The sequence below is a fragment of the Solanum tuberosum genome, unplaced genomic scaffold (genome assembly GCF_000226075.1).
Source record: "Solanum tuberosum cultivar DM 1-3 516 R44 unplaced genomic scaffold, SolTub_3.0 scf00233, whole genome shotgun sequence".
In the NCBI taxonomy this organism is placed as follows: Eukaryota; Viridiplantae; Streptophyta; class Magnoliopsida; order Solanales; family Solanaceae; genus Solanum; species Solanum tuberosum.
The window spans coordinates 464,369-520,311 of NW_006239170.1; the positions used below are offsets into that span (position 1 = coordinate 464,369).

At 32.5% G+C, this 55,943-nt stretch overlaps 4 protein-coding genes and 1 long non-coding RNA gene across 5 annotated transcripts; 3 read left to right on the forward strand and 2 right to left on the reverse strand.

Annotated features, from left to right (window-relative positions):
- The first annotated feature begins 9,259 nt into the window (after positions 1–9,259).
- On the forward strand, positions 9,260–12,499 carry LOC107062605 (uncharacterized). Its single transcript, XM_015313440.1, has 3 exons — positions 9,260–9,788; positions 11,964–12,046; positions 12,458–12,499. Exons 1-3 carry the CDS (start codon positions 9,260–9,262, stop codon positions 12,497–12,499), a joined length of 654 nt encoding a protein of 217 aa, XP_015168926.1.
- Positions 12,500–16,228: 3,729 nt separating this feature from the next.
- Positions 16,229–16,950, reverse strand: LOC102601299 (photosystem II repair protein PSB27-H1, chloroplastic). Its single transcript, XM_006357438.2, has one exon. The coding sequence runs from the start codon at positions 16,840–16,842 to the stop codon at positions 16,336–16,338; it is 507 nt and encodes a 168-aa protein (XP_006357500.1). The 5' UTR covers positions 16,843–16,950; the 3' UTR covers positions 16,229–16,335.
- Positions 16,951–30,526: 13,576 nt separating this feature from the next.
- LOC102601638 (probable protein phosphatase 2C 52) lies at positions 30,527–35,843 on the forward strand. The gene is made up of 6 exons (XM_006357439.2): positions 30,527–30,703; positions 31,803–32,220; positions 32,300–32,644; positions 32,735–32,852; positions 32,935–33,158; positions 35,187–35,843. Exons 2-6 carry the CDS (start codon positions 31,960–31,962, stop codon positions 35,655–35,657), a joined length of 1,419 nt encoding a protein of 472 aa, XP_006357501.1. The 5' UTR covers positions 30,527–30,703; positions 31,803–31,959; the 3' UTR covers positions 35,658–35,843.
- A 2,238-nt stretch (positions 35,844–38,081) lies between these two features.
- Positions 38,082–38,480, forward strand: LOC107062606 (putative cell wall protein). The gene has a single exon (XM_015313441.1). The coding sequence runs from the start codon at positions 38,082–38,084 to the stop codon at positions 38,478–38,480; it is 399 nt and encodes a 132-aa protein (XP_015168927.1).
- A 3,203-nt stretch (positions 38,481–41,683) lies between these two features.
- On the reverse strand, positions 41,684–47,864 carry LOC102601975 (uncharacterized). The gene is made up of 2 exons (XR_368119.2): positions 47,590–47,864; positions 41,684–41,984 (listed from the first exon to the last, which is right to left on the reverse strand). It is a non-coding gene; the product is annotated as an uncharacterized lncRNA (long non-coding RNA).
- Positions 47,865–55,943: the final 8,079 nt, after the last annotated feature.

Sequence of the window (55,943 nt, forward strand, 5' to 3'; positions counted from 1 at the left end):
AAAAAAATTTAAGTTTGTTTTTAAAAAATATTTTCAATTTCAACAATTACTACTCTAGTTAAAATAAAAGATATTTCTCAAAAATATTTTTCATTCATAAATCAAACACTAAAAAAAATTTCCGAAATTTTTTTTCTACTCACCAACCAAACATGAGAAAATAAGTCAAAAATCAACTTGTTTTCCAGGAAAACATTTTCCTTCATACCAAACACACCCTTAGTGTAAACTCTTTCACTAGAAATTATGTATAAAACAACAATCATAAAAGCTCAGCCAAAATACTTACGTGAAGGAAGAGCACTCGCTACTCCTTGATGCCACTTAGGGTTTCTCCCTATTCTCTTTATTTTTCTTTTCTAAAATAATTAAAAAGGTTAAATCTCTCTAATTTTATTTATATACGGGTCAAGTGATAAAGGGTACCAAGTAAATTATGGATTTGGCCCATTAACCCCCAACTAAATAAATTAATTATTTAACAAATATCCATCAACTAAATAATCGTTGTTAAACAAATAGTTTAAAATTCCCAACCAACTTCACAAACTGATCAAAAGTGATTCAGGGCAACTATTGAGATCGGTAAAACGATAATTTTGTAAAAATTTCTAAAAATGACTTTTCGGGTCATTACATTATCCACCACTAAAAACCATGTTCGTCCTCGAACATAAGGAAGAAGAAGGAAGAATAAATGGCGTATAGTAAAAGCTTAAGCTATGACTTACCAGTTGGCTATTCATCTCTCCAAGTGAACTCCTCCTTAAGACCGTTCCATCAAGATCAACCACTAAGAACTATACTTTCAAATCAAACTTATGAAGATCTACAAATCAGGAGTGATTATCAAGCCACAGACTTACTCATGAACCCAATCTAAACTAAAACCCACTAACCTTAACACAACTATCATGAAGAATCTTTTCTCACATAACCAATATAACATTTTGAATCGATACCGACTACAATCAGAAATGAACTTGAACTAACCACCACACACTCATAATGCACGAACCATCACAAATCTTATCAAGATTTCCATTTCACAACACAATCTTTTCCAAGCTTAAGTTATAAAAATCCGACTTTTAAACATCGGGTACTCATCAAGGGAGAATCAAACTTATCTAACCCAAAATGAATAAGATCAAGTAAACCCCCAAAAAGCGATACACTCTAAGATGCAGAGCCTTTAACAACATTGTCAGATAACTGTAACTATTCACGGAAGCTCTTCTATAAGTTCTCATAAGCAAGGTCGTGCATGTAGAATCAGTGGTATACTTCTACTTTTTCAAACAACACCAAATATGCCATAACTCAAATGACCAAATCTGCCCAAGGATCCTACCCTATCAGGAGGACATAAGAGGATCGGTACATCCTATCCACCATTAGGGATTTACCCATAGCTGTAGAAACACACGTGGACATATGTAATGAATCATATTTCAAATTATAACCGAAACAAAGTAGATGGTCACATAAGAATGTACAGAACCAAGGTCAAATAACACAAGATACTCCTTCCATAGTGCCCATATCAACCATTTTCATTCATCTAACTCTATCTCTTTGATTTTCTAGTTTCCCACAATCACCAATTTAGTCCCTATTATAATTGCACACATACTCCATTTATCAAAACCCTACATACTTCTCGCAATACTTCACTAAAGCCAAAACTCTTAATACGTTACATCATAATCTCACCGACCATTTACCTTACTCCCAAATCGACATTCTTATCAAAATCTTCTTAGCACATTGTTGCCTACAAAATTTCAAACTATGGCTCATTCTCTTTCCATTTAAGCATTCCATGATAAATATGAGTCCTACCCAAGGCTGGTACTAATTACTAATCTGATAGTACTTTTTAATCGAGATAATGCCAACTTCATGTAATCTTTCACATACCAAGTTTCAACTATTATTCAAACCATCATATACCTCATACCAACACTTAAGAAATTATTGGTCACCCCAACAATTTTATATATTATAAGAACATTATCTCTATTTACCATCAAGTATCTATGCAACGTATCATAACAGTTTGTGTAGTCCCATTTAAAAGAGTAGTTTCAATCCCCTCAAAACTCTCAATAACCATGTAAAACTGTAGGTCCATACTATTGTGCATCCATAAGTCACCTACCCTAATCTCAACAATTTAGCCCCACCTAACAACACATAATCTTGCACACATCATTGCTTGTCACCCAAACCAAAACTCAATCCTTATAGAAGTCGATGATAAACCTCTAGTAAGTCTGTACCAAACTAGTTCACATCTCACAGTCATATCTAAAGTCATAGGCAAAAATCAATACAACCTTCAACTACAAACCAAGAACTTATACGACAGGTCTTATTCTTTCACTTTTCTTAAAAAAAAATTCATGACACAAAATTCTAAATATCTTGAACTCCTCAATACACAAGACTCTTGTTCCTTTTGCTGACTCGCTTACCAATCTTATTCTTTGGTCAAAAACCCTTAACATTTTTACCTTATCCTCTAAACCAAAACATTACGTGAAACCCCCCTTAGGTTCTTTAACAATCAAAAGTAACCAAATTTCCGACTCAAATTAAGCACAAGTCATTCATTCAATGCGATCAATCATTTCTTATCTCACCAATTCATACCTTGACAAAATAAACCACCAAAAACACGGATTCCCAATTAAGATTTGATTTTTTTATCCCAACTATATAGTCCAACCCCTTTATCTACCAACATTAGCTCGTGAAGGTTTTTTTTTATTTTGAATTCACGTATCTTAACTTATCATTGATTGCCATCGTACACGTTACCAAACTCAAAACTACCAAAGAACTTATGACCACACTCGAATCAAACTTCTATAGACTTTTTTCTCAAATCTTATCCAATCGTTTTAACCAATCTGATTAACCCATGACACTATTACATGACCAGAGTAAAACGGATGAAACCACGTGTCTCTGAACCCAATTCTTAACCACTCTGAAGATTCCTGCTTAGCACTTGCAATCAGAGAAAATATTCTTACTCTCACCTCTTTCCGAAGGCTACACTATATCCCACCAAAAAAAAATTCCATTATGACTCTAGCTCCTTTAAATTCTTTTCAAGCGGTGTTCTATCATCTCCTAAAACTATCCATACAACCACGTTACTCACCAAATAGTAGAAAATCATAACCTTAGATACTCACAGTCGTTATTACTATACAAAAATTTATTTGACCAACACTCCTTATTATATAGTTGCATCTCAATCACAATTTATCACGAACTCTTATTACCATCATGTTTAGTTAGCTCTTATCATCACCACGAAGTCAACCTTTTCATCAATATGACACCTTAAACTCAGTTATACCAATCAAATTCAAAGGACTAACCCACTTTTATATGCTCTTTTTACTAAAATCTTCAATTACCTTCACACAAGTATACTCTTTGGGACTTCCTCTATCCATAAGCTTGTCATTTTGGTATCTATCAATTCTCTTGATCCTTAAGATGAAATCATCGGTCCTCATCATCTAGAATCCTCTAGATAAACTTCACAACCTAAACACATTAATATCAAACCAAAGATCCACCACTAAAAGCTTCCTTACAAATGATGTTTAACCCAACGTCCGTAGTAACGAACTAATTGGTTTCTCAAACGTGAATGCAACATCAAATCTAATTATATGAGCATGTGATACAACTGATAATTCCTTAAGTAGTTAGTTTTCACACTTGACAATTAACGTATCCATTCCATATATCACTAGCAGCACATCGTGAAAGTCTGTTAAATCTACTACTAGAATACAACGTACCCCTCGAGAAGATTGTACTCAAATAGCTTACACATTTCTGCCTATAAAGTAACTATAATACACTATTAAATTCGTTCAATCTCTCATCCAAAGTGATTCATTCGCAGATCAGGTCAATAGTATGAGTAACACACTCCATAAATCTAATCAAGTAAGCATCTGTATCGTTATAGTAGTTGTATCATGACCCTATTGATATACATTTAATCTATGGACGATTCTAACCTCAATTGGTGCAACATCATTCGCTAAGCAATCCATACATGTTAGAACAACTATACCAACTATATTTGTGAAGTTACATTGTTCATTATTTAGCCACCTTTTTAATCATTCCACTTCTAATTGTTAAACCATTCCATATATCGTATATACCACACAAGTATTGATCCCACTACTAGATGACTAGCCTAAAAAAAATATAATACGCTCATGAAGTCCCTTAAACCATTGTTCAACCTAATCGTTTATTTATCCTCAAAAGGTGCATCATTAAACCATAACCACACACAATTTCTTCAAATCACTGAACATTCTAAATCTGGTCACACATCATCTCCATAAGTATATCACTTCAACCTTGATAGCATAGCTAACATCCAAGCCATACACGACACACCAACTACTCAAATGAAGAACTACGCACGAGTCATCACTATAAGTGAAAGTGAATGAAGTGAAGTGATAAGAATCAAAATCGAACCAAGCATGCACGATAGAGATCCAAGAATGAAGATTTTTCCTAAAAGTCACTATAGCCTCTCGAAGATAAGTACAGACGTCTCCGTACCAATCCTCAAGATTCTACTTAAACTCGACTTGTACACACGTGAGACCTATGAACCTAGGGCTCTAATACAATTTTGTCACGACCAAAAAATGAAAGTAATGGCACTCGTCTTAACCCACCAAGACAAGTCAACCTAAAACTCAACCATTACAATAAAAAGTAGAAAATTTTATAATAAACTCAAAAATACCCCCAAAATCTGGTTGTCACGTGTACAAACCTTTAAAGTATTACAATTGAATTAAAAGAAAAATACAAGTCTCATATGACATTGTTTCTAGAGTAGAACAAGATCATAAACATGAGTAAGAAGGTCTGCTGAGTTGACAAGCAACTACCTCACAAATCTCTAAGAAGCCTAGGAAAAGAAGAGAATATATCACAAAGGTCTGGCTAGTAAACTAGAAAAAATTGTAGAAGCAAGGGGTGAGTATCAAACCACACAGTACTCAGCAAGTAAACCTCTAAACACAAGCTAAGGGGATAGAACACGGGTACTCCTTACACCTCAACTGAACTTCCTGCATAAAATCAGCCCAACCTAACGACTCATAATTCACATAGCACACAACTCAACAACAGCACTTTAACAATTACATATCCTCAACAACAATCTCAATATTCATTAATTAAAATTCCACAGAAAGGCACTTACAAGATCAGCAAAACACAATATCAAGTTCACCAATGATAAATATGTGCAATGCAATATCAAGTATAGTGATGCATGTCTGACCTAGTGATACACACCCGTTGTCTCTTAGTCCGGGACCCATGGGGGATATAACTGTCCATGCATCCATCGCAGCCCGCGATACGTCCCTCGATATATAGTATCCATCGCGGCGCGCGATACGTCCCTCGAAATGGTACATCTTCTTATCACATAACATTTATCACAACCATGTCTCAGAACCAATGCAAATGACATGTTCACACAAATAATGATGAGATGACTATTTTTATAATAATACACAATTCACAACAATACAACCGTGATACAACATCAACAATGATTCAACAACCCTTTCAACCCAATCTCAAACATCACACATCAACAATTAAACAAATTGCCTTTTATTACCCATTTTTCATCATTAGAAAATAATCAATATGTACAAGTCAACCCATCACCAAGTCTCATTACCCCCAAACACATATCACAAGGAAATACACGAATTCCATACACTTAATAAGGGTTTAGAAATCCATTTGCCTCAAGTAATCGAACAATCACTCCGGGACTTGAGCCTTTCCCTTTCGCTGAGCTTCCAAATCAATGTAAATCTAATCAAGTACCTAATCACAATAAGATTTTGAAACTAGCAACACCCATTTTACTATATGTTTAGCCTAGATCCAAAAACTCACTCAATTTATAATCAAGTTCCTAAATCTTGATTCCAACCTATAGGTCAAATCTCATATTCCTAAATTTCAAGTCTAGTTAAGTCATAATTTCTCCAAACACTACAACCCTGAGAGTTTTCATATAATATAATATACCCAATATTCAATTCACATCTTAATATATCAACACTTGAATCATAATGTGATAACTAGATATGAACTAATGTCAAATATTAGTGATGTGCCTCAAAAACAATTTGCAGATTAACATATTTCTAATGTTCAACTATAAACATTAATTCACTAAACTATTAGCTCCACAATCACCTCCAATGATTAGGCCATCATTGTCCAATGATTAGGTCTCATTGGATAATGATTAGGCATTAGAAATCAACCATATTCCTACCCCAACTTCAATACATACGCCACTGACTTTGTTTAAACTTTTCCTATTCAATTTTCTTACTTTCTTTCACAACCAACATTGCAATAATAATCATTAAAATACGACATAAGCCAATAAAAATATCAAATCTATATTCGTTCATCAATTGGTATCAATATGTAATAACTTGCCACTCACATTTTGTCCCCTTAAGACCCAATTCTAATAGCATACACAATTAAGTGTTCACTCTTTTTCCTTCCACCATTAAGAAGATTGTCGCACTGATGCCACATGCATGTGATTATTAGTGGGAAATATTAGTGAACAAATGGGACAATTTAGTGTAAACTCTTTCAGTAGAAATTATGTATAAAACAACAATCATAAAAGCTCAGCCAAAATACTTACGTGAAGGAAGAGCACTCGCTGCTCATTTACGCCGCTTAGGGTTTCTCCCTATTCTCTTTATTTTTCTTTTCTAAAATAATTAAAAAGGTTAAATCTCTCTAATTTTATTTATATACACGGGTCAAGTGATAAAGGGTACCAAGTAAATTATGGATTTGGTCCATTAACCCCCAACTAAATAAATTAATTATTTAACAAATATCCATCAACTAAATAATCGTTGTTAAACAAATAGTTCAAAATTCTCAACCAATTTCACAAACTGATCAAAAGTGACTCAGGGCAACTATTGAGATGGATAAAACAATAATTTTGTAAAAAATTCTAAAAATGACTTTCCGGGTCATTACATTTTTTTATAATAAAAACTATTTTTGTTCAAAAAGTCAAGCTAACGTATTTTTCGCAGAATAAATAATTATGTTCTCACAATATAATCCAAACGTACTAAAATTTTGAAACAAAAACCAAATGTATGTTCTCTTTTTTTTAAAATAAAAAATACACACAAAATTTCCAATGAGAAATTAAATGAGATTTTTTATATTTTATTTGTACTGATTCTTGTACTCTACTATCTTGTGGCGGAGACAAAATTTCAAGTAAAGGGTGTCAAAATATATATAAAAAAAAATGGATGGAAGCCAGGGAGTGTCAATATAATATATATACACATCAAAAAAAATATTTTTATTTGACTACACAGTGTGATTTTCTGACGAAAGGGTGTGATCGACACCCCTCAAGAGTCAAGTGTATGTGTCTTCGCCACTGCTAGTACTATCCGGTATATATTATAATTATTAATTATTTGAATGTAACGATACAACTCTGTTTCACGTTCATTTCACATGCAGTAGCTTGAGGATCATTTTCTATAAAATTTGAGGTACACGTTAGGTTTAGGTCGTACTTCCATTTAATTGTTGGTTTGTTTTTTCTTAGGTGATCGATATTTTTATGGAAGCCTCGATTAAATTGTATTCACACCGCTTAAAATTTCGTTCAACAAGAAGTACTCTCTAACAAAAAAAAAGAATCATATACACGATTATTGGGTGTTGTTACGTTGTAAATTTAAAATTTTGAACTTATCCAGTTCGTGAAACACATGTTTCCATGTATGAACTCAAATATATGGTCCATGAGTTTAATTGTTAGGACCTTGAAAGGGACAAAAGAAAAACAAATATTATTACATTGGAGAGCGTGAGAAAATGACTAAACGTGGATAATAACAGATGGCAAACTTTTTACGATTTAGCATTAATATATCTAATAAAATCATACTATAAAATTGAGTCTTAGAGCATAGATTGCAAGTAGGTTGTTTTACCATTTTTTCTTAGAAATAGAAAGGTTGTTTCTTCCAAAAAAAAATCTTTTTGTTAAAAAAACTACAATGTAATTTTTCATACACTGCATATTAGATAGAGGACCCGGTGAAAATGGACTTGAGTTTAATTTAGTACAAAATCGAATTTATAGGCAAAATTGGAGTACATGAATTTATAATCTATCTATAAAATTAGGCTTTTATTTTTATTTAGTATACTTTTAAAAATTAATCATAATATGATTTGTTGACAAGCGTGTGTGTATATTAATAATGCATTCATATTTTAAAATTCTAGAGTCACCATTGCTTTACAATGTGTTTGGTATGTGTGTGGTGGGGTGGTGGGGATGTATGTGAGGTTTGTGGGAGGGGTCGAGTCATGGGATGGGACGAGGATGGTAGGTGGGAGTAAGGAAGGGAATTTGATAGGTCGTCCGATGTTGTATGGTTGGGATGAGACATTCAACATGCAATGATAGATATAAAATTTGTGCTCTATCCTTGTCAAATAAGATATTCTTAAGATTTTAAAAAAAATATTTTTTGAAAAATATTTTGATTAATCAAACATGAAAAAAAAAAAAAAAGACATTCATGCCAAAATACACCCTTAGTTTCTTAAGAGTTTTCATTTGGAACATCATGATTAGCACTCTTTTAAAGCGTATTACTAAAAATAATTAATCCAAAATAATTATTACCAAGAACAAGACATAAGTAATGATAATTGATTTTCATATTTCTCCTTACTCAGTGAATGCGGATAAAGATTAATATGATTAAGAAAGTAATATTAAATTGAGATAAAAAAATAAAGAAAGTTTCTAGCGTGATAATAATAGCCAACACTAATTTGGCATAAGGGGCTGCCACTTAAACTTAACTTCTTCCTATGGTGGAAAAGAAAGATTGCCACTGATGATAATTTAAAGAAGATGAAAATCAGCATAGTGTCTAGATGTTGGTGCTGTGACAGGAAAGAGGAGGAAACAATGTCCCATCTATTTCTAACAGCCCCCATAGCTAACAAGCTATGGGGGTATTTTGCTCATTTTACAGGAATCAACTTAGATGGAATGCATTTACAACACCTCATAATCACTTGATGGAAAAATGAGTCTTTCCCAAAATTGCACAGCATATACAGAGTTATGCCAGCAATTATCATGTGGAGCTTGTGGGAGAGGAGGAATGCTATCAAACATGGTGGTGGCATCAGTTGGGATGGGATGGTGGACATGACAATGGAATTGGTAAGGCAGGTAGTGAAGACTCAGTTTCCATGGATCAGAAAGATGAGATGGACATGGCAAGAGGTGCTACACAAACTCAATCAATACAAGCCAAAGATACATGTTTTAAGTGTCACGTGGAAACCTCCTGAAAAATACCAAGTAAAATGTAACACTGATGGAGCATGTAAAGGTAACCCTGGCTGGAGTTCTATTGGTTTTTGTATAAGAGATACAAGAGGGGACCAAATTTATGCTAAAGCAACAGGCATTGGCATTGCATCTAACAGTGAAGCAGAAACTACGGCCATCCTATGTGCTTTTAGAGAGTGTATGAGCAGAAGACTTCAGAGTGTAGTTATTGAGACTGACTTACTCAGTCTCAAGAAGATTATCCAGAAATCTTGGAGGGTACCATGGGATTTAGCAGAGAAAGTGGAAGAGATAAGTAATCCGATATTTATATTTGATAATAATCTGATATTTATATTTGATAATAATCCGATATTTATATTTTATTAGATAAGTATTAAAACAAGTATATATGGTAATTTTAGTCCTAAAGTAAATTTCCCCTATATTGAATTTATAAGTGGGTTAACTAAAACAAAGAAAGAAGAACAAATTACTTAACTACACTCTTTTACTTACCTTAATATCCATTTATTTCAAAAATCCCTTATTTACCTATGTATCCCGCATGTATCCCGTGCACAACGCTATGTATCCCGTGCACAACGCTATGTATCCTACTATGTGGAATGTATCAAACGCTATGTATCCCGTGCACAACGCTATGTATCCCGTGCACAACGCTATGTATCCCGTGCACAACGCTATGTATCCTACTATGTGGAATGTATCAAACGCTATGTATCCCGTGCACCACGCTATGTATCCCGCTATGTGGAATGTATCAAACCTAATGTATTCCGTGCACAACGCTATGTATCCCGTGCACAACGCTATGTATCCTACTGTGTGGAATGTATCAAACGCTATGTATCCCGTGCACAACGCTATGTATCCCGCAAACATCATTTTTAAGGGATTTTTGGTAAATAGAAAACTAGAAGGGATAGGATGTTATTTAGTACTTATAATATGTGGTTCCTATAATTTATACAAAGAAGAATATGCTAACACTATTTTTTGTCGTCTATAGGCCCAAATAATCATTAAAAAGGATCAGCCCAATTTCTTAAATGAGTGAGAAAGGACAAAACTTAAGCTCTTCCACTTTCTCTGCTAATGAAAGTAAGTTACACAATGTAAAATTAGAAGTTATAAATACAAGCTTCTCTAAGATGCATTCTTTAGCCTTTTGATCTCAATCAATGAAATGTTCTACTTTTTTACAATGGTTGCTTAGTTGATATTTTTGAGTTTTTTTACTTACGTTTATGGTATCAGAGCCATACATAGTGATTACTGTGGTAGGTGCCTGATTTTAAGATTCAAAGAATCGAAATTAAAATCTCAATTCACCAATTCTTTAGTTGATTTGCATATCCGAGCTCGTTTGAAGCTGAAATGTGTCTTTGATTGTGCTTGGTTTTACTTCCGCAACAAGTGTTAGGTTAAAGCCCCACAAAATTAATTTGCTTTGACAATTGAAAGAGAATCTATACATTTGCAACAGACACTCAACAATGGCCAGACTGACAGTCACCTCTAATTCATGCCACCTCTGGACTATCTAGTTATTAACTATAATCATCTTATTTTGCTTAGTCTTGCTGGTCTTAGTGGAATTAATTATATTTCTTTTCAATTGCTTAGTATAGAGAAGTACACCTTATGGAATCAATTCATTACGTTAGCCTTGTACGGAAGGAACAAGATAGGGTTGGTTGAAGGATCATGCAAAAGAAGATATGTATGGTGAAGAACTGTGGGGGCAATGAGAAGGGGTAAATGCAATTGTGTTGTCCAGGTTGATGAATTCAGTGTCGAAAAGTCCACTTAGTGGTATTGCTTTTGAATCGAGTGTTTTCAATGTCTAGAGTGATTTAAAGGAGAGATTTGACATGGTGGATAGGTCGAGAACACTATAGCCTACACAAGGATATTGCCTCTTTACATCAGGGTACTGATTATGTTTTTTGTGTATTGTACTAAGCTCAAAACTTTATTTGAAGCCTTAGTTCCTGCCCTTTGTTGTAACTGTGACAAGTCCAAAGGCTTTGTTACACATATGAATAGGAAGAGATTATACCAGTTTTTGATGGATTTAAATGAGTCATATCATCAGGTCAGAAGTCAAATACTAATGACAAATCACTTACCAACTACTAACCATGTTTATGTTACGATAATGGGAGATGATTGTCAAAAAATTGTGGTTGAACTCATTAGTGTATCTCTATAGGTATGTACTCTAAAATTGATAGTTCCAGAGGAATAAGTCAGAGGTTCAAAAAGAACTCTCTTGTGATATGTAACTTTTGTACGTGTGAAGGCCATAACAAAGAATTATGTTACAGGATTGTAGGTTATCCATCAGATTTTAAATCTAAAATGAAGGTGCAAGGGGCTTCCTCGGACATCACCCTATCTAGTCACTATCAATTAGATCAGGCTAATTTTTTGTACGGTATGAACATTAATGTTCATGTACCAGGATGGGGAATGAAGCTTGATACTTCACAAACTGCTAATGAAGTGAGAGAAAGTTCCAAAACCTCTAGAGCAGTAGAACTGGATGTCAGCTAGCTGCTTCAGGGCTGCCCTTTTACAAAAGAACGATATGATCATATTCTCAAAGGCTTCCATCTTATCTGACTGCTATCTTGCTCACACTACAAGTAAAATGTCTTTTGTTTATGAAAATAGTAGGGTGTGGATTGTAGACATTGAAACAACTAATCACATGGTCTCTCAATTGGGTATGTTTATCAAAGGGTCTGTATCTAGACTAGAAGTTCCTAAGAGTGTATATTTACCTAATGCATGGAGACACTACTCATATTGGCTCTTGGGCTTTATCATATATGAGTGTCATTTTGCAATATCTTTTACCTACCAAAATTCAAGTATAATTTGTAATCTGTAAACCAACTAACAAAGGAACTAGGTTGCTCAGTCACCTTCTTTCTTAATTTTTGTATTTTTCAGGAGTTTTACAGTGAGAAGGTGAAGGAAGTTGGTGAAGAATAGGAATGTTTATATACTCAAAAGTCTAGCATTGGCAATTGCTTAAGTATCCTCAGATATGGAGTTATGACATCAAAGATTAGGACATGTGTCCTCTGAAGTGTTTGCTAGAATCTTTGATATGAGTACTCAAAGTCTTTGTAAAGTGTCTTAAGTATTTAGTTTGTCCATATGCCAAACAGATAAGACTCATTTTTCCTTCTAGTAGTATTGAAAGTGCTGATGTCAAAGAGTTGAAGAAAATGGGAGTTGTTAATCAGAAATCATGTCCATATACTCCTCAGAAGAATTGATTGGCTGAAAGGAAGCACAAACACGTACTAGAGGTTACAATTGCAAAGCATTTCACTTAGGAACGCAGCGGAGCTAACGGTAGCAGGAAAAATGCGAAGAAATTGGGGCTCAACCAATGGGTCATACCAGGGACGATATGGTTCTGGACATTTTCATAATGGCTTTGAATGATTTAGGGGCCGATAAGGGGAATTTTCGGATAATTAAGTATAGAGATAACCAAATTTGACTTGGCTTAGAACCGAGTAGGTCTCAATATTGTTGTAGTAATCAGCAATGACGTCCATCATTTGATAGGCTTTGGTGCAAAATTGTTCCGAGTCAAGTGGATTGAATTTTGGGACGTTGGATTGGGTTTGAGCGTTGTTATTTGAATTAAGGGTTCCATAATAGATGTTTGGAATTAAGTTAGCAAAAAGGGAATTAGAGAGGGAGATTTTATAGCAAAAGGGGAAGACAAAATTGAAGGAAAAGAGGTAGTTAGGAAGAGAGAAATTAGAGTTGAGACACAAGGAGAAATTGGTATTGCTTGTAGTAATCAAAATTGATTAGTGAAGTCAAAAATATATCTAAACTATCTTTTTAAAAAAAAATATATTTTATGTCTTAACTATTGAGTATGTGAGTTTTAAATCTAAACTATTACTTATTAGTTTGATAAACACAGATTTTTTGATAGTGTGTACTATACTCTCTCTTTTATTTAAAAAAATTGTCACGTAACACTCCACATGGACAAAACATTTCACTTTACCAAAAATTAAATAAATTATTAGTATTAATTAAAAGTTAAAGATTAAAGTATCACTATCTCAAAAAAGAAATGATTATTTTTAAAATATTTTTCTTACCCCACTCTACCATCTCCTCTCACGGTACCCCTCCCCCCACCCCCATTTTTTGAGAATTGAGAGCGGAGGCGGTGGAATGGGGTAAGAAAAAATATTTTAATTTTATTTAAAATAAAACCAATATCTTTTTGGGGGATAGTGATATTTAGGGGACGTTTGGTACATATTACTAAATAATACCATACATAATACATGCTCTATTTCTTCTAATACTTCCTACCAAGGGACCCCTTAATCATTAACTTTTAACCAAAACTAATAGTTTATATAAGTTTTGTCAAGGTGAAATATTTTATTAACGTTCAACATCATATGATAAGTTTTTTTTAAAAGTAATAAAAGAGATTGTATTACACACACCATATCACTGAAGTGTGTTTCGCAAACTAATGAGTTAATTTAGATATGAAATTCAGACTCCCATTAGTTTATGAAACTCAAAGAAGTATATAAATATATATTTTTGACATTTCACTCTATATAACTTGAATGACTTTGATCTAACTAATAAAATTCCTAATGGATCTTTTAAAATCCGACAATAGACCGCTTAAAATGTGCATCACAAAGGAGAAATTACCAATTCTAAAATTCAACACACACTATTCCCCACCCCTCTAGGAGTTATGTGCTTGTTGCGTGGGTCGGAAACAGAGTTGAAAAGGAGGTCGGAATGCATTTGTTAGAAAATTATATTGTATATATAAAATTATAATTTTTTTAATGCAATTATTATTATTATATATATTTTTTATTTTATTTTTAATTATATTTTTAATTATTATTATTTTATATATAATAGATGAGAATCCTTCACTTGACTGATATTCCAAGTGCCAAATTAGGAATCTTTATCATTATAGATGAATGCACACTACAGTACGTGTTTCTGACCAGTTTCACTGAATTAGATTCCACGACACAGCAGTTACAACATATATATATTCTTTTGATCAGTTTCTTGTTTTTTTCAAAGACAACAATAACAAAATATTTAGTGTAGTTTTATAAGTGAAGTCTAAGGAGATTGTAATATCCTAGCTGTCAGCAAGGCAGGTCCGCTATAAAGCCTACCGGCCAGAAAGTCCTTAAGAACGAAAAAGCCAATTAAAAGGTTATTCCTTAACCGACTCTTGTTGCCGAGTCGAGGGGGCGTTCAGCCACTTGACTGTAAGGAGAGGGGGCTTGGCTGGTACCAGGCTCTAAAAGAGTTTTCTTCAAGCGAGCGAGCGGTCTTTCTATATATTGTTTTTGAAAGACCATCGTTATAACTTATACAAAAATCATTTTTTTAGAATAGGTTTTTAAAAAAAAAAAAAACTATGATGAAAAATATCGAAGAAAAAGTAATAACAAAATGATAAAGTTAACCTTAGTAAAAGTAAAACAATAATAACAATAATAATAAATGAAGAATAAGGTAATACTAGCAAAATAATTATAAGATAATAATAATACGAAGAAAAGAAGAAAACGAAAAACATATTCCTATTGAGTTGGCAAACAAAATGACTGAATCCAATAAAACCACCAATGGTGGGATTGTAAGTACTCCTTCATTCTTAATCAAATTTAGTCGAACATTAGCTGGAATACCAAAATGAATTCAATAGAGCCTTTCTGGTAATAGCATTCCCAGAACTGGATTGGGCCTAAAATGGGTTACCACTTCATAGGTTGGGCTTCTTATAATCTCTTTTCACTTTGCATTTACATAGATCATTAATTTTTGAAAAATTTCTAGAAATAGCAAAAGAGCCTTATGTTTGTAATAACTTACAAAGTTTCAATAGGTGAGAGTTCATAACTAGACAGATAAATTTGTATAAAATTGAATAATTAAAAACACGCTTACTGTGTGGCATAATACAAATTAATTGCCAAGTTAAAGGGCTTTAACTTTCTTCAATGTATTATTCTTGTTAATCTCCATATCGACGAAAATTATCATTTTGAATCCAATTAAAGTTCTTAGATCGTGTAAGCTTCAGTCACAAAATTATGAGAAAAATACATTAAATTGATCACTACTAATTCATGTGAAATTTTCCTATTCTCCTTATTCCTCCTTCTCTAATTGCTTGAAGCTAAATATTAAGAGGCTGTTTGAACTGATTTAAGAGTTGGTCAAACCTAATTTTAAGTTAGTTTTTGACTACTGAAAGTGTTTGACAAATATAAAAATAACTTAAAATAAGTAAAGAAGAATGACTTATAATAAGTTTAAAAGTGTTTGACAAAGTTAAAAATAACTTAAAATAAGTCATTTAAGTTGTGACTTTTTATTTGGATTGTTTTTTAAATCAATCCAAACAGGCTCTAAATAATACGTAAGTCTAGCTATAATTTAAGTAGTTGTTCTAAAGGTTGCTACATGGATAAAATTCACACATAGTCATTAACTAATTATCATGAAATTTTATTTGTAAAATTTAAAATTCTATAACAATTACTACTTTAATTACAAAATCAAAAAGTGATCAGTAATGCTAGTTTGATATATATAACTAATTCTGATATAACTTATTCTCTAATCAAACGAGTCAGATAATGAGTTTTTGAATTATAATTAAAGAAGGTGATGAAATTTTAAATCCAACTTCCTCATCTTTATCATAAAAATAAAATTTTCATAGTCAGAAAATAATTATAGGAAAATTTAAATAATACCAAAAAATAATAATATTGGGTTTCTTATCTTCCTCTCTGTAAAGCCTTCTCAGCCGTATCCATTTCTTCCAAGATTCTGACCTTTCTTTTCGCCGGAATGGGCGTAGTCGGCCCGAAACTAACATAATGGCCAGAAACAGCATTCAGTGCCGAATATATATCACGAAACGAAGCCCGACCCAACAAAGCCTTCTCTCTTCTGTACTTAGCAACCCAGTAATTCGACGCTTCTCTTAACTCAGCAACTGAATCAGCTATGTTCGGATCTCCTTTATCCATATTCAACGTAGATCTCACCTTCTGTATCACTTCCGACGCTTCCTTCACGTATTCCTCGTCGGTAGCCGCGAATGCTGACGTGGCGGGAAGGAGAAGGGATGGAGAGAGGATTCCGGCTGACAGAGAGAGGAATTCGCGGCGGCGGAGGGCGGTGGTGGTGGTGGTGACGGAGGAGATGAGTTTTGATCGGATTGGAGTGATGAGGGATTTGGGGGTTGATGTGGATGGGGTAATTAGGGTTGGAGAAGCCATTGATTTGTTTTTTTTTGGAGAGAAAGGGAAAATTTGGGGAAAGAGAGAGTGTTGTAGTTTTGGAGATGGGAGAGATTAGTGCCACGTGTCTTATCATCTTATCAAGATATTATATAGTTTATGGATGAGAAAAGGTATAGTTAGATTTTAGTATGATATATGGGAGTGACCTGGACATTTGCTCAACTTCTCGAAAAGTTTAGATAGACACGATAAAGTTTTTCTATTAGACACTATCGAATTAAATTCTTTTCAATTATGGATACATAACATTTTTATAGGACAATTTAAAAAATATATATATCACATAAATTAAAATTTAGTAAGTTAACTATTTAAAATATGTCATTTTGTTTAATTATAATCATTAGCTTCAGTAAGTTGAAATTTTCAAGTTTCTTTCAATTGAGGTTAATGTGTATAATTAAAAAGGTGATATACATCATAGGGCTAACCCATTGGTGGCCCCCTAAACTTGGCACCAACTTTCACTTGGACACTTTAACTAGACTTTGTTCATTTTAAGCACCTCGGGTCAAACCTCATTGTGTCATTTTGACACTTTCTATATTTTCAAAACCGCATTTTAAGTGCGTACATCCAGTCGTCTCTTATGTGGAAAAGTAAACGAATTGGTATGTGACACGTGGAAATTTTATTTTATTTTTAAAAATCTCAACTTTACTTTCTTTTTTTCTTTCTTCTAGATCCCAAACCCCATGCCCCCACCTCTTTTCTTCTTCTTCTTGCGCCTCCTTCCCCTTCATCTGTTCTTCTCCATCAAAAAGGCAAGAACCTAGGTTAGTTTACAAAGTAAAATACGTTTTGGAGAATAAGGGAAATCATACCAAATCGAAAAGTTTTTATATGACATTTAAAAGAAGATGATTTCTTGTGCTACTACGATTGGGATTTACAATGAAGGATATGTAAAATAAAATTCTTTTTTTTATTGGAGGTTGTTCTTTATTCTTTTTATTCCTTGAAATCAATTTAATTTTCAATGGAGAAGGTAAGAATGTAAATCAGTTTTTCCATTTGAAAGAAGTTGATTCTTTTTTTTTGTTCCCTTGAAATCGATTTTGTTTTTGAATATGAATCAAGATGTAAATTCGATTTTCAAAGAAGATGGAAGAATCAAAGAGTGTAACCTAGTAAAATATTGTAGAATTTTTTAAAAAAGTTGTGTGGTGATGGAGGATGGTAGAAGGTGGGGAAGATGGAAGGGAGAAAGCAAGGAAGAAGAAGGAGAGGCAAATATTTACAAAAAAAAATCAGAATATTTACAAAAAAAGTCTCTGACGCGCTCAAAATTCGTGTAGCACACGTACTGTTCTTAGTCAGCAAAAAGTGTCAAAATGACACAACGAAACCCTACATGAGGTGTTTAAAAGGAAAATCCTTCAGTTGAGATGTCTAAGTGAAAGATTGTGCCAAGTTTAGGGGGACACCGATGGGTTATGGTGCATCCAGATATGTCTAGATACATATTTTTTTAGGTAAAAATAAGGTGTAATTTTTTCTAGATACACTGTATCCAAGTAGATTCACATATATTTGGGACACATAAACAAATCTCGCTTGCCTCCCTTCTATCTCGCTCACGACTCTTCTATGTATTTGGTATTCCAGACTCATACTAATCACACCAGATACATACAGATGCATATATCTAGTGTGATTCACATGAATCTGAGATACATGATTAGAAGTTTAGGGGGCTACTGATGGGTTAGGCCTACATCATATAATGTTTTTTCAAGAATTTAAGGCATAAGTGACTGATAGAATTACTTTATCGTGTGTTTAGATGGTTAATTAAAATTGATAGGTAGCAGTGAGTTGTTTTGTTATAAGTTTTTTACTATGATTAAGTTTGAGATAGAGTGCCAAAATAAAGATGGCCCAAGTCAGGGGGCTGTTTATGGGCCTATTAAGAATATCATATCTTATGCATATAACAGTCCTTCTTCATTGATCCATTATCCACAAGCCCAAATACACAACGAAATTATACAATCGGCTATTTTTTATTTAAAAGATATATATATATAAAACATATAATGAATATGTAATGTGTACTGCTTAGGACGACTATTTGTGTAAAGATTCCTATGGAGAAAACCAACACAGCTTCTCAGTGCAATAAGTAAGAATCTTAATAAACTATATATGGATATCCAAATACTCTCAGTATCATGAGTACTTAACTTAGTAGTTTTAATTGTTTACTGTCTAATTTAATTATTTTTACTCTCCTCTTAATTACGAGTATGGGGGAGGGGGTGTGTTTGTCTAAAAGACTTAAAAGGCAGGGCATATTTAGAATTTAAAAACTATGATATATCATATGTACAATATGTATAGACATGCCCCTACTACTAATTATAAGGTGGAAAAAAACTCATAACTTAATTTATTTTATCAAAGAATGATAAATTAATAGATCTTAAGAAGATTGTCGTTCAAGATCATATAAAAAGGTCATTCCATCCCTAAAATGAATGATGTGAGTCTCAAACACCCCCACCCCTTCACACGTTCAGGACTGGACATCTGAAGCATGAACAATATAAAAGGGGGCTGACTATAGGACTAGGACTATGATAAATAAAGAAATAGATCTTGAGTCTAACTCATTTAAAAAAGCTAGCTCACCTATTACCCCGACCATATTAGAAGATATTTTCATCCTTAAATATACGACTCCAACATATTGTACAAGAACTTTATATGTACGTATTTGTATGATTGAAGATATGTGGAAGAGGCTAAATGTAGAATACAAACACAGGAGGTAGTTGACTTTAAACATGATAAGTATGTTACAAAGTGAAAAGGACATAAACCATGAATACAATTTGTAAATGATAACACAATATAACCTTGTATATTACGCAATTTTAAATGAGCAAAGTTGTATATATTAAGTAGTCGCTATTTTAGCAAAGTAGAATGATTATGACCATACACATCATGGTCTTCTTTACATGTCTGAAAAGCATTGATCTTCTTCAAGTCATCATTTCTGACTAGTCATTTTCTATATAGGACATAAATTCTCCAATATTACATTTGTGATTCTTAGATTTTTATTTGTTTGGTTCGGTGTTTGTTATTTATTTTGAGATTTTATTTAATCTCACGTGCTGACAAGTTAGGTTTGTTCAAGTGGTTAATTAAACAGTACTTTCATCATCAATTGATAGGTTGAGAGTTTGAGTCACGTTGAAGGGTAATTAAGTGGGAAAGGAAAATGTTTCTTATCAGAATATTTTTCATCTACTATGGATCGAAGAGTAATTACATATTTCTAAAATAGTGAAAAATTGATCAACAAATTCCAAAACAAAGTGAGACACTAAATATAATTTAAGTACTCAAAAATAAAATTAAAAAGTGAAATGAGTGTTCAATCCATAACTTAACGTATTTTATTTATATAATATTGGCTCCCATAGTAGATTATTTAAAGCTTGGGTATACACTATGTGCAAGTTGGGTTGAGGTAAGCAAATGAATCTTTGGGATCACTATATGGATTGTGGAGTTGTAGTACTCAAATAAAGTGAAAAGCATGGACCAAATAGGTCCCCAAAAACTCACTACGTGCTGAGTATACTGGCATTATTCTGGGTGTGCACTGGATAAATTCATTTATGTGTAATAGCTCACAAATCGAACAGAAAATGTAAATAACATTAGACAAGTTTGATGTGACAAGCTTGACCGAGAAGATGTTGAACTGAATGTAAATCACACTAATCATATATTGGCATTATGTCATGGTTTTATGTTGAATCAACTTTGTGTAGCATGAAAATACCTTGCCCTTGTCGAAGAAATTTCACCCAATAGTCTATTTGTACAGATGCAATCATTCTCTAAAAATATTGTGTATTTGTAGTCAACATTAAAGTTACTTTTACTGTAAGTTTAAAGAATTGGATTTAAATTTCAAAAAGAAAAAATTGAGTTCAAAACAAGTAGATTTTATTGAAACTTTCTAAAAATATTTATTGGTAGCTCAAATTATCTGACTGTGATTTCTAAAAATAGTTGTCTCAATCTATTTATCATTTTATAAGTTCAAGAGTGGTATAAAAGAGAAACACGATAGATAGTTTGATAGAAAGAACGCATTATAATGTACCATTAAAAACTTCAATTACAAAGCTAAATTAATCAATTTATTGAACCTTGAGAATCGTCATTAGTAAAAAATAAAATGCTTGTGTTTTAAAGAACGAACTTATAAATGTTGACCAATGTTTTCTAATAAACTAAAATTTCCTTGATCCCCTAATCCTTGTACTTTATAATTAATTAGAGAAACCATTTTGAAAAGAAAATAGAAATTGTTTTGAAAAATAATGTTGAGGTTACTATATGGTCCTGTTGTGTAATCATGTATATTGTGTTGATTTGCATTAAAAGAAAATATCTTTTTGACTTTCACATTACACATACAGGGAAAGCAGTCAAGATTTTTCTCCTTTTTCCTTTTGTTATATTAGTGCTAAATCCTGCTCCCTATACTACGTCAAAAATGATCTGTAGCAGTAATTATTTAGCGGTAATTAATACTGTTTGTATATATCCCTAAAATATTTAGCGACACTAGATCTAATGACACTTAACTAATGCTGATAAAGACTTTAGCACTCTTTATTAATGTGTCTATTTATTATCGCTAAAGGTTATTTTTGTTGTAGTGCTATCTAGTAAAATGCAAAAATTTCATTCACCTAATTGAATATATCTCAAGCCTTGGTCATTGAATTTTATACAAATGAAGTTGTTATTCTTTAACCATGACAAATATTTTACTAGGGGATGAGGTGATCAAGGTTGGGGGTTGGTGAGGTGGGAGTCTGAATTAGTATATATATATATATATATATATATATATTCAATGAAGTTCTTAAAATAAATATATGAGTTGAACCAGAGTTATTAGATTCGATCGAATGGATAACCCTTATTCTAGCTCCAATAGTATTATATCTTGTTTAGAGCGTCATTTGTGAAATTTGATTTATTCATATTAAGGGTCAGTTTGGTCATGCGATATAGAATCATGATATGATATCATAATATGAAATTATGAGATGAAATTGAAGTTAATTTGTTTGGACATTTGATATGAAATTTTTGTGTTGCATATTTTCTCATAAACACAAGAATCTCATAAGTTGTAAAACTATTAAAATAGCCCCAATTGTTTATTCATTCTTACCAATTAAACAAAAATTTATAAAATTACATACTAAATTATTACAAAGTTATTTGTTCTCCACTTAAGTAACTGTTTCATCTAACTTTAATTGATCAAACTTTATTGTAGTGTACTAGTTTTTAATATGTTCCCCTACGTAGTACGGACAATCTTCTTACGTTTAACTTGCATTTCTCGATCATATGACCAAGAAGACGAACCAACATTGTTACTTTGAGTCATTTGTTGGTCAATATCATTCGCAACTATATTTCCATGCTCATATGTAGAGCCGTCAATAGGGGCTAGGCCCGTTGGGCCGGCCTGGCCTAACCCATGATTTGATAGGGTTGGGATATGATTTTTGGAGCCCATTTAAGAAAAAGGGTTTTTTAGCCCGGCCTGAATAAGCCTGCCGATTTGTGGGGCTTGAGAAATATGAATAGGGCCGGCCCGTGGGCCAAATAAAAATTAATTAAAAAATAAAAATAAAATAGATTATTAAAATAACAAGAATCTAAACTCATAATCTATTTAAAGTTTGAAATATTACAATTTAAATAGAAATTCTGTTTATAAAATATGTACTACATAAAATAAAATTTCCCTAAAATTTCTAAGGAATCACTACATAGGTCATAGTCTATGGAATATTGTCATAGTTTTTGTGTTTTATTATGATCATTGGAAAATAATTAGGTTAATATTTCTACTTAGTTATTTATGCTTTTACTTGAAATCAAACTTAATAAATGTTATAAGGATAATTTTATTTGTATATTTGATTAACAAGTAGTAACACTAACACCATGTAATATTGTTTTGTCGATATTTATGATAATATTTTTAGATTATAAAAATAGATTTTTAAGAAAAGAGGGTTGGCCCGGCAAGCCCGTAGCCCAAGTACTTGTGCTACGGCCTGTCCCGTCAAATTTCAAAGTTTGTATGGGTTAGCCCGAATGGGGCGGGCCAGCCTATATTGACAGCTCTACTCATATACCATAAATATTTCATCACTCCTTTGGTATTCTCACAAATAATTATGTAACATTGCACAAGCTATGACAATTTTCACTTGTATGTCAAAATCATAATGGTTCATGTCTTGTTTCACTTGTGTGCAATTACACATTTTTAGTGCATTAATTTCATACTAAAATCAAACATATTGAAAGTAGTGATTATCAAACATACATCACCAATTTTGTCCTTTTTCATATTAAATTGTTTTAAACATTTTCATATGTAGCCGAAAGAGAAGGTTTTTTTTATTATGAAAAAACAAAAAAGTATTACTCCCTCCATTCTTATTTATATTCACCAAATCAATTCCTACTTTATCATTTATATTCATCAAATTTAAAGTAATAATAAATTTTATGTTGGAGAGAATAATAATTTTAAAAAGTAATGATGTGATTATAAATTTTATTTACATATGAAATAAATGGTTAGTAAATATAAATGTGGGGTTGTTTTAACAAAATATCAACTTATGAATTAATTTTTTGTATTTAAAAATCTCAAATCATGATATGAAATGCTCATATCATGATTTTTTGGAGAATATGGGATTCCATCTCATGATATGGAATCATGAGATGAAATCAACATGAAATCACATGTCCAAACATTGATTCCATCTTACGATTTCATATCGTGATATGATATCGCATGGTCAAACACCAACTTTCTCTCGCCTTGCATATCAGTAGTATTAGCCTGGTTTATGCTACTACATGTAATTTATTGTGCTTTAGCTATATATCAATTAATTTAATTGTGGTTACTATTCTTTTTTCTTCGTATACTTTAGAATGTTTCTCTATTATTTGCGATTTTAAAAAAAAAAAAAAAACTTATTTACTTCAAGAAAATATTTCCATAAATATTTATTTGAAAATATTTTTGTCCGTACTAACCATATGTCTATAAATGACATCAAGTTAGATTGCTAATCCTATAATAATGGAAGCAGAAATAGCAGTCGGTGCATATAAATGTAAGTATCTCATTAATTAATATATGGACAAAATGCTGAAATAATTTTTTATTGTAAATATAGGACATAAGAAAACGACATATAACTAAAAATTTAAAGAGGAAAAAAGGGTAAAAATATATAAATGAACATGCAAAATGAGAAAAAAGGAAGGGATGTAGGGGCAGTGGGGATATAAGTATACTAAATCTTTGTAGATTCTTTTTATTAAAAAAATAAAAATTAAAGCAGAAATGAAAACATTAATAAACTAAATAAAGGTATTACTGAAAAGATGTTGGATTTTCAAGAATATTTAAAAAGTAAGCATAAAAAAATACCATTTGTTTTTTCATATATAAACTACTATAGATTTAATGGACAAATAAGACTTAAAAAGTAGAAATATGTGACTACTGTTTAGTCCACTTATGGAAAGAGATCTTTTTACATAATCCCAATTGATGAAATAAAGCTATACTAATTAATTAGAAGCAAATCCAACTTAGTGGGTTTTCCTTTTTTGTCGCTTTAATATTTTTTTCTTCTTTACTAGTACTAGTAAATATTCTTACTAAAATAACTTGAAGTGTGCATTATTTTTAAACAATAATATTCTACATTATGCCCATTTTTTTAAAATTTCTCATCCGATGTACTTCTATATTAGTATTAATACTCTATCAATATTAAAAAGAGAGATTTATTTTGTCGCGAATATATAGAAAATTTATGTTATAAAATATAATTTTTTTTAAATTTATATTTACCGTACGTATGAGCTTACTGAGAAGATCCATAGTGGAAACAGATTCACATGCAATATTGATTTCCACTATTTTTTTCTTTTTCACCTATTCATCAATTAAAATATAAATGAGAATAGCCACTGAACATATTTATTTGTGGATTTAATGAAAATTAAATAGAAATTTGCATTGGAAAATCTGACGTTAAAAATAAAAGAGTAAATTTTAGGTTTAGCAAACATAAAAATCATATTTGTATGTTATATCTATAGTTTGTATAATTGCGCTCCATAACAAATTTTATGTTTGTTATGGCTATTAATCTGTATATTTCGGTATACATATACATAAAAAAAAAAAAATTTGGGTCTATTTGTATATTTGGGTATACAAATGGATCCTACATTTGTATATTTGGGTCTGCATTTGTATATTTCGGTATTCAAATGGGTCATGCATTTGTATATTTCGGTATACAAATGAGTCTTGCATTTGTATATTTTGGTGTACAAATGGATCTTGCATTTGTATATTTCGGTATATAAATGGGTCCTGCATTTGTATATTTCGGTATACAAATGAGTCTTGCATTTGTATATTTTGGTGTACAAATGGATCTTGCATTTGTATATTTCGGTATATAAATGGGTCCTGCATTTGTATATTTTGGTATACAAATCGTTAAAAATAAAAGAGTAAATTTTAGGTTTAGCAAACATAAAAATCATATTTGTATGTTATATCTATAGTTTGTATAATTGCGCTCCATAACAAATTTTATGTTTGTTATGGCTATTAATCTGTATATTTCGGTATACATATACATAAAAAAAAAAAAATTTGGGTCTATTTGTATATTTGGGTATACAAATGGATCCTACATTTGTATATTTGGGTCTGCATTTGTATATTTCGGTATTCAAATGGGTCATGCATTTGTATATTTCGGTATACAAATGGGATGGCAAAAAACATGGAATGTTTGCTGCGAATTACAAATAAAAGAAACTATATATGGCTATAACATTTAATTTGAATTAATAATTTAATATTTCATACAATTTTTCCAAAATAAAACGCTCTCTAATAAAAACGACTCTCCGTACTTAACAAAGTTTAAACTAAAAACCTCTATCGGTTACATTTTGCCTAGTGCATTCACTGCGATAGTTACTTGATTGCTTTTGCTTCAGAATTAAATTGAAATTCCACCAAACAAGGTAAAAGGAAAAACACATACTCTATTAATTAGATTTTGAAAGTTAGGTCAAAATTAAAACTATGAAATTAATTTGTGGGGCATTTTTCTCTTTACCGTTCTAACGTTCGGACAGACGAATAATTAAATAGATTGAAGAAAGGAACTAACGAGTGAATTATTTAAATATTTGCGAAAGGACATCCTTTTTTCCAAAAATTATTACTAGCATTATCTTCGAACTTTATAACCTGAACATGAGAATATAATGGACATACTATTAAAAAAATACTATGTTTTCATTGGAATTTCTCATTGAAAAATGTCTAATAGTTATTTCATAAAAAAATTTAATTGAGTGGGTAAGAAAAAAAAAATGATACAATAATATTTTCATACGAAAAAATTAGGAAGCCTCTAACTATTTTGGTGAGAATTTGTTCATAATTTTTCTCAATGAGCTCATTTGGTTAGAAATAAATGAAAAAATCATATTCCATGATATCATTTTTTAATCTGCAATAAAAAAATAATCTTTATTTCTAGTAGCGACACGTCTTTATCTTAATTATTTAACATTTTTTTGTCTAATAGTGACACATCTTTTCTTAATTATAAATAACATAGATATGTTGTAAAGGAACAAAACAAGTTGACAAAAAATCATTGTGGAAAAATTGTGTGTCTTGTTATTTGATCACAAAAAAATATGGCTACAGTGATATAAAATTGGCTGTCTTATACTTCAGTATTTAGTATATATAAGTCGTATCAATTTGAGACAAGAAAGTTCTCGTGATTTTTCTTTTATGGTATATTTACAAGTGGATTCAAAAGTTGCCCCTTTTATTAATTTATAAATATTAATTTAACAGTTTTTGGTTGGACAACAGGATACTTGTGAAGTCCATCACTGATTCCCACCATAAAAAAAAAAACTCGAATTACTAAGAGTTTCGATTAAATTTGAATCTCGCATTGTATGATTCGTTTGAGTATGATGCTCTCAATAAAATTTTCTTCATATTCAGGATTCAAAAATTACTCGTGGAGTAATCCCATCACTGCACTACAATCCATATTGATTAATCGTTCAATAATTACTCTCACGCTCAAGCAAGAATATTTTTTTATAACTAACATATAGATAATTAAGCAACATATTCCTTCAACATTAAACATTCTAATGAAAAAGTAATCCCAATCTTAAATACTCAATTTAGAATAACATATTCTCAACTAGTGTGTACACAATTATGTGTAGCATATTAATCAATTAAAACTGAATTATCCCATTCATGTTCATCATTAGATGAAGATCAGATAATAGCCAATCACATTAAAATTATATTTACAAGAAAACTAAGCATATATAATTTACGGAAAGAAGTATTGAAAACACTTTTGAATTATTAGTTTCGTTGTCAAACTATTGACAACATTAAAAATACCACTCTACTTAGCTAACTAAATTTAGATTGAACACTATTTTTTTTATTTTCCACTCGATATTTGAAATCTACGTTGACGCCTGAAGAAGAAAAAAGATAATGTGAATATCTTTTTATGCAAATATATATATATATGAAAAAACTAGAAGAAAAGGATGTGAACTGGAAAGAATATCTTAAAGACTTTTGATTACTTTTTTTACGTGTGTAAACTGTGTAGTAGTTGGATGTTGCAGGAACCTACCCTTTTTCCCACCATTCATTCTTCCAACTTTACAATCAACCTACGTATATATTTACGCAAGCAGACCAATAAGAATCGTGATAGAATGGTAAGTGACATTATTTTTAACCAAAAAATCTTGAATTTGAGTCTCTTCGATTATGAAGTCGCTTTTGTTAGGAACACTTTACCCTCCAATGTGAAATTTTCTATCACTCCAATGTGGATACCGAACACCAAGTGAAAAACAAAAAAAAGAAATATAAGCAAAGCTAGCCTTTGAGATACGAGTTCAATCAAATACAGTAACTTTAATTAAAATTTATATTTATCTCAATCAACTTAATAGAGTAGAACTTCTCATTCATAAATTTCACATTTTTATTAATACATATTTATTTATAAAAAATAAATATAAAAATACTCCTTCTGTCCAACAATAGTTGTCCATTATTGACTTGACACATCCCTTAAAAAACTACAAATAGAAGGGTAATTTTTACTCTATATCCCTTTGAATTTAATAAATAAAATGTCTTGAAAAATGTAATAGGGAAATGACTATAATTAATGATAATGATAAATTAGGAACTAGGGGTCGTTTGGTGTGAAGGATAACTTAAAATAGTCCTGGGATTAAATTATAGTGCCACTTAGTTTGTTGTTTGGTTGGCAAGTCCGGGATAACTTATCTCGGGATTAATAATTAGTACCGAGTTATCCCTTCCCATGGGTGGTACAGTAATCCCAGGATAACTTATCTCGGGATAAAATGACTAAATGATAAAAATGTCCCTTTAAACACTTTTTATACATTATTTTTCACATCCATGAAGGGTATTTTTATAAACTTATATGTTGTTCTTAAGATTTATTATTTTGAATATAACAAGCCAAACACTCAATAAAAAATAATTTTAGCATAACTTATCTCATCATAACTTATTCCATCATAACTTGAATTCAAACTAAACGACTCCTAAATGTAAAATTATCCATGAATTTCATAAAGTGGACAATTATTATTGGACATCTATTTTTAGCACAGTAAACAAGTATTATTGAACGGAGAAAGTAAGATTTATCAGTGTTGCATTTTAACATATTTTGATATCTTATTATAAACTATGATTTTCTTATTAAAACAGAATATATAAGAATCAGGAAAGTTTTAATAACTACCTTCCATATTTTTATGAAAGAAGTATAATTTTTTTAAATAAAATTAAATTTCAAATTATAATTTCATATCGCACAATTAATTTTTATTCAGCCAAGCAAGGGTCAACGCTTCACAAGATGCCACGTAAGCTGGGCCCACAAATTTAGCTATGGTATATGTAGGCTGTCGCGTGCTTTATCTGCATCATGATTTCATGTTGTCGCGCGTGGAATGCACTCTCCATTTGATTGATTGATTTGAGCGGCAATTCCACTTGTGAAATCACCATTTACTTCTATTAGTCGCAAATCGCAATTTATGTGAAAGTGTTTGAATCGAACATAAAATGTGAAATAAATCGTAAATATTTATTTGAATTTCATGTAAATAACAATGTCCGAAAAGTGTTAATTTGAGGTGAATTTGAACTCTATATTTTTTATGTGATATTAATTGATTTTACACGATATTAAATTTTCTTAAAATTTGTGGTCTAAGTAGATTATTAGATATTTTGGCTGAAAAATTATTTTATTACGGATAAAAAAAGTGAAATTTTAAAATTAAATTATTTTAAATTATATTTGTTTAGACAATCTAAAAAGGAAATAGTGTCACATAAACAAATAGGTTTGTGTTGTCCTCACAAACCATGTCCCAGTTACTGTCTACTATTAAGCTGAAAAGGGTAGTTAATACATCATGTCTATCATGACATTAATATAATTCTTTGCTTTTCCACAACTTATTCTGCTTAATTAAGATACTTTGTACCTCTAACATAATTTCTTAATTCCTTGCTTTTCCAAAACCTTTCTATATTTAGTTATGAATTAGTTTAATTTCAACTACCCCATAGAATAGGAGTTTTTCAAAAAATAAAAAATAAAAAATTCTAAGATAAATTTAGGAAAGTTCCAAAAAAGTTTTCTTGTATTTGCTAAAAAAATAAATTAATGGTGGAATTAAAAACTCTAATAAATTGATTCAAGAAAATGTTAAACATGTCATAGTTGGAAATCAAACCTATAACTTGAAATAATTTAAATTACATTCAATACTACTCGACAAGTTTCCATTATGTAAAAGAATTTCAACAATTTATTTCATACAAAAAATCATTTGTACTTATATGCTCAATGTTGTTTTCTGATAAAGAAATGATGTTATATATGTTATACTAAAAAGAATTTAAAGATTTTTTTTTAATTTTACGTACAAATGGTATAAAAAATGTCTACCAACCAATCAAATTTTATTCGACACAATTGATATTTATATTATAGTCTGACTAATTAAATTAACAGATTGAGTTATTCTAGAGACAACACTCATAATAAAAACTCTTTCATGCTCAAACATCAAGCCCTAAAAATTCTACTTTAACTAAAAGCGTAAAAATTTCAACTATCTCACTATAATTTGTCATGTTAGTACAATATAGATTAGGATGGAGGATCAATATATTTTCAGCGTAAATATCTCAACCATCTCATCACAACTTGTTATCTTAGTAATCACTACAACTTTGACATGTTAGTACAGCGTAAACTAGGATGTAGAATCTATATATTTTAAACGTAAAAATTTTAATAATATCATCGTAACTTGAAATCTCAATCATGTCACCGCAATTTGTCAGGTTAGTACAACATAATTGGGATGGAGAACCAATATATTTTCTTCCTTAAAAGAATGAACCTACCCTCTCCTCTTCGGTATTTCCTTTTTTATGCTTTTGCAATTAATTAATGCCAACTTCTATCTATTCCCATACTTCTCACTCTCTTCCCTTCTTCTCCTTTTTTCTCTTCTATTCAACAAAAAAGACTTAACTCACATTCTTGATCCCAGCTATCACTAAACCAAGTTGAAGGTACCATTTTTAACCAACCCCCTCTTTGTATATCTCTTTCATTTTGCTTTTCCAACATTAAAAATCTCATATTTTTCAAGAAAATTCCATGTTTTTGCCTTCTTTTTCTCAATTTTCTGCTTACAGTTCAGAAATGAAACCCCATTTCATGGTCTTGGTTAACTCTGCAACTTGGGTTTTAATGCCATGAAAAAAGGGGTTTGATTTTTTGCTCCCTTTCTTGAATTTTGATTTTTTTTTTTTTGCTGTTTATACTTTTCTAAGTTATAATGCTTTGATCTGATGTTTTGCTTTTTGGGTTACGTAAAAAACGATTCTTGTGTCGACAAAATCTACCACTTTGTTAGAACTCTTTTGCTTTATCTGTCTGCTCCACTAAGTAGTGCAAAGATTCAAATTTTATCAGACTGTTTTTCCTCTATCTTTGGTTTTACCTTTTTTTGTAACTTTGTTTATCCTCTGGAAAAGACTGAAATTTTGACATTTGAGGTGAAAGATTGAATCTTTTTGACATTTGTGTGCAGTAACTTTTCCTTTTCAGGTTACTTTTTTTCAAATCTTTATACTTTGTTTTCTTTTGGTGTTTATGCGATAAATCTAACCATAAAATCTTTACCTATAAGATCTATAAGAAATACTAAGATTTTTTGGAACTTGGATTCTGATAAATCTTTGCCTTCTCTGTTTTGGAAATGGAGAATTTTGTGGATAAGTTTTGATTTTTGTGAACATGGTGACAGATTAAAGAATTTGAATAACTGTGGGTGCTCTACCTAGTTTCCTGTTTTTGTGTTTTTTTAAAAATGTTTTCCAGAATATTCTGTTTTTCTGTCTACTTAGCTTAATTGTTTAATTAAAGATTAAGGGTGCATGAAATCTCTCAAATTTGATTTGTATAATTGAGATTCCCATTGGATGATGAAAGCTTAAGACAGCATAATATTTATATTATATTCATCAATCACATGCTAATCTATTAATCTGTGTGTTGGTTAGTTAGTCTAGTTTCAATTTTTGTAGGCATATCCATCTTGTTATGTAGTATTAATAAACTATTAGTATATTAATTGATCTCTTCTTGTGTTGTTTACTTGTTTAGTGACAATATTTTGACCAAGATAAAAACGAATCGCGTTGGATGCTTGTGAGTTCTACAGTTTTTTTGCTTAGTTGACATTCAGTCTGATCCAGTTTCATTGGGAGGAAGAACATTTCTTTACTTGTCGATCAGATGGTCTTTTTGTGTGTCTGAGAAAATGGGGGGTTGTGTTTCTACCAGCAATCATAGTACTTGTAGTAGCAGGAGCAACGGAGAACGAGTTTCCCCTGAATGTTTGGGGATAAGTATGTTTAGTCGAAAGAGGATTAGAAAAACTTTTTCTGATCCTGTTACTACATTGCAACATTTGACTTCGATACCTAATCGGATATTCAAAAATGGAAAGAGCAAGACTTCTTGCATATTCACTCAACAGGGTCGTAAAGGCATAAACCAGGATGCCATGGTTGTCTGGGAAGTAAGTACTGCTCGCTTGTCTAGATACACTGTTGTCTGTTTGGAGTGTGATATGTTTGATTTTATGTATCTGTGTGCAGGATTTCATGGCTGAAGATGTGACCTTTTGTGGGGTATTTGATGGTCATGGTCCACATGGCCATCTTGTTGCACGCAAAGTAAGGGATGCGCTGCCCTTGAAGCTAGCGTCGTTTTTGCAATCATTTGACTCAAAGCACAATGGTTCTACTGCAAATTGCTGCAGTGTTAATAAAAAATTGGATGTGGTGGATCCTGATAAGGATGGAGGGATGGAGGATAAAGTGGACTACTTGTGGAGAGAAGCTTTCCTTAAATCATACAAGGCCATGGATAAAGAACTAAGGTCCCATCCTAATTTAGATTGCTTTTGTAGTGGAAGCACTGCCATTACTTTAGTGAAACAGGTAGTCAGTTGCATTTGGTTATGATTGTCCTAATGCAATTTCTTTCATTCCCTTTTCGTCTAAGCTTATTATTAATATTTTGTGTCACAGGGTTCAAATCTTTTTATGGGCTACATTGGTGATTCTCGGGCAATCATGGCATCAAAAGACAGTAATGATTCAATGGTAGCAGTTCAATTGACTGTTGATCTCAAGCCTGACTTACCTAGTATGTCTATAGTAGCTAATCTTTCATATTATATGATCCCTTTCTGGAATGTCTTCGCTGATATTGTGTTTTGTGTTGCCAGAGGAAGCTGAGAGGATAAAACGATGTAAAGGTCGGGTTTTTGCTTTGCAAGATGAGCCTGAGGTGCAGAGAGTGTGGCTGCCATTTGATGATGCCCCTGGTTTAGCAATGGCGCGGGCATTTGGGGATTTCTGCTTGAAGGAATATGGGGTGATTTCTGTTCCAGAATTTTCTCACCGTATTCTTACCGATAGGGACAAGTTCATTGTTCTAGCTTCTGATGGGGTATGTATCCCTCGTGAAATATTTGAATATTTTGCTAATTTAGTTATCAATTTGTTGAAGTAGTTGAATCCAAAATGAAATTAAGCATGCCATGTTGCCCATTATGATTTTGACAACCTTTGTGATCTTGGATTTTTTGATTTGTTTTGGACGGGGTCACATGTAATGATCTGGAGAAAAGGGGTATCTATGAAAATTATTATGAAGTTGATAATTCAATTTTCTTTTTCATTTACTAATACAAGACTAAATAGAAAGATCATGCAGCACGTATGATCTAGCCTATTGAACTTCCATCATCAGCTAAGGATTCAAAGTTTAAGTTCTCAGCATGTCTATACCAATGTAGTAAGGTATTCAGTTGCCATTCTCATAAATATTAATGGTGCGAAGTGGCTTCATTTCTAAGTATGCTATGAAGGTATTAGGTTGCTGTTATATTAAGTTGGCTGGTCAAAACCTTTGTCATTTTGGCGGAAGGAAGAAGTGTTTTGTTTTTTATGCAAATCTAGTGCATTGGACATGTGTTCACACCTGGTCTTTGAAGGGAAGGAGTTAGATTTTCTCAAATTAAATGTGCCTGGAATCCTCATAGGTAAGTGGTAACAGTCACTTCAGGACTTTGAAAAGTATTCGCTCATTCTGGTTTGAGGACAGAGTGAGGATAATGCCGGTCGCTAGAGCCTGGTACATTCCTGCACGAGGTAGAAATCCAATAGGCAGAGGAAATCTGTCATTAGTTTTAGTACCTGACTTGCCAAGACTCCTTATGCAGTGAACTTAGATTAACTGCTGATGTGTTAGTAGATATCTGACACATGAAGAATTTAGCCTAGATAAAGACAATTTTTGTTGCTTGTTTGTTGTCGGAGGAAAGGGGCCTTGCACATGCATCATGTACTTAGAATCTTTAAACAAATCTTTTGCAGTTCTGGTTTCTAAATATAGAAAGTATTCTATTCTACTTGCCCTCCTCCTGGATATTTTACCCTTCCTTAAGTTACCTTAAGTTAAGTAAAGGTCAGCTTGTTGAATTTCTTTTACGGTCTTCGATGAATTTCTGTGAGCTTTCTTCCCTTTTCCACAAAACGGCTGATTATATTTCTATTTCACTACTGGAACTGCATATCCTGAAATATCTGGGCAATTATCTTTTTTGTTTATGATTTTTTTTCTTATGCGGAGTAATAAGAACTTCTCTAAATATTTGCACTAAGCCAGTGGATCAGGCGTAATTACAGAAAGTGCAAATTCCCTGTTGTATCTAGTATTGTATAACTTTTTTGGTCATGAATTTCCCTACCTGAAGTTATTTTGATCTTTATTCTTTTAATTGCTAATGCCATGATCATCCTAATTTCTTTATGGTGTCAATGCTGAGTTTTGATGGCAGTTGGTTTCAAAGACGGATTTTTTATTGGATAACCTGTTAGACATTGTAATCGATAGGAATTTTGAAACGGCTTTCCTGATTCTGATAACTGGATGAAATGAGCTATACCACTTGTATCAAAAGTAAAATGGAATATGGTTGGATAACGTCCTCGGTGATTTCACTTAGCATTTATAAGAATTATTCAAAAAAATATTTGTAAGAATTTATTAAGCATCATTTTATTTTTTCATTCGAAGCTCCCACTTAGACGAGTAGACCACTTTAAAGCCTTTCCCATGCTGGAAGAGATGTGGTTTGCTTACGCCTTGGTCATTAATTACTTCATGCTGTTATAAAATGCTACTCTGTTTACCCTTCAATTCTTGTCCAACCGTGGGCTAGTATCTCGACTCCATGTATAGTTGAATTCTCTTTCAATGAAGTATGAACAATGAACATAGTGAGTAATTATTTTCATATCCAAAAAACTAGGCTAATTAAATGTCCGGTCCATGCTAGGGAGCGGTGAACCAATTATTACTAGCAAGCTAGCTGTAAGAAAAATGCATCCCAGTAGTGTATACTAAAGAATACAGAGGCATATATTAGCATCAGTTACTGTTTTTGAATTGATGATATATATTGTGTTTCAGGTTTGGGACGTGTTGAGCAACGAGGAAGTGGTTGAGATAGTGTCGTCAGCTCCTACACGAGCATCAGCTGCCCGAATCCTGGTTGACTCAGCTGCACGTGAATGGAAAACTAAATATCCAACATCAAAGATGGATGATTGTGCAGTTGTTTGCTTATTCTTAGATGGGAAAATGGACTCTGAATCCGATAACGAGGATCAATGTTTCTCTTCTGCTACCCTTCAGAGCAACCACTCTGGTAACGCTGTGGAATCAGACGATGGACAGAATTCCGAGCCATCTCTGCAGAGGAACTTCACGGTCAGATCTGCTGAAGAAAACAACACCTACAAACGAATCGTTGCAGAAGTAGCAGCAAATCAAGAAGCTATGTCAACTGAAGAACAGAACTGGTTAGGATTAGAAGGTGTCACTAGGGTAAACTCCCTAGTTCAGCTTCCAAGATTTTCTGAAGAAAGGCCAAGACCTTAAGTTATATATTTGTTGTTATTTAGATCCCTTTCTTAAAGTCTTATGGATATATATAATTTTGCTGCAGCATATCCAAGTATTGTTTATGACATATTTGGGGTTTGGTTTGTTCACTGGGTTAAACTGACATCCATCTAACTGTAAAGTCTTAAATCTTCTTTAAGATACACTAGTTGTTTGTGTATTCTTTTAGCTTTTATGTGTGCCACAAAATTTAGCCCCTCATAAATTATTTACTTTCTTTCATAAGAAACAACAGGTTTACCACCAAATGATATGGTGGAGTGTATGAAGTTGTTTCTCCGTTAATCAGAGGTCTTGATTTAAGCCTTAAGTATAAAAAAAAAACTTGGTAGGCCACATATTCCCTGTAATCATTTCAATTTTCACTAACATCCTTTACCTCGTGACTAGGTAGGTGTTAACCCTTATACATGGTCTTTCAACTTCCCGAAGACCTATGCCCTTACACAATCCCTATGACTTCCTCTGTGGGGAGGCACAAACACATGTTCCATCGAAGTTATAAGGCTATTTTGCTGAGTTCCTTCGAGAGAGTTGCCTTACGTCCCTAAGTATTCTCTCTAGAGTTCGAAAGAGCCTTGCATGTTGTGGGGTTTACAACTTGTGGAACATTTTCATTTCTTTGACATGATGAATGCAACGTGCTAGTGATAGTATAGGGTATCCTTTTTTAGGGGGGAAACAAAGTGACTTTAATCAAGAAAAAATTAAAAGAAATGTTACTTTAATCTTATCTTTAAATTGACAAATCAGTCCCAACATAATTATTTTTCCCAACATCATTATCAAATACCTTTATCTTTAAACGTGTCATGTACTCATTCATCCATATGATTAGACAGCATTGCTCAATAATTCTCAACAAATAACTAGACACCCATAAATTATCTTCTACCTGCGATCACATCCTCTTCGATAAAAAAATATTCTTTCGTTCACGATCAATGTCTTTTTCTTTAAACTCATCTCCTAAAATATATTTCCCATCATTCTCAACTTCTTTACTGTTACATTAATATTTAAGTTATCGTGTAAATCGACATCTACTCATTGTCCGATTTCATCCCTAAAGATCTATACAACTCCTCCATAATATGTTCATATCTATTTTCTTGATTCATATTTAGGTCACTTAATTATGGTCATTTAGCAATACTCTTGATATTAATCACAATAGGCCCCATTTGTAATTAATTTTCCTCTTAGGTGATGTTGGCCAATAACACGTCACAAATCACAATACAACTAATAATATGTTCAAGAAAAATACCAAAAAGTGTTAGATATTAAATCCTTACACAAAAGAAGCAATTTTCTGTTGGTTCAATTTTCTTTTTGGGTGTAGAAATTAGGTGTTAGATTTTAAAGAAACTTGTCCTTGCAAAAGTAGATATTTTGTGATAATGGACCGAAAATTGGGTGAAGATTTTAGAGAAATATACATATATAATTGATCGTCAAAATAATATTTCTTCTATCCTACTTTATATGACTTGCTTAATTTTTTTAGTCAGTCTCCAAAAAATTGATAATTTTTTATATGTAGTAACAATTTAACTTTAAAATGCTCATTTTATCATTAATAAAATAATTTATATGTCACACAAACATCTCTGACTTATTTTAGACCTTAAGTTTCAATTTTTTTCTTCTTAAACTCTATATCAAGTCAAACTAAACCATATAAATTGAAATAGAGAGAGCAGTTAGTAAATATTTATACAAACAATATAAATTGAAATGAGATAGAAAAATAATATTTTTTTTTTATACAAAATAGTATTTTTTTTCTTATATATTTAACTAGCGAATGTAGTTGTTTTTAGCGACCGCCCGAATGTATAACTTGCCCAAAATTTTCTCTAAATTTCTTTTTGTAAAAATTAGGTAGGATGATCAACTTTTGAGCATGCTATGAATTTTTTGTCACCATTAAAAACATATAATGTAGGTTTGAACCTCATGAATCGTTCCTTATTTTTAAATCTCATAAATCCTCTTCTAGTTTTCACTTGTTAATCTTTTGAATTTTAGAAATGTTTATTGGAGTTGTTCCATATTTCTTGGGGGTATTTTAGTCCTTAATATTTTTCTTATTAAAAATATATGGCTAAATGTTAGTAATAGCTTTTAAAATATTTCGATACATTCCACCTATCTTTAATTTACTATCATATAATTCAAAAGTCCTCATTACTTTTTAAACCTCGATTCGTTCAAATCAAAATCATACAAACAAATTGAAACATCAGGACTATAATGCATGCACCACTTAAACACTTAAACAACAATCTCTGGCCTAGCTCATAATTCACCGCCAAAACACCACCAACTTTCTCACATACTTTCTCCTATATATAAACAAAACTTCTTCTCCATTTTACTCCATCAACTTCAACAATGGCCACCATTATTCATTCTATTTTCTCCTTCTTTTTCATCATCAACATTATTTTTCTCTCTTCCTCATATTATGCACTAGGAGGACGCGATATCCTGAAAATCAACGACAAAATTATACACCCCGATACGTTCATCCCATACGATGGCACGGTCCTAATTCCCGGTATTGGGAGGGTTGTTGTCCCACCTATTGGCACTCATGATAATCCATTTACATACAATCCTATCACCGGCTCTAATAATGGCAACGGTTTAGTTATTCCAATTCCTGGCTCTGGCACTGGCACTGGCACTGGCACTGGCATTGGCTCTTACATTCCTGGTGGTGACGATACACTTGTTCCCAACCCTGGAGTCGAAGTCCCTAGTGGTGGTACCATTCCTGTACCACCATAGGTATCGTCATTAATAAAAAAATAAAAAAGACAGTCTGATGCATGCATAAAGCATTTTGAGTTCACATCATTGAATTTCTTAATGAAATAAACATGGAATTGCATGTAGTTGAGTTAATTTAATTATGTATTATAGTGTTTGTTTTTGTAGTGTTGATGTGTGCGTGCATGTGCGGTTTTAATTTTCTAGTGTTTCTCTCCAATAAACTTCATTGTATTCGATGTGTTTTAATTTTGTGCAAATTGAATTAGTATTATACTTAATATTGTTGTGTTATTTATTTGGTTCAATCTAAAAAATAAGATGGGATCTATCGGCAATATGAATCTACATTGTATATGAATATTTATGTATTTAAGTTCAAGTTATGTTATCATCGTACGACAAAAATTATGCCTCTGACATAAACTAGAACTACACATATTCCTCATTTAATTTGGAATTTTACACTATGTAGTGGGCTAGTGGCCACCCAAAATAATGGTAGACAAATATATAGTATATAATTAATTTGTTATTTTCAGTTATTGCCCAACAAGTTATGATATATCATGTTTAATACCAGAAAATTTATATATCTACATTGTATTCATAACCATGTGATCATGTTCCCAACAATTGTACTACTGCTTTTTAATTAAGATAAAGTCAACAATCACATGCAGAAACTTAACTCCTTTGACTTTTAACCACCTATTCACACAAATAGATCAGATGTCTTTGTCTTTGTCTTTTTCAATGTCTAGCAAAATCTTGAATGTTCAATATTTAAGATATATAGTTACCTCATGTTACTTAAAAATAGATGGTCTAAAATAGTTACTTTAAAAAAATCAAGCAGTAACTAGTTGTTTGTTTTCACATGTATCCTTAGTTATAAATATGAAAAATATTAATGTGGCGCAAACTAGTTAATATTAGGCATAATACATAAATATGACCCTAAACTTGGCTTCAGTGGACAACTATGCCCTCTAACTTTGAGTATGCACAAGTAGGCACTTAAACTTGTATAAAATTGAATAAATAGACACACGTGTCCTACATGGCATAATACATGTAGGACGCCACGTAGGACACAAAATTTCCATATGCCATGTAGGACGGATGTGTCTATTTGTTCAATTTTATAAAGTTTAAGTGCGTACTTGTGCACATCCAAAGTTAAAGGTCATAGTTGCCGGTTGACGCAAAGTTAAGGGTCATGTTTATGTATTATGCCTTTTCTTAACAAGTGTGTAAAACAAAACATGACAATAAAATGAATCGAAGAGAGTAAATTTTAACTAAAAATGAAAAGCTTGCCTGGTTTGTGTTGTTCATTCCAACAATCCACAGGACATCTAAGTATATGATAAAGATTTGAACTCCATGAATTCTTATTTTGGCTAACTGATAACCTGGTGCACTAAACCTTTCGCTATGCGCAGGGGTCCGAGAAAGGGCCCGACCACAAGAGCCTATTGTATACCGTTTTACCTTGCATTTCTACCAAAGGTTATTTCCAAAACTTGAACCCATGACCTCCTGGTTACATGACTAACATATAACCATCCCACCAAATTTTTACAACAGAGGGACAGTGGCAGTAGCTAGATTGTAAAGAAGTAACAAAGTACACAATAGAATTACCCATGATTAATGCTGCATTTTGCAGGTGACCCTTAAAGATGTTGTGGTCCATAAGCTAGAAGGACATGCACCAAACACAACTCTTTAGTATTACAAGTACAGTATGTTAAATAACGCTGAGAAGTGACAACAACAATAATTATGCCTCAGTTGAAAAGAATGAAGATGATTTCAGATAGTAATAATTGTCAATTGAGCATCAGAACTTAAGTGTTGTATCGACATATAAATTGTGTGATTAAAAGAACTAAATGTTATATATATCAAGTACATTAAATAGGTAAGTCATGTGGCACAGAAGAATTTTGACATATATCGCGAGTACTGTGAAGACTTCATTCCCTCTAGATATCTCAGTCTAAGAAGAAAACAATCTCTAAACTGGAATAAAACCAGCAGTTGTGTCGCAAGAGCTTGGACTCTCTTGATCTGGATATAGCTTATAGTTAACCTGAAAATTACGACATGTTTAATGGTCAAAAGAACAGTTCACAATAAAATGGGATAATTGCAAGCTTCCATCCATGTGTTTTGGGGGTGGGGATTGCATATGCAATTTCTACATAGGTAAGTGATTTGACATAAATATCTTAATAGACAATACTCATGACCGCCCGCTAATTTTTCAATAGTAGCAATCGACTTTTATAAAGTCCCAATTTTTCTAAGTTGGCGGAGATAGCTTCACTCCTTCCCTAAGTGCATGTGTTCTGGGAAAAATGGAGATTCACAGAAAACTCAAGAAGCCGAACATCATTGCACTTGCCAAAATAGCAAGGCGAATATGCTAGCCATGCTTGCACATGAGAGCCTCAAATGGCAAAGCAATCCTCAAATGTCTGTTCTTTCATTTTCTATATCCATTGTAATGTTTCATTTTCAGGCTGTAGTTAAAAGATAAGTAAATTCTGCACATTTTAGAAGTTTAAGTGCGTACTTGTGCACATCCAAAGTTAAAGGTCATAGTTGCCGGTTGACGCAAAGTTAAGGGTCATGTTTATGTATTATGCCTTTTCTTAACAAGTGTGTAAAACAAAACATGACAATAAAATGAATCGAAGAGAGTAAATTTTAACTAAAAATGAAAAGCTTGCCTGGTTTGTGTTGTTCATTCCAACAATCCACAGGACATCTAAGTATATGATAAAGATTTGAACTCCATGAATTCTTATTTTGGCTAACTGATAACCTGGTGCACTAAACCTTTCGCTATGCGCAGGGGTCCGAGAAAGGGCCCGACCACAAGAGCCTATTGTATACCGTTTTACCTTGCATTTCTACCAAAGGTTATTTCCAAAACTTGAACCCATGACCTCCTGGTTACATGACTAACATATAACCATCCCACCAAATTTTTACAACAGAGGGACAGTGGCAGTAGCTAGATTGTAAAGAAGTAACAAAGTACACAATAGAATTACCCATGATTAATGCTGCATTTTGCAGGTGACCCTTAAAGATGTTGTGGTCCATAAGCTAGAAGGACATGCACCAAACACAACTCTTTAGTATTACAAGTACAGTATGTTAAATAACGCTGAGAAGTGACAACAACAATAATTATGCCTCAGTTGAAAAGAATGAAGATGATTTCAGATAGTAATAATTGTCAATTGAGCATCAGAACTTAAGTGTTGTATCGACATATAAATTGTGTGATTAAAAGAACTAAATGTTATATATATCAAGTACATTAAATAGGTAAGTCATGTGGCACAGAAGAATTTTGACATATATCGCGAGTACTGTGAAGACTTCATTCCCTCTAGATATCTCAGTCTAAGAAGAAAACAATCTCTAAACTGGAATAAAACCAGCAGTTGTGTCGCAAGAGCTTGGACTCTCTTGATCTGGATATAGCTTATAGTTAACCTGAAAATTACGACATGTTTAATGGTCAAAAGAACAGTTCACAATAAAATGGGATAATTGCAAGCTTCCATCCATGTGTTTTGGGGGTGGGGATTGCATATGCAATTTCTACATAGGTAAGTGATTTGACATAAATATCTTAATAGACAATACTCATGACCGCCCGCTAATTTTTCAATAGTAGCAATCGACTTTTATAAAGTCCCAATTTTTCTAAGTTGGCGGAGATAGCTTCACTCCTTCCCTAAGTGCATGTGTTCTGGGAAAAATGGAGATTCACAGAAAACTCAAGAAGCCGAACATCATTGCACTTGCCAAAATAGCAAGGCGAATATGCTAGCCATGCTTGCACATGAGAGCCTCAAATGGCAAAGCAATCCTCAAATGTCTGTTCTTTCATTTTCTATATCCATTGTAATGTTTCATTTTCAGGCTGTAGTTAAAAGATAAGTAAATTCTGCACATTTTAGTTTTCCGAGTAGCTAGAACAGTTAAGTAGATAAAACTAGACCTTCTCAATAGTCTAAACAACAACTACGTCTCAATCCCAAACAAGTTAAGGTTGGCTCTATGAAGCATCACTTCTCCATAAGTTCAGCTGATGTCATCATCAATCTGTACTGTTTTTTCCTGTGTGTAACATGGCAAAAGTTATTTATACAGAAGCCACGATTGACTTTTCAGTTCACTACGCAATCTGTAATGTGACTTTTCTTTGTTATACTTTGCACCAGCCAACATTTTTCTGCTCTTTGATACACCTTTTACCAATTAAAAATAGTAATAATAATTATAATATTAGAGGTTCTTTAACAAATAGAAATATATTAGAAGTTCTTTAACAAATAAAAATATTAAGAGTGTCACACCTAGGATTTGAAATTGTAACCTAAAGCAATTTTTGAACCCCTTTTACTACAACACTAGAATATACTCTTATTTTCAATAGCCTAAAGCCCTAAACCATCAAAAAAATTGTAAACATCATTCCTGAAATGGACTAGCTGATAACTTGACCAAAAAGCTCAAGAAGATTTGGATCCAAACTTTAGTTTGCAACCAATGTATCACATATAGCATCATCTAACAAGATCTCTATCATTTTAGGCCATTACAATTTAATATCCTCATGAACCTTTGGTGGGTGATGGAGAAGAATGGAATTCAAATTAAATATATAAATGTCCCTAAGGACATGTATGAAAGAGCCATTACTAGCGTGAAAACAGTAGGTGATATGAAGGAGTTTTCCCTACCAATGGGTTGACACCAGGGATCGGCATTGAGCCTCTAATTATTTACCCTAGTTATGGATGAGCTAACCAACACAATAGAAATTGAGGTCCCATAGTTTATGCTATATGTTGATGATTTGTGTTATTTGATGAAATTAGCGAGGGTGTCAACAAAAGCTTGAACTGTCGAGAAGCACTTTAGTCAGTATGAGAAGAGAGAAGTTAGTTAGTATGAGAAGAGACAAGTTAAGGTGCCAAAATGCATTAGGATATCTAGGCTCATTGTTTCAAGAGAATGAAATAATAGATGAAGATGTTACTCATAGGATTAAAATCGGATGGTTGAAATCAGAGGCGAATCCAGGATTTCAAGAAAATGGGTGCACCATTGCTTTAAAGATAAGATCAAAAAATTTATAATAACAATAACTAAGCGAGCAATACATAAAAATTACATTACCACAAAAAATATCATCAGTTTACAATTGTACTCGATTCTTTAGCTATTGATGATTTCCTATTATAAGTAATGACAAGGTTTTTTTATATGTAAACCCTAAAATTAAAGATATATATTTTTTTTTTGATTTGCACCGGGTGTCCGAGTCTCTTTGAGCCCCGACTAATCCCGGGGGTGCACAGGCCCTCGGCAAGGAGTTTCCCGCAAGTGCACCACGGTTAATTCAGGTTTTACCCAGTCCGATGGCCCTCAGAAATTGTTTGCACCCAGTGGGTTTCGAACTTGAGACCTTGAAAGGGAGCAAACCCCAAGGCTCAAGTCAATTGCCAGCAGGCCAACCCCTGAGGGTTAACATTAAAAAGAGAAATCATAAATTAAAATTACCTTAAACTTTGACAATGATGATTTCTCTAAATTCTTGACTTGAAGTTGGAGACTTGAGGCTTCTTCTTTGTGTGGAAAATAAAGGAAAAATCTTTTTGGCCAGAATGATATTTTATCTATGTTATTTTAACTTTTTAAATATTTTTACTCTTTTAACTTTAATACATTTTAACTAAAAAATGGAAAAAAGATCAGTTTATTTTAAAATTAAAAAAATATTATAGTTTTTTTAATATTCTGGCCAAATTCTAGCTAAATTTTCTGGCCATTTAGCACTTTCCGAAAATAAAAAATAAATTTGAAGAGAGAAGAAAGATATTGTTGGAACTTGGAAAGTGGGTGGGAAGGAAATTTTTGAAGACTTTGACTTAAGAACTTTCAAAATTTAGTTTTTTAAAAAAAAATGAAAAATGTGTTTTTAGTTAATAAAAATAAATTGAAGCGAATTGGGGCTGGCTGGGATCGAACTTGCGACCTGTTGAAATCTTGCAGTCATACCAGTGAACCATCGAGCCATCTTGAGAATGGGTTCCACAAGTTTAAATTTAATATATTCTTTAATAATTATAGAAGTAATATATCGAGTTTAGTCGGATGACCACGGGTTCCGGTGACCCAATTTTTATACATAAATTCGCCCTTGGTTGAAATAGAGAAGTGCTACCAGGTGTTATGTAATAAAAGGATGCTACCGAAGTACCAAGCAAGTCCTATGATAGGATATCTATAAGGCCAACAATGTCATATGGTAGTGAATGATGGGCTGCTAAAGTTCAACATATCCACAAGATGAATGTTACAGAGATGCGGATAAGATTAGATTTGATTACAAATGGTCACATTCTCCAAAAGGTGCAAGTGGCACCTATTGAGGATAAAATGCAAGAAGGCTGCTTGAGATGGTTTGGGCATGTTCTGCGTCAACCTACAGATGCACCAGTTCGTAGGTGTGAAACTATGGTAAGTGAAGGTATTAAAGGGGGCGGGGTAGACCTAAAATCATATGGAAGAAAGCTGTCTCGAAAGACCTACAAATGCTTGGTATTAATGTAGACTTAACTAAAGATAGGACAAAATGGAAGAAAAAGATCCATACAGGTGATAGCTACTAGTTTGAGGATAGGTTTTAGACTTGTTAAAGAACTTCTAATATTATAATTACTATTATTATTTTTAAATTATCTTTCACTTTTATTTTATTTAGCATGATGATGATACAACATGGGCTTAAGTGAAGAAATGGGAATTTTAGTAGCCGACCCAACTTGTTTGGGATTGAGGCGTAGTTGATGTTACAAGTTTAATATGCTTAAGCTCAAATCAGCAACCACCACCAAAATAAGTTGGTTGAGGAGCAAACTAAAGACATCATAGTTAAGCTTGATACAAGGCTACTCATAGTACAAAAGATCCAGATTGGGATGAAATGAAATAGAAGTTCCAACCAGTTATTCCACTCTTAGTTATAGTAAATTGTTGTGAATAACCATTCATCCTGGTCATCAGGGGCGGACCCGCCCTATGTCAAGGGGTGTCATCCGACATTGCTTCGTCGAAAGTTTTTAATATTATATACATAAAAATCTGGAAAAAAAACAAAATATCACTACAAATAATATAAATGACACCCCTTAAACGGATGTGCAGCCTTGACTTGTTGGTTTGGCATGCGGCTGGAGAGCATTAATTCTCCCAATTGGCCAAGTTCCAGGAGAGCTGTTAGTATGCTTTAAACAATTAATATAGTATTGTTATATCAATTATTCATTTATTATTCATATTGACACCGCTTACAAAACTGGTCATGCACCAAAACACACAAACACACCTCTATAATGCAGTCAACAACTTAAACACATTAACTTGTCTAACTCTTTTCTAGAAAACCTCTTCATCAAAAGAATTTTATCGGCATCAGAATTTCTTTTCCTAAATATTCACCTATTTCGCATGATCCCTTTTAGCATTGACGTACATATAGACAAGGGCGGAGCTATGTAGGGCAAGGGATTCATCTGAACACCTTCGGGGTATATAAGGCCCTTTGAATTCACAGACTGCTAAACATCCCATCATTAACGTACCACTAAACTAGAAATTTATTTATATTTTCCAAATTAACATGGGGATATTAATACAAGCCAAAGACTGTTGATATTCACAACACTAAATTTTTTAGCAAGGATATGATCTAAGCTTTGAGAACCAACTCAATTTCAGTTAAGAAGGTATCAAATTTCTCCATTCTACAATTCACTAAACAAAATCCAAATGAACAAAACACTTGGATAATAAGTATATCTTCACAAGCTTACAACACTTGCGGTCATTTAAATCCTCCAGGCTCCATGAAATGATTTTCCAATTGATGTTTTTTCGCTTTTTCTTGATTGTGTTAGGGAAGCTAGCACTTCTAGTCCTCAAATATTAACAAAATATCCGGTTTTGGTCGTCTTACTTTTTAGTCAAACAAATTTAACTTCCAACTAAGTTTGGTAGGAGGCATATACCTTCTAGAAACGCAATTCTACTATAAGTATTTTCCTGTCATGTCTATCAGAGTGTGTAGCAGTAAAGCAATAGCTCTTGTCCATATTGATCTTCTGCCTAAAAACTACTTCATATATCCTAAGCTATCTCATAATAAGCTTAAGGGAGTGTCTGTCCCAAGAAGAGAAGATGATAACATCAGAATTAATTATTGGGAACAGACAGCCTGGTAAAATAGCAAGTTTACATAAAACCCATTCTTCATATGGTTTATGATTTACTTTTTAAAAACGATCCACTTTATCAAATCAATTATACAACTAATATCTCCTACAATATTCTCTTCTTCTTTTTATAACTGTAATGTCTGGGCCAGCTTGCACGTACTCAGCTAATTTCACAGGGTACCTAATACCTCCCAGCAACATGTACCACAACATGTACCAGGTAACTCTACCCACCAATACTAGCCAGGGCGTAGCTACATTGACTCAAAGGTGGCCACTTGAACACCGTTTGCCGAAAAATTATAATGTGCATGTAGAAAATAATATTATGTAAATAGATCAAAAACAACTTATTAGAGATATACTAAAGTTTTGAATATTCCTAGCTTCACCACTGGCAGGCTAGGACAGATGCAAAAAAATCACATGCTTGAATTTGAGTATGAGACCTCGGGATTACAGCGTGAGACATCATGATGCTCAACCCACTTCATTGACCCACTAGGCCACACCCTTAGGCCTTGGGTATATGTACTACCTTAATCACAGGTTTCTATAGCAAGATTTTCAGGCAAAAATCGAAAATAAACTAACAAACAAATAAAGATTGCCCCTTTTTTCTTATCAAAAGGTTCAGGCATCGTCAATCTCCCAAATTTCGGATCCCAACATTCACATTACCACACAAACACACAAAACAAACATATTCAAGTTCAAATGCAATGTGAAAGGACAGAGTATAAAACGAAATGGGTATCAAAAGAAACAAAAAATAAGGAGAAAATTGAAAAGGGGTTGCTAAGAATCACCTGAATAGATCAAAGTCCCGCTATTTTGAATAGAATGTAGCATAGGAAACAGAAGAATACGAAGAGGAAAAGATAATCTATAAAGACAAAGAATTTGGTGGATCCGTGATTTCTATTCACCACCTTCTTTGTCTGCTTTGAATCGTCTCCGTTTAACTCCACCTTCGCCATTACTCTTCACAATCAAAGATCCACAGATCAAATAGATCTCCCTTTCTTCTTCTTTATGCCCTTTCTTTGAACACCAGTTGTTTTATCTTATTTCATACTCCCTCCCATGTAACATTTTTTAGTTTATTGAGAATTTTGATTAATTTTGAAGTTAATTAATTAGACTATATTAAATTAATATTTAAAATTTATCTGATAAATATTATAAATTGTTGTGTCAATATGATAAAAATTACATTTCAAAATATTAGATCAAAATTGATGTACAAAAATATCATATATAATCTATCTATATATAATAAGAGAAGAAAAATAGCATACGTGTCAGCGCCACAATTAATCTTGAAATTTTATTATTTTAAAAAACAAATTTAAAAGAAATATGATTTTTTTAATAAAAAAAAACACATGTTAGCAATGAAGAAATACAGATCTTTAGATTCTTTAATATTTGATTTTTAAAATATTAAAAATAATTATATTTCAAATAATTTATTTCTAATCTAACTACTTCAAATTTAAAATTTAAAATTTGAATTCAAATTTTAAAATATATCAATCGTGTGTTTGTATATGAGTAGGAATTACGTTTTAATACATTTTTTAAAAAAAACTGCCAACTCAAAAGAATTGTAAATTTGAATTCAAATTTTAAAATATATTAATCATTTGTTTGTACGTGAGTAGGAAACGTTTTAGTAAAAAAAATACAACATAAGAGTAAAATTATGGTTGGAAACTCAGAAGGTAAACAATAATTATCAATCCCACAATTTTAGCACATAACCCCCCAAAAAAGGAAATAAATCAAATATTAAAGTAATTTTTTTTTAAAAATCGAAAATTAAATATTTTATCATGTTTGTAAATTAAAAACTTAGTTTTGTAAATAAAAAAAAGTGTATATACATATATTGTTAATTAAAATCTTAAATAGTATATTCTTGTAATTTTTCCAATTTGGTTTTTATTATTAAGATAAGCATTTTAAAATTATTATGAGAAAAATTAAAAAATGAAGAAATTATTTAGTTTACTTGAAATATCTCCATTGAAATAAATAAAAAAAAGATTTCATATTTTAATTTGAGAGAGTGTTACACGCACATTCTCTTAATTAATACGTTCTTATTATTTATTTTTAACCATGGTATATTTTTGAAATGTTTGTATAAGAAATATATGTTTATAGTATTTATTTTTATCAAAAATGTTATTTGATGATCGTGCGTATGCATTTATATGATTTGTTCCTTTGCTTATATAAAATGTATGTTATTAAGTACATTTCATTGAAAATAAAAGGATAATTATGTTTTTTATAAAATCAAAACGATGTAATGCATTCAAATAATTAAATATTTTTTAATAATTTCCGCACAATGCACTGGCACGTATACTAGTTAAGATACAAGGAGCAATTTTATGTTATTTTGGTCATACCTTATTCGTCACTAGTTGATTTGATAATATTCGCAATATACATTATTTGCTATATGTGAAGGAGTTTGGAAAATGCACTAATGTGCCTTAATTCTGTTAGTTAGTTATTAGCTAATTATGTAAAGAAGTGTAATTAGTTAGTCGGTTAGTGCACAATTAGTTAGAATTGATTCTTTTTTCTTTGTATAAATGTAACAGATCTGAGTCCATAATGCGCAAGCAAGATATTTCCCCAAATCATGTAGATTACATTTTCTATGCAATTATCCCATTCCCTTTCATCACTTCTTCTTCTTTCTCCTTCTCCTTTAGTTAATTAACATGGTATCAGAGCGATTACTGCTGCAAAGCTATACGATTCATCCACATATTGTGATGATTCTAGGAGAACTGTAATTCGTTACTTCGAAAGTTTTTTTCCTGATCCATTTCAACGGCGATTCCTTCAACTGGAGTAGATTCTACTAATACAGTTACACCCATCACAATTGATCATCATCATCCTTTGTATTTGCATCCTTCTGATGCACCTAGTTCCTTGACAGTGGGAGTCACACTCACAGAATATGATAATTACACATTGTGGAGCAGGGCAATGAAGTTAGCTCTACTTGGCAAGAACAAATTGGGATTCATTGACGGATATGTCCACCGTGATTAATTTGCAGGAGATTTGGCACGACTGAGGGATCGGTGTAATGCAATTGTAGTGTCATGGATTATGAGCAATGTAAGTAAAGATCTATTATGAGGTATTATTTTCTGCTCAAACACTTTTTTGATTTGGGAAGATTTACGTGAAAGATTTGACAAAATCAATAGTTCTAGGACCTTTCAATTGCATAAGGAGATTTTCACCTCTATTCAAGGTGTTTCATCTGTTTTTGTTTACTATTCTAAACTCAAGAGCTTGTGGGATGAGTGTGATTCGATAATTCCTCCACCGTCATGCAATTGCTCTAAATCGAGAGAATTTAGTGAACATTTGCAATATCAAAGAGTGCTTCAGTTTCTGATGGGATTGAATGATCATTATAGTCAAGCTAGGAGCCAAATTTTAATGATGCCACATGTTCCTAATGCCAATCAAGTGTATGGGATGATAAATCAGGATGAGAGTCAGAGAATTGTTACAGGATCTAATAACACAATGCATGAAAATATGAGTCCAACGGTTATGTTCACCAAGAGAAACACTGGATCTACACCAAGGCAAAAAAAAAAACCTTACAATCCAAATGCATATTGTGATCATTGCCGTATGAAAGGGCATCTGAAAGTTGATTGTTTTAAGCTAATGAAGTGTGACCATTGCCACAACATTGGGCATCTTAAAATTGATTGTTATAGACTTAATGGATATTCAGCAGACTACAAGGGCAAGAAGACAGTAAATGCAGTGACAGGTCCTGTTCTAAACAATTGTTTTTCCAATATAGCAGGTCTTCATTCTTATCACCCACAACCACAGCTCGTTCCTCACTATAACCAACTACAATTCACACCACAACAACATCAAAAGTTGATTGACATGCTAAATAGTTCTCACATTGAAGATCAGGAGAGTAGTGCGGGTAGTTGGGCTAACATGGCAGGTATTCTTTCTCCTAATCATGATACTTCTGTAAGGTGGATAGTTGACACAAGAGCTTCCAATCACATGTTAGAATGTCATAACCACTTACAAAGTACATGTTTATTAGGAAATGGGAATGCAGGACAAGTCCAATTGTCAACAGGTGCTTCAGCCACAGTTTCTCACATTGGTGATTATCACTTGGGAGAAGGTGATGTACTGAAAAATGTCCTTTGTGTGCCAGCCTTCAAGTTTAATCTTATGTCAATCTCAAAAATGACAAAATAATTAAAATGTAGTGCAACTTTCTTTCCACACTATTGTGTATTTCAGGACCTCACATCTGGGAAGGTGAGGGGGACTGATAGAGAAGAGGATAGACTATACATTTTACATTCAAAATCAGGAAGCAGTGACACAAGAATAAACAAGTGTTTAGCTGCAACAACACTATCAGGAGATGATGCAGTAACATGGCATCATCGATTATGTCATGTTCCCATGAGTGTTTTAAGAAAAATACCTATGTTTTCTGGTTATAAATCTTTTGTTATGAATAATTGTGAAGTTTGCCCTCTTGCAAGGCAAACTAGACTCCCATTTCCACATAGCATTAGTAAGGCTACTTCTACTTTTCAATTGTTGCATATGGATGTTTGGGGACCATACAGAGTAGAAACACATGATGGTATGGGATACTTCTTGACTATTGTTGGTGGCTTTTCTAGATGGACATGGATTTTTTTGATGAGGCTTAAGTATGATGTTCTTACTTTGTTGAATAATTTTTTGCTTCAAGTAGCTACTCAATTTGACAGAAAAGTTAAAGTGGTAAGATCAGACAATGGGTCTGAGTTTTTTAATCATGGTTGTAAGAAGTTGTTCCTAAAGTATGGTATTGTCCATCAAAGCTCCTGCCCATATACACCACAACAAAATTGTGTAGTGGAAATGAGACATAGACACATACTAGAAACTGCAAGAGCAATCAAATTTCAAAGTGGTTTGCCTGATAGATTTTGGGGGCTGTGTGTGGAGACTGTTGTGTATGTGTTGAACAAGATGCCTTCCATTATTTTGCAAAACAAATCAACCTTTGAATTGTTATACAACAAAGTTCCCTCACTGTTTCACATGAGAGTGATAGGGTGTCTTTGCTTTGCTACTTGTCTAACTCAGAAAGATAAGTTCAAACCAAGAGCCATTAAAGTTGTATTGGTTGGGTATAGTGTTTCACAGAAAGGTTATAAATAGTATGATCTTGAAAATAGGTTGTTCTTTATCAGCAGCGATGTAACATTCATAGAGACTATATTTCCTTTCAAGGATCAAATGCCAGTTCAACAAAGTAGTGTGAAATCACATGATTTATTTTGCTATGATGAGTTGACTGCTCAGAATAACTTAGAAGTTCAGACTCAACTGCAGACTGAGAGTTCCCCTGTTTATCATGTACCAGAAGTAGCTGAAGAAATCAATGAGTCAATAACTACAACACCACCTATACTTCCCTCAAATACTGTAGTTTTGCCTACGAGACATTCCACCAGAAATTCTAAGCCACCTATATGGCATAAAGACTAGGTAACAAGAGCTGGTTCATCTAAATGTTTGTACTCAATTGCATAAAGTGTAAACTATACATGACTGTCAGCAAAGTATCAACGTTTTCTTTCAAATCTCTCAGTAGATGTGGAACCAAAGAGTTATGCAGAAGCAGTTGGTGATCTAAGGTTGGAACAAGCCATGCAAGCTAAGTTGCAGGCCTTGGAAGATAACAGTACTTGGGAACTTGTTACACTTCCAAAAGGCAAGAAACCCATATGATGTAGGTGGGTGTACAAGATTAAGTACAAGGCAGATGGAGAAATTGAAAGGTTCGAGGCAAGGTTAGTAGCCAAGGGATACAATCAGAAGGAAGGATTGGATTATCAGGAGACATTCTCTCCGGTTGTTAAAATGGCAATTGTGAGAACAGTGGTGTCACTTGTGTTGACACCCAATTTTGGACCTCCACATTATAGATTAATCATCGAGCTTCTTCAATTTCAAACGATTTAAAATAATTAGTTTTATAAAATTTCAATATATAAATAAATAATAATAATAATAATAATAATAATAATAATAATAATAATAATAATAATAATAATAATAATAATAATAATAATGTTTGCAAGTTGTTCTAACTAGTTTTGTCACTTTTATAATTTTTAGATAATATATATGTTTTACATAATTTTATATGTAATTAGTACATTTTATAAATATTAAAAAATCATCTAAAAAAAAGGGGGATTTTGGTTTTAATTAAATATTTGGTTAATTAGTCTAATTATTCAATAGTGTATATTTTTTTTTAGTTAATTAGTTTGTGATTAAGTTGATTATTTTATTTCGTTAAGATAAAGAAACTCATTAATTAATTAAAATTAATTCGTCTTATTTAAACTTTAGCCGAATTTGCAAATCAACTCAATTTGGTTAACTTCTTAAATTTAAGTAGGCTAAATTTGCAATCTTTTGGCCACATCTTAAATTACAAATCCAATCCCTTCCTTACCAATTATTTCAATTTTTTCAGGCCAATTTTCGGCCCAATTTCAACAACAACCAACCAGCCCAATTTTACTCTTATTTCCAATTCCAAAACCCATCTGACAACAATACAATTCAGCCCATATTCAATACACCAACAATACAATTCTTTCATCCAGCATACCAAAATACCCGTACAGTACACCCACCCCTATGTCTTCTACTTCACGCGCAAACGCAGAAACCCAGAAACTCGGCCAGCGAACCAAATCACGCAACCCAGAAATCACGCTGCAAAAATCTCATCCAACTACCCTGCAGAACCCATACCCTAGCAACCTAATCCATCACCTTCGTCGCCCCCTCCTCCCTCTTTTCACGGGATTCAGCTTTTTCCCATCCCCTTTACTATTGCTTCGAAAATAGCAGGAGAAATTCAAATTTTATTTGGATATTTCCAACGGACTTCCCCCCAAAATTGCTCCTTTTTTTCCCTATAAATAGTTCTCTCCCTCAGTGATTAAAAATGAGGCAGGGGAGGAAATTTTTTTGGATCTTGAGGTCATACATGATAAATAAGTTTTTTAGAGTTTAGTTCTTAGACAATAATCACTCATACACTTGAAAACTTTACATCTAGCTTTTTGAATCTAAGTTACGAGAGGATTGACGCTTGGATTTTCTTAGTTTGCCGGTCCTATTCGAAGTTCGTGGTAAAAGAATCGCTGCTCTCAAGCTCGTTGTCGTCCAGTTCTTTGCCCCATAAAAGGTAATACTCATTTTTGATTCACGCCTCTTTTGTGCCTAATGTGAGGACGATTTGCTTTTGATCATTGTGTAGTGTTTAGATGTTGGTATTTTGGGGGTGTTGTGACTTACTATTTGTTGCAAAACTTTGATATAAGCTTGTTTGTCGATTCAACTGTTCTTTTGATTTGTTTTGCTCGAAGTTACTAGTCCCGTATGGCGTTGAGTCGGTTTCGTTTTATTTTCTTCTTGTTTTTCTAACTAGTATAAGTCGTGTGAGTTGCCTTTAAGACTAAGTTCCATAATCCACCTGATGGTTGTTGCACCTCTAAATCTCTTACTTAATAATGTCGGTTACGTATCCTTTGTTATCAGGTAATTCGAATTAACTTGAATCAATAAGCTGGTCATTTCCAACCCGCTGGAGCATTTTGTTTTTCTTTCTTGTGCTAAACTCTCCTTATTAAAATGTCTTATTGTGTTAGTTAGTTCCTCAGTTGTACGTCCTTATCATTTTCACCCGTAAATCACTCTAAAATTGAATCTTGTTATCCGTACTCAAGTTGGTTTTGAATGTCCCTTTCTTCCATTTCTCTCAAATTGCTTGGGATTTATTATCTCATTCGTGTAGCATGTCCTGTTTAAATTGAATTTATGTGTCTATTTAGTCTAAGTTTTAGTCGAAAATGCTTAAGCAAAAAATGTAATGGATCATTTTTTGTTTCTTATTAGTAATCTTCTTATCTTGTTAGCCTTGTTGTTTAAACTCATATAGATTACGGTGTCGGTAATTAGGAGGTCGTGGGATTCACTTCAACAATTATCAAAGTAGTTTATATTTGCTTCTGTTATACTTTGATAACTACTGGTTTTGTCTTCTCCTTTCCTTATAATTGATCTATTGTTTATTTGTTTAAAGTTTATTAAAGTTGTGACCATAAAGTTGAGAATTGACTAAATAAAAATGATTGTACTAACGTTCCACTTGATGCCTTCCAAGATTAGTGTAAGTTTAGGATAATCTAAGTATTATGGCCGTATTAATTTTATTTGCCTCTAGTTCTTTGTAGAATCTGTTTTTGATTTAGTCAAAGTCGTGTTGTACCATGGTTAGAATGTTAACATTATATTGAGTTTTGACCATACTGTGAATAGCCTCTTTGCTAGCTGTAAATGCTATGATATTCTTATTTTAGTTGAATCAAATTTGGTTTCTACATTCCCCTTCTGCTAATTCTTGTTCTTTTTTTCCCCTTGAATGAAACATTGTGGACTCCTATATTAACTCCTTGCATTTCGAGTCGGCAGTCATCATGTTCGAGTTTTGAAAACGGATGGACAAGAGTACAAGGCTGTAGTCGAAATACAGGCCTCCAAAAGTCCTAAGATGGACAATATACATTCATTATACACTGTATACATTCATTATACATCAATATACAGGTCGGAAATGTGGGAATACAGGACTGAGGCGAAATACAGGTGTTCAGAAGCAAGAGATACATGAAAAGAGCCTATACACACGCTGGTATACACTGATATACATCAGGTGTATACAAAAACGAGAATTGGATTAAGCCCAATAGTACCAGCGAATTTGGCCCAAAAAGGGCCCAAATTCAATTCTCCTTTACGTTTAAATTATTTTATTGTCTTTTGTTTGTTTTTCTTATCATTAACTCTAACTTTAGAATTGTTAATTCGCTTAATTAGATTCCCCAAAAGATGAGTTATTTTCTTTGTTTGGTTTAATTCTAATACATTTCATAGTTTTGTGTTCATTTATTTTATTAATCAAATATATTGGTCAAAATTTTATATTTTCAATTAAGTTAAACCTTCGGTTCTTAAAAAGAGATGTTCTTTAATGCTTTTCATT

Bases quoted from the DNA above. Each gene is read 5' to 3' on its own strand.
- LOC102601299 (XM_006357438.2), bottom strand. From the start codon at position 16,842: ATGGCTTCTCCAACCCTAATTACCCCATCCACATCAACCCCCAAATCC.
- LOC107062606 (XM_015313441.1), top strand. From the start codon at position 38,082: ATGGCCACCATTATTCATTCTATTTTCTCCTTCTTTTTCATCATCAAC.
- LOC107062605 (XM_015313440.1), top strand. From the start codon at position 9,260: ATGCCAGCAATTATCATGTGGAGCTTGTGGGAGAGGAGGAATGCTATC. The intron at 9,789-11,963 runs GTAATCCGATAT...TTCATGTACCAG, and splicing joins AGAGAAAGTGGAAGAGATAA to GATGGGGAATGAAGCTTGAT. The intron at 12,047-12,457 runs GTCAGCTAGCTG...TGTATTTTTCAG, and splicing joins CTAGAGCAGTAGAACTGGAT to GAGTTTTACAGTGAGAAGGT.
- LOC102601638 (XM_006357439.2), top strand. From the start codon at position 31,960: ATGGGGGGTTGTGTTTCTACCAGCAATCATAGTACTTGTAGTAGCAGG. The intron at 32,221-32,299 runs GTAAGTACTGCT...ATCTGTGTGCAG, and splicing joins ATGCCATGGTTGTCTGGGAA to GATTTCATGGCTGAAGATGT. The intron at 33,159-35,186 runs GTATGTATCCCT...ATTGTGTTTCAG, and splicing joins TTGTTCTAGCTTCTGATGGG to GTTTGGGACGTGTTGAGCAA.